At 49.5% G+C, this 70312-nt stretch overlaps 2 protein-coding genes and 2 non-coding genes across 4 annotated transcripts; 2 read left to right on the top strand and 2 right to left on the bottom strand.

Annotated features, from left to right (window-relative positions):
• The first annotated feature begins 42397 nt into the window (after positions 1 to 42397).
• LOC126028064 (aurora kinase C-like) lies at positions 42398 to 49781 on the top strand. The gene is made up of 4 exons (XM_049787111.1): positions 42398 to 42428; positions 45360 to 45510; positions 48902 to 49076; positions 49611 to 49781. Exons 1-4 carry the CDS (start codon positions 42398 to 42400, stop codon positions 49779 to 49781), a joined length of 528 nt encoding a protein of 175 aa, XP_049643068.1.
• LOC126029034 (U6 spliceosomal RNA) lies at positions 45638 to 45744 on the bottom strand. The gene has a single exon (XR_007502694.1). It is a non-coding gene; the product is annotated as a U6 spliceosomal RNA (small nuclear RNA).
• Positions 49782 to 49882: 101 nt separating the features above from the next.
• LOC126029359 (small nucleolar RNA SNORA61) lies at positions 49883 to 50018 on the bottom strand. Its single transcript, XR_007502970.1, has one exon. It is a non-coding gene; the product is annotated as a small nucleolar RNA SNORA61 (small nucleolar RNA).
• An 874-nt stretch (positions 50019 to 50892) lies between these two features.
• LOC126028740 (zinc finger protein 805-like) lies at positions 50893 to 60559 on the top strand. The gene is made up of 4 exons (XM_049787666.1): positions 50893 to 51237; positions 52562 to 52688; positions 56171 to 56266; positions 58843 to 60559. The coding sequence occupies exons 1-4, from the start codon at positions 50893 to 50895 to the stop codon at positions 60417 to 60419; spliced, it is 2145 nt and encodes a 714-aa protein (XP_049643623.1). The 3' UTR covers positions 60420 to 60559.
• Positions 60560 to 70312: the final 9753 nt, after the last annotated feature.

Genomic DNA, 70312 nt, shown 5'->3' with positions numbered 1-70312 from the left:
TCCTTCAAAATAGTCCCTGACACAAGAAATTGGGGAGATTACTTCTTTGGAGCATAACCCCAAAAGTTCAAATGAGATAGTAAAGAGACTAAAAGGGAGGGGGAAAAAAGGTGGTCCACCATTGAGTCCTAGTTCATCACAGGAGCCCTGGTGACCCCGATGAGTGCTGCCTTCCTGCACAGGTCTGCTGTCCTGCAGGCTGTGAAGTGGTGTCCAGGGACAGCAGGCCGGGTGAGGCTGGGGCTGCTCACCTATTGCCACATACGTGTGCCCTCCAAGGACAGGAAACTATTTCCAGGAGTGCTGGAGATCAGATCTTCCAGAGCCACCGCTGTGGGCTGGGGAGGTGCCTCCCTCTTCCCCCAGCTCTCACATTCCAGAGTCTTTCACTAGACACAGTGCCCTGAGGCCTGCTAGGGATGATTCCTGAGCACAGTGAAACCCCAAACACAGAGGCCGAAGTAATGTCTGAGCACAGAGCCAGGCGTGAGCCTTGAACACAGAGGCAGGAGTCCTGAGCACAAAACAAAAGTGACCCCAAGCCCAGCCAGACGTGGCCCAAACTTCCCTGAATGTGGGTGAGCATCAGTCCATGGTGCAGGTGACCCTCAGTGTGCTTGTCACTGGCTGTCTCTGGCCAGGGTTGCGGGGTTCCGTCCAGGTCTTTGTTCAAGACGTGCATTATTCTCACTCCACTGAAGATGGCGAACAAAGGTTTTCCATGTTCCACAGGCCAGCATGGGCCTTGGGTGGTGTTAACCAAAATGGCATCAACGCAGAAGTGCAGCAAGCCCAGAGACCCACATCCCTCACTCCTGCATCAGGTTCCCCTGGCTGGGTGCCTAAATGCTGCCATTCAATTCTGTCAGCCTCTCCTGGGTTGTCCTGTTCAACGGACTCCTGGGGGGGAGGGTTGCGGGGGTCCCCTGACTCAGGCAGGTAAGAGGGTCAGGCCAGACGGGTGAAGGGCCCCAGGGTGCTAGTGTGGAACGTGGTCTGACTGGTTCCTGCCTGTGGCCCACAGAACTTCAGGAGCTTCCTAAGTAGGGGCCTGCAGCCTGTCACGTAAGCCAAGATGTTATCTCAGTCTCAGCCTGGAATTCACAACCTGGGGGTTCATGCAACGTCAAGTTTAACTTCATTCCAATGACCCCCTAGAAACCCTAGCAAGGGAGCAGGAGGTTATCTGTGGGGATGCAGCAGGCCACAGTCCTTTCTGCCTGGTGCTCCTAGTGATCGACCATCTCTAGGGGCCAGAACAAACCTGTCCTGCCACTCTCTTCCCCCACTCCAGGCTGGGTCTGGGCCTTTGCTCCTGCTCCTGCTCTGGTCTGGCTTTACCTGGATACAGGCCGAGAAGGGAGACAGAACAGTGGGGTGGGGGGGGGGGGTTATTCGAGCTCTATGTGAGGACCTGCCCCTCAGAAATCGCTCCTGGTTCAGGGGACCATATGGGATGCTGGAAATCAACCCACATCTGTCCTGGGTCAGCCACATGCAAGGCAAACTTCTCATCACTGTGCTACCACTCCAGGAGAGAGAAACGGGCAGGCAGGACCAGGGCTGGGAACTGGGAGTGAGTGAGAGAATATTTCAGAAGGAGATGCTGAGGTTGTGCTTAGAGCTTGGGATTCCCAAGGACTTCCCATGACTGATGGGAAACATGAGGGAAACGGTCCTTGGGGTCCCAGGAGCCGCTACTGACATAGGGAAGCCCTTTGGAGACACACTCCACCTTCTCCTGAACCCTCCCAGCCTTACTCCTGAAGGCTGGTTAACAGGAAGGGACAACCCCCTCCAGTCTATAGGGAAAGTAGATCTGAATTTGGTCTCTGCAGCTGCTCAAACTGAGGACACTCTGGGAGACTCTGGGATATCTGGGGGCTCCTCCACTGCCCCCAACCAGCCCTGTGGCTGTGGAGCACTGAGGCTGCCTGGCTTCTCTGTCACCGGGAAATCACAGGTGGGCTGTGGTGGGGATAGTTGAGCTGGTGGACATCTACTGACATGGGAATTTCTCAGACTCTGGAAGTGAATATGAGGGAGAGGAGGGAGGGAAGAGGAAGGAAGGAAGGAAGGAAGGAAGGAAGGAAGGAAGGAAGGAAGGAAGGAAGGAAGGAAGGAAGGAAGGAAGGAAGGAAGGAAGGAAGGAAGGAGGGAGGGAAGGAGGGAGGGAAGGAGGGAGGGAGGGAGGGAGGGAGGGAAGGAAGGAAGGAAGGAAGGAAGGAAGGAAGGAAGGAAGGAAGGAAGGAAGGAAGGAAGGAAGGAAGGAAGGAAGGAAGGAAGGAAGGAAGGAGGGAGGGAGGGAAAGAAAGTAGGGAAGGAAGGAGGGAGGGAAGGAAGGAAGGAAGGAAGGAAGGAAGGAAGGAAGGAAGGAAGGAAGGAAGGAAGGAGGGAAGGAAGGAAGGAGGAAAGGAGGGAGGGAGGGAAGGAGGGAGGGAAGGAGGGAGGGAAGGAGGGAAAGGAAGTAGGGAAGGAAGGAGGGAGGGAAGGAAGGAAGGAAGGAAGGAAGGAAGGAAGGAAGGAAGGAAGGAATGGAGGGAGGAAAGGAAGGAGGGAAGGAAGGAGGAAAGGAAGAAAGGAAGGAAGGCCCGCCCAGATCTCAGCACTGTGAACCTGGCCATGGGCCCCAGGAGGCTGATTGATCACACATAGACACAGACCTCAGGGTGCCAGGAATCGAACCCAGGTCAGCCATGGGCAAAGGCAAGCCCCATCATGGGTACTTGGTTCATCATTTAAGTCTTTCCTGTGGTAAACATATTGTTCCTGGGGCTAAAGCTGTGTCTGTCTGTCTTTCTGTCTGTTCCAGAATCTCTCCTTGCGGGCCCGGAGAGATAGCACAGCGGCGTTTGCCTTGCAAGCAGCCGATCCAGGACCAAAGGTGGTTGGTTCGAATCCCGGTGTCCCATATGGTCCCCCGTGCCTGCCAGGAGCTATTTCTGAGCAGACAGCCAGGAATAACCCCTGAGCACCGCCGGGTGTGACCCAAAAACAAACAAACAAACAGAATCTCTCCTTGCTTTGGGCCTCTTCTCCCTGTGTTTCTTCATGCTGCCTGCTGGTCTGCAAGAAGCCTCCCCCCCCCCCCCCATCTAGATCAATGCCCCTGACCCCCCATGGAGCCCAATTGCTCAGTAGGGTCCTGCCTCCACACCCAGCCCCATTTGGGATACAGGAATCTCAGTATGGTGGGGGGATGAGGGGTCGGAACAGGGTCCTCCACAGCAGGGTCTTCACTTCCTTTCTCAGATGGAGTGCAAGTGCCCAAGATTCACTGCGTCTGGGCACTGATCCCACATTCCCTCCCAGGTCGCAGCACTTAGTGGTGAGCAGAAAAGGGGTTCACAACCTTCGCAGCCTCCATCCCCACTGCCACAGGCTGCCAGGCTGTGGAGGCCTGAGGGAGCAGACATGAGTAAAACAGAGTTCAGAGGGGGCAGGAAGCCCCCAGCTCCTGAGAAGCAGCAGTGGAATGTCAGGTCTGGGCCCCGGCGCCAAGTCAAACACCCGCCCTGGAATGTCCCGGATCCCAGCCGAGAGGTCCTGAGTGGTGGACGTGCGTTCCTGGTGTGCCCGGCAGTGCAGGGTTTCCCGCTCAATGCCGCCTCTGTCCCGGCTGGCTCGCTGCTCCCCAGCACCAGGTCCCCAGCGCATCCAGGGGCCCGGGGGGATTAGCTGTAGCTGAGACAGACAAAGTCGAACCAGACCCTTGGAGAGAAGAGACCTCGGTCCCCAGCCTAGGAGCTCAGCTGCTGGAGGTCCCATTCTCCAGAGACACAGTGATGTCCGTGGGTCCCAGTTTCTTTTTTTTTTTTCTTTTTATTTGGGGTGGTCACCCCCGGCAATGCTCAAGGGTTACTCCTGGCAAACTCAGGGGATCCTATGGGATGCCGGGGCTGGAACCCGGGGCAGCCACGTGCAAGGCAAACGCCCTCCCCGTTGTGCTTTGGCTTTGGCCCCAGGTCTCAGTTTCTTTTTTTTTTTTTTTTTTTTTTGGTTTTTGGGCCACACCCAGCGGTGCTCAGGGGTTACTCCTGGCTGTCTGCTCAGAAATAGCTCCTGGCAGGCACAGGGGACCATATGGACACCGAGATTTGAACCAACCACCTTAGGTGCTGGATCAGCTGCTTGCAAGGCAAACACCACTTTGCTATCTCTCCGGGCCCAGGTCTCAGTTTCTGAGGTAGGGACAAGTGTCATCAGAGGCTGGACACTGCAGCTGAGGGTCATTTTCCCAGACTGCTTGTCAGGGGCCCCCTTTGTGGCCCAGGAAGGCCCCAACTCCTGGCCAGCTTCTTCTCCACTGGCTGAGACAGATCAGGGACTTCACAGGAGGAAGTCAGAGCTGGGGAAGGCACAGCAGGGGAAACATTGGACTGGCACATGCCAACCTGGGTTTGAGTCCTGAGGCTCTCTACATGTGGTCCCTTAAGCCCCAGGAGTGACCCCCAACTGAGCACAGAGCCAGGAGTCAGCCCTGAGCACCACACGGCTGGGTGTGGTTCCCAAAACCCAAAGAACAAGCCTTGGACCCGAGGCTGGTGTCCAGGGCCAGAGCTAGCTGTCATGGTCTGTTCCCTGGACCCCAAGACCCCACAGAGCACCTCCAGCGGGCTGCAGAGCTGTGCTAGCTCAGCCATGCTCCATCCAGCTCAGGCCCCTCCGCTCCCCCTTGAATATCTTGTGGGCGAGTCAGGAGGCCCCTCGCCTGGCTTTGGCTCTGGCCCGAAGAGCAGACGTGAGGGGCACGCCCAGCCCAGCCGCTGCAGCTGTGGAATGCAGGGGCCCCACAGCCTGAGAGCCTTTGGGCAGCCGGAGACAAAGGTCCATAAATCAGAGCAGACCTGTCAGGAAGGCCTGGAGGGCTGGGCTGGGCTGGGCTGAGCAGTAAAGATGGGGAGACCTTCACCCCTGAGGAACTTGGGGGATCCGATAGAATGCCAGGGACTGACCCCAGACCGACCATGTGCAAGGCAAAGGCCCTCCCCACTGTGCTATCACTCTGGTTCCCTCAGCATTCTTTTTGGTTGTTTTTTTTTTTTGGGGGGGGGGTGGGGGTAGCACTCCAGGGATCATTCCTGGCTGGCTTTGGGACCATATGGGTTCTGGGGACCCAACCCCAACTGGATCCATGCAAGGAAAGTACCTTAGCGTTGCTCTGTGTCTTAGGCCCCGTCAGTACCAGCTTGCCCAAAAAGCCTCCTGTCCTGTCCACCCACCTTGGGCTCCCTGAGTGTTGCCACAGAGGGGCTGGAGAATCCACGAGGAAAACGGATGGACAGAATCACTGCAAAACTGACAGAGTTTAAGGGGTTAGTGCAAAAAAGGAAAATTTTTTTGGTTTTTTTGTTTTTGTTTTATTGGGGCACAGCCAACAGCGCTCAGGGGTTACTCCTGGCTCTATGCTCAGAAATTGCTCATTGGGACCATATGGGATGCCGGGATTTGAACCACTGACTTTCTGCATCTAAGGCAAACAAACGCCTTACTACTGTGCTATCTCTCCGGCCCCAAAAAAAAAATTAAAAAAAAAAAAAAACAAAAAAAAAACTTTAGTAGGGACGGAGCAATAACACAGTGGGGAGAATGTTTGCCTTGAACATGGCTGACCCAGGTTCGATCCCCAGCATTATAGGGTCCCCCAAGCCTGCCAGGAATAATTTCTGAGTGCAGAGCCAAAAGTAACCCCTGAATGCCATTGGGTATGGCCCAAAAACAGAAACAAAATGACTAATAAAAATAATTCATGCAGATTAATTTCAATTATTTTACATATTTATTATTTTCTGGTTTGGGAACACACTGGACGTGCTCAGAGCTTATTCCTGTTCTGTGCTCAGGGCTGGAGGATCCATTTGGGTCTCTTTCTTTCTGTGTCTCTGCATGTCTGTGTCTGCCTCTGTCTCTGTTTCTCTCTCTCTCTGTTTCTCTCTCTCCCTCTCCCTCTCTCTCTCTCTGTTTCTCTCTCTCTGTTTCTCTCTCTCTGTTTCTCTCTCTCTGTTTCTCTCTCTCTCTCTCTCTCTCTCTCTCTCTCTCTCTCTCTCTCTCTCTCTATCACACACACAGCACACACACACACACATACACTCCTGGCCCTGTGGATCTATCTGTCTTTGGGCATATGAAACTGTGCGTACTGACCCCAGCCCCCATCTTCCCAACCAGTCCTGCTCCTCTACTCTGCCTGGTCGTGACCCAAACCATTCCCAAGGCTGCTCAGTTTCCTGCTCCTCCTAATGTCTTTGTTCGCCAACCTACGTGTCCCTGCTCTGGCCACCGTCTGGTGCTTCCGTCACCAGCTCTTGTGACTGCTGAGCAAGGAAACGGGTCCCACCCGCTGCCTGTCTGCTCCTTCCCACCCCTCTTGGTTTCGTGATCAGGAGGACTGTGGGGCACAGTGGCAAAGAGCCAAAGGTTCCACACTGTTATGTTTTCGGTTTTTACTGCTTTCTGGTGCTGATGAGTTGATTGTTCTGGATGGTCTTGAACCAGCATCCCTTGCTCCCCACCCCATCATGCTTCCAAGAAAAAGCTCTGCACCTAGAAATTCAGCCGCCCCAGTTCTCCATGTCCGGGAGGGATGTGAGCTGTATCTAATGCCGTTGGGTGACACTTGTCTCATTGGAAAATTGAGTTTGAGCGTCACTTTGCACCATCATCACGTTGGTTTTCAGTCCAAAGCCATCCTTGCATCTCTTTGCTCCGTGCTGGGCTGCAAACCAGGTACCACGCAGCCCAGGCCTCCCGCGCCAGCCCAACCCCAGCTGCTGGTCTCCACACACGAGCGAGCAACGCTCAGGCTTCTCTCTCACTGATGCTGCTGCTGTGTGACGGTGCTTGCCTAGGCATGAGCCGCTGGTTCAAGAGTCTGTCCTGACTCTGGTTTCTCCTGGTCCTCCGCAGCGTCTACACTGCAGTTCTCTGCCCTGCCCATGCGTGCTCAGAGGAAATGGCTCAAGGCACTGAAGTCCATGGTGGCCAAGGGACTTCTCGCCTCCCGCCTGCCGATTGGCCAAACACCACACTTCTGACAGACAGCAGCGATGTTCATACGTGTGTGTCTGTGTGACTTGTGTGTGTGTGTGTGTCTGTGGCCCTGTGAGTCCCTGTCTGCATGTCTCTGTGTGTCTCTTTGCTTGTCTGCACATCCCTGTGTGTCCATGTTTCTGTGTCCCTGTGTATGTCTGTATACGTGTGGCTCTGGTTGACCCACCGACTTCAGTCTTGGAGCTACACTCAACAGGACTCTGGGCTCCACTTCCGGCTTGGTGCTCAGAGGCTTGGGGGTCCATGAATGGTGCCAGGAATCCAAAAGGTCCAACTGCATTCGGGGTCAGCGCCTTCCACGCTGCTCCTGCTCTCAGACCCCTTTGCGCACCATGCTGCTGGCCGTGCCAGGAGTGGCGCCAGTGCCTCCCACCCCTGGTGGGTTAGTTCCTGGGACTGATGGTCAGTTCCTGCCTGTTCCTGGCATCCGTGAGGTTCCCTCCTCCCAAGTAGCCTCGGGAATCCTGAAGCCTGGGTCCTCTCTTCTCCCCCAAGAGTCTCTCCTGGGCCAGAGCCGCCAGCCTGCCTGCACTCATGACTCAAATAGATCTTTCCAAGGGTGGCAATCTCTCTCTCTCTCCCTCTCTCAAAACTTTATTGATTGATTGATTCATTGATTGATTGATTGTTGGGCCACACCCAGAGGTGCTCAGGGATTACTCCTGGGTCTGCACTCAGAAATCACCCCTGGAAGGCTGGGGGACCATATGGGTGCTGGGAATCGAACTGGGCCCCTCCCGGATCGACCATATGCAAGGCAAATGCCATACCAATGCCCTATCTCTCCGCTCCCCCCGCGCACACAGACACACACACACAGACACAGACACACACACAGACACAGACACACACACACACACACACACACACACACACACACACACACACACACACACACTGGGAGAGAAAGGGATCCTGAGGTTTTTCCATCCTGAGAAAGGCTGCACCAAGCCTATTTCTGATGCTTGGGTCGTTGGTGAGGATCAGAGTGGAAAGGGCTGGACGTCGTCTTCGTCGCCCGTGGTTCTCACATTTCCTCCTCCAACCTCTCTCTGGGGTCCTGCAGGGCCCCAGCGGCTGTCCCCCCGCAGGAAGGACTTAGGCCCAAGCTAAACAAACACCGTGGGCCAGAGCTCAGCGGATGGGAGATGCGGTGGTGAGTGTCAACATCTGGCAGGGCTGCCGGATCCAACCTCACAGCGCCCACCCGGCCCGGAATTCTGCCCTGATGAATGAGCACCCTTCGGGCCTGGAATCCAGGCGCTGGAGGCGGCGCTGGAGTTCTGGGAAAAAGCAACAACCCGGCCAGTGTTCCGGAGCCTTCGGCTTCCAGACCATCCAAGTCGGCAACACTCCCCATCTGTCTCGCGGGCTGCGCCCCATCATTCATTCATTTCCTGCCCAGACGCTGGAGCGAATATCCTGCCTTTCATTTTCCCACCAGCCCAGCCACTGAGTAGGGGGTCTGCGGGGGCTTCTGGTGTGGGGGGCATCTCGGTGTGACCCCTCCGGCCGGCACCTCCATGCATGCGGCCACCCGAACACAGCGTCTGACATCTCCTTGCTCCACAGGCAGTTTGGGGGGCTTCAGCTCATGCACACAGTGGGTCTGGGGTCTCAGGCATCACCCCCCCCGCCTCTCCTCACTGCAGTCACTCTTCTCCTCCTCTGCCTGTCTGTCCAGCCCACTTTCAGCCCTCAACAGACAGGATGTGCTATGGCTCCTGGTCTTCCATTGTATCCTCCAATTCCCCTTTGACAAATTGTTTCTCGAATCGAGTTCCGATGTGGCTCAGTGACACTCCACTGCATGGCTCTGGTGTGTTGGATTTGTCTGATCATGACCTGGCGGTACATGGGGGGGGTCCCCTTTGGAGCTGTCATCACAGCCCTGCAGCACAAGGCTCCTTGCCCTGGAAGTCACATTCTCAGCTCTCTGGAGCTCACACCTGGGGGCAGCTGCTGGACCACACACCTGTCAGCACTGCTGCCTTGCCAGGCCTGGCCCTTTCCCTCCTCATCTATGCATCCGTGTCCCCGAGCCTTGCCTTCGCCCTACTGGCTGTGGCTGTGCTTCTGGGGCTCCGGGCACTGTGAGAAACACTGTCTCGCTGGCTAGCGCTGGCCTTGCCCTTAATGCCTTTGGTGACTCATGCTCAGGGACACTTTCTCCTGGGCTTGCAGGCCTTCTGCCCTGCCTCTTTGTGGAAATGGCCATTGGGAACCTTTGCTTATTGGTCAACCTATATCTTTTGTTTGTTTTGGGGCCATACTCAGTAGTGCTCTGGTGTTGTTTCTCCTGGCTCTACACTCAGAAATCACAACTGGCAGGCTCAGGGATGCTTGGGATCGAACCCGGGTCAGCCACGTGCAAGGCAAATGCTCTCCCTGCTGTGCTGTCGCTCTGGTCCCTCAACCTGCATTTTTCTTTTTTAAAAACTTTATTTATTGGTTTCCTCCAAAATATACTCTCCCCAGCCCTCCTCTCTTTTGATTCCCCTCTCCTCCCCTTCCCTTCTTTCCTCTCTTCTTTCCATCCCCCTTCTCTCCCCCTTCTTCCCTCTGGTCCCATCCTCCTCTCTCTCATTCTCTCTCTTCCCTTCCCCTTCTCTCTCTCCTCCCTATCCTTCCCCTTATCCCTTGTTCTTTTCTCTTCCTCTTTTCCGCTCTTCCTCCCCTCCTCATGCCCTCCCATCTCCCCCTTTTTATTCTCCTTTCCCTGTTTCTTTTTCTTTCCACTCCCTCTCTGTAGAAGAAAAAAAAAACTTTATTTATTGATTGTTTGGTTGGTTGGTTGGTTTTGGGGCCACATCCAGCAATGCTCAGGGGCTACTCCTGGCTCTGTGCTCAGAAATCGCTCCTGGCAGGCTCAGCGGACCATATGGGATGCTGGAAATCGAACCGGGTCCCTCCTGGGTTGGCTGCATGCAAGGCAAATGCCCTACCACTGTGCTATCTCTCCGGCCCATCAACCTGCATTTTTTTTCAAGGACCTGATTGGTCAGGTCCTGAGCATTGCTTGGGCACAGGGCAGAGCTGGGGCAGGGAGGGAAAGAGGTAGGAGCCCCCTTTGTGACTGGACACCCCAGGACTCTGAGAGCCCTGGAGGAAGCAGCCCCAAAGACTCACTAGCTCAGGTTGCTGGAAGGGAAGGCCAGGGTGGAAGGGACAGGATTTCTCAGAAGCAGCTGGGAATGTCCACTTTCCGCCCAGCCCTGCCCGCTGTGACCCCTTGTCATTTAACGATTATCCGCCCTCTGGGACAGTTTTGTGCGTTTCAGTGTCCCTTCCCAAGCTAGAGGAAGGAAGTGGGCCCAGGACTAGACCCAGGCACCACCGTACACGCCTGAGCATTGTCGCCACAGGAACCAGCTATGGGGGATGAGGGGGTCGAGGGTTCAGGAACTCTCATCCCATCCCCTCCTCCCACAGCAGCTGCTGTCTGGTTTTGCTCCTTCACTCTTTGTGTTGTATTGTGTTATGCTCTCTTATAGTGTGTTGTTTGTGCTCTTTTGTATTGTGTTCTCTTGTGTTGTAGTCTCTTGTGTTGTGTTCTTTTGTGTTGTGTTCTCTTGTGTTGTATTCTCTGTGTTCTTTTGTGTTGTGTTCTCTTGTGTCGTATTCTCTGTGTTCTTTTGTGTTGTGTTCTTTTGTGTCTTGTTGTTTTGCTCGTTTAACTCTTCTGGGGAGGCTAGTCTAAGACAATCAGCACCTGTCTCTCTCTTTGGGAAAAGGCAGTCTTGGGAAGACACCCCCGCCCCACCGCAGTGCTGAGACCCAGGGCTTCGTTCCCCCTCCCCACAGCTCCTTACTCTCCCCTGCACCTGTGTGGGTCACTCCAGTCTGGAATTCTGCAGGGAAACCTAAAACCTGGTCCCCTACTTCTCTCCAACACCCCAAGAATCCCCCTTTGTCTGTCTGAAGGGATCAAACTCCTTCCCCTGGGGCTAGTCTGCTGCAGGCTAGAATGACTGCAAGGAGGCTCCAAAATTTTTATGGTTCTGCATGTGCATTTATTTCTCCTCGAGCTGCAGTGATAATGCGTGTGAAATATCGAGTGAAGTGTGTGTGTGTGTGTGTGTGTGTGTGTGTGTGTGTGTGTGTGTGTGTGAAGTATTGGGGGAGCTAGTGTGTAGAACATTGCCGCCTGCTGCAAAGGGTGGGAAAGAAGCGACTGGTGAACTCTGACCCTTAGACCCTTCAGAATTCTCACAGATCAAACTCACAAACTCCAGGAAGGAGGTTTACAAAATTGTCAAGGTCCTTCGCGTTTATTATGTCCCGAGTTTCAATGTTCAATACCCACATTGGTCACAAATGCCATGGTTACAATTTCTCAATGTCAATCCTTGCAGTCTAGTTCCATCTTAATCAGAATGTTGGAAATGGGGTGGAGAGAGTTTGCAGACACTGCCTGGCGTTTGCTAAGCGAACTGTCAATACCCCGAAGTGGCCTAGCGAATCCCAAATGCCCGTGAGGTCCCGAGAAAAGTCACATTTAAAGGAACTAAAACCTTGAGGCCGAAGTGGGTAATACAGCTAGCAAGGGGGGCACTGGCCTTACTCAGGGCCAACCTGGGTTCCATCCCTGGGGTAATTTCTGAGTTCAGAACCAGAAGTAATTGCTGAGCACTGCCGGGTATGCCCCCCCCCCCAATCAAAATAAAGGGACTAAGCCTAACTGAATAGATGGAGACTGAGCACACAGAAAAAGAGAAAGCAAGAGACAGAGACAGAGATGGGGAGAGACAAAGAGAGGGAGAGAAGGTGGGGGGTTCATCGCAGCTGCTCAGCTGCTCTGTGTAGGCTGCAAAGCTCACTCCAGGATGTGGCCGCCCTGCACCGTTTCCAGTAAAGCGGGCCCTGGCCTGGAAAGGACGTCTACACAGAGAGCGGGTCAAGGCTGTCAGTGGACGGGTCACAGGGTGACTCTGGGCAGGGAGGGTCAGGTCCCGCACGTCTCCATATCCTCTCACACGTCTCCATGTCCTCCCTGGCTGCCCCCAGCATGCAGGGCAGGGCTGTCTTGTCCCACTGCAAAGAAGCCCTACTTCATGCACCTACACTCGTGTACCTCGCCTGTTTACCGTTTATAGCAGGTGCTGGTTGGGTTGTCTGAGACCAGCCTCCCCAGAAGAGTTAAAAGAGCAAAACAACAGAAGACGCAAGAGAATACAACACAACAGAATACAAAACTGGCACACTCACACACACGCATACCCAGACTCTCGCACACGCACGCGTGGCGATTCATACCCGCATATACCACCTGCACGCACACACACAGGCACACATGTGTGACTGCCCACATATCCACTCTGGGCAACGCTCTCACACTCCTGGATGCGCTTAGCAAGAGTGATAGCTTGGGAAGGGGGCGTGTGCAGGCCAGGCCAGTCTCACAGACCGACACACCACCCAAGCCCCAGTACCTGGCCGCCCTTCCTCCACGGTCGTCCCATCCACCGCCCACCGCCAGGAATCAGGGGCCCTGCAGCCCCCCACCTCCGGGAATTCTGTGAACTTCCCGCTGGGGAACCTTGTACCCTGCCCTGCCCACCACCTCTGACCTCAGCCCAGCCCTGTCTACAGAGCATCAGGGAAGGGCCTGAGCCTGCTTTGAAGCTCCAGGTGGGAGCTCTAGCCCTCCCTCCCCTCTCTCCCCCTCACTGCAAACAGCCTGTGGCCTGACCCCCTTCCTCTGAGGCGGTCTCTTGCCTCAGAGCACGACCTCTGATCTCTTCCTCCTCATCGGGGTATTGGGGAGGCTGGTGTGAAGGTCGGGGAACCAGAGGAGTTGATGGTGACTCCACTAGCTTTCTTCTCACCTTGGGTTAGGGGCATCCCCAGCAGTGCTGGGCCTCACTCCTGGCTCTATTCTCAGGGTTCATTCCTGACTGTGCTCAGAACTCACTCCGGCTCTGTGCTCAGGGATCACTCTTGGTCTTGTGCTCAGTGTGGACTCCTGCCTGACTCTGTGCTTGAGAATTACTCCTGACTCTGTGCCCAAGGCAAACTCCTGGCAGGGCTTGGGGGACCCTCTGCCATGCCCAGAAAGAATCCATGTGTGAGACCGTGCCACCCCCTGTGCTGTCTGATCCCGGATCCCTCTGACTCAGGACTCAGGGTCTAGGGCCCAAAAGGCAGGAGGCTCCAAGCCTGTTTCCTGTTCCTCAGTCTCAAGCACAACTAAAGATCTCGCTTGAGAGCTGTGCAGGTTGGAATCCTCCCTGGTACAGCCAGGTGGATCCCAAGTATGGAAGCCACCAGGCCTGTGGGACATACACACACACACACACACACACACACACACACACACACACACACACACACACACACACACACACACACCTCAGTGCAGCCCCCAGGAACTTCCCCTCAGGAGTGTCTTTGCATCACCACTCTGACTTTGCACACTGGAGCTGGCGCCAACTGGGTTCAACTGCAGGGCAGACCTTGTTCCTTTGTTGGCTGCGCTCAGCGAAGGGACAAAGCGACAGACCTCGGGGAACCCCTCAGCACCCAAGGAAGGACCCCAGAGTGTTATCTTTCCTGCAAGGTCAGAGGAGGATTCATAGGAGAAAAGCAGGTTTGGGAAAAGAGGGAGCAGGGCCTATCCACCACCATGGTAGCTCCTTGAGGGCACACACCCCTTCTCTACAAGGCCAAGCCTTGCAAGGCCCAGGAGAGTTGGCTTTGGGGCAGAAGGGTAAACTGAGGCCGTTAGTCTTTGGGCTTGGTTTATTTATTGAGGAAAGGATTTGGGCCACAGTCAGCTGTTTTAGGGAAGATTCCTGGTTCTGTGCTCAAGGATGACTCCTGTTTGTTTTGTTGGGGGTTTTTTTGTTTGTTTGTTTTATTTTGGGGCCACACCCAGCAGTGCTCAGGGGTTACTCCTAGCTCTGTGGTCAGAAATCACTCCTGGCAGGCTCGGGGGATCATATAGGATGCCCGGGATCAAACCCAGGGTCCTCCCAGATCAGCCGTGTACAAGGCAAATGTCCTACCACTGTGCTATCTCTCCAGCCCCTCGAGGATGACTCTGGTTCTGTGCTCAGGGATGATTCTTGATGGGTTCAGGGAAGTCTCTGAGGTACTATGAGGATCAAACCAGGGTCAACCCAGTACAAGACAAGAGCCTTACTTCACCCCTTACTCTGGCACAGGCTCTGGGAAGGGGGACAAGGACATGTGCGTGTCTGGACAAGTTTTCTGCCTTCGTGTATTGCTCTGGGCTGGTTTTCACCCTCTCTAGGTCTGTCTGGACCCCAGAGCTTCCATTCACTTCCTCTCCTCTCTCTCCCCTGCAGCCGCCTCTTGGGAAGGAATTGCTGCCCGCAGTTTCTGACCTTGACCTTGGTTGCTGGCTGGCTCTCCGAGGAGATGTTCAATCTCTGTCAACCCAAAGTACCGAGGAGGGCACAGGCCGTGGGAAGGGACTGTGTAGCTCACACTGGGGTGCTGGGACCCAGCCCTAGAGAGGAGGATACTGACCTCCCTTGCGGCATAGGCCCTTCTAGTTCCACTCACACTCCAGGGGCACTCCGAAGCACTCCCAACTCGGTCTGGGATGTGTTGGGTGGCTGCCAGCCTCGGAGCCTAGGGTTGCTGCAGAGACCAGGAGATCTGGAAGTACAGGGGGTGAGAGTTGGGGGCAAGGGGGAGGGTCCAGAGCCCCCACATGCATTTGCAAACCTTCTCTCTAATGGCCTCTCTGTGTTGCTGGTCATTTCCTGGGGTTGCATTTCTTGCCCTTTCCTGCCCATCCTGGGTGGTCCAGTTTTCCTGAGCCAACGCTTTTTGCATCTCTGTTTCATATCCTTTCCGACATCTCACCCAAATACTAATCAAACATCCCTCCCGGTTCAATGGCACATGGGTTTGGTTGGTATTTTAGTTTTGTGTTACTTTTTTTTTTTTTTGAGAGAGAGGGTGGTTTGTTTTACTTTGTGTTTCATTTTGTTTTTGAGGCCTTGAGTTGCACATGATTTCAGAAGCATTTATCAAAGAGAAATGCTACCTCAGACCCCCACCCACCCACCCACCCCTTCTGCACCTTTGCTCTTCTGCTTGCTCTCCTGCCTGGCCTTTCTGTCTGCTTAGGGCTGGGAGGGAGAGATAGAGATGAAAGGTGTCCGTTGGGCAGCAGGGGCTGTTGAACTCCACCAGGCCCTTGCTGCGAAACAGGGCTGCAAACAGTACAAAAGTCCTGCTGTGTTTGAGTCCTTGGCTTTCTGTCTCTGTCGACTTAAATTCTAATCTAAACATGCCCGGTTCGAAGTTGCCCTGGTGCTCACTCTGCACTTCATAAACAGTGATTTCCACAGCCGCGGGTTTTTAACAGCTCTGGGAACTGAGCACGCCAGGGCAGCCTGTGATAGAGAGGCTTCCTTAGCCGCTTTGAACAGAGCCTTGAGGCTCCACAGGAGAAGGGCGTAAAACAAACCCCAAATGCGATTAGCAGACTTGTTTCAAATGTCTTCCATGGACAGAAAACAGGAGCTGAGTCGACGTTCCCTACGTGGAATACAGGCCGATATGGGGCATTTTGTTTTAGAGTAAAAATAGGTTTAAAAAAAAATACAGCATGGTGGAGGGAGGGTGGCTGGAGTCTATATTACTGCAGGGACTGTGCCTGCCTCATACGCTGCTGACCTAGGTTCGGTCCTCGACCTGCCACTGTAATTCCTAGAGTACCTTGTGCAAAGCCAGGAGTAACCCCTGGGTACCACCACCAAGAGTGACCAAAAATGAAGTCCAAAAAATTATTTTTCTTTTTGCTTGTGTGGCCACACCCAGCTTTAGCTTCCTGCAAGAAACGTGCATTAGATGTGAACAAATGCAGAAGACAAATGGTGCCTTTCTAGTTTATGGGTTTCCCAAACCAGAAATCCTGCAGGAAAAGCGGGCAGGCTCTTCCTCCAGGTCCTGAGTATGTAAAAGCTGAGCCTTCCTGTGAAGGACTTGCTCAGTCTGTAAAAAACAAATTGTAAAAAGATTGTAATAAAAACTCCATAAAACCCTCACCAGGCCCGGCAGCCAGGGATTTGGGGCTGCATCTCCCGAGACTCACAGCTAATCTGGCCTAGAGATGGCTTAGTGGGATACCGGCTTTACGCATGTGAGACCCTGAATTTCACACACACACACACACACACACACACACACACACATACACACACTGGACATCTCTGGGCCCTCAGTGGAAGATGATCCTTTTTTTTTAAATGCCTAAAGTTTGTCAGCTGTCACGGCACATCTGGAAAAAAGATCACAAACCCTGGCAGTCCCAGCTGGAAACAGAGAACACGTCTTTGCTAAGGGATTTCATTCTTTCAAGAATGAATTGTCTCATTTCTGCTGAATGTTCTATGTCCGTTCGGGGTGATTTCTCACATCTGTACACATTTCTTTTATATATATTTTTCTCAATACTTTTTGTGGGGGAGGAGTGGAGAGAAACTGTTGGTGCTCAAGAATCTCTCCAGGGGAATCTTGCTTATGGGAGCCGAGGCTCCAACTCAAGACAGTTGTGTGCGAGGCCAGCACTTTACTCATGGTACTATTTCCGTAGACCAATTTATTATAGTTTTGATTACAATATTTTTGTTTGTTTTGTTTTAGGCCCACCCCCAGAGGTGCTTGGGGGTTACTGCTGGCTCTACACTCAGGTATCTTCCCTGGCTGCTCGGTGGACCGTATTGGGATGCCAGGAATTGAACCCAGGTCAGCCGTGTACAAGGCAAAACCATCCCCACTGCGCAGAACCTTTTACTTTTACTTGGGATGCACACTGGCTGTATTGCATTCAAAGGCTGTAACACACACAGGGCTGTGGCGCACAGAAAGCCAGTGACACCTACTGTGACACACACATGTCCTTCCTGGGTCCATCTGGGTGCCCACCCTCTCCTAAGGGATGAGCTGGGGATACCAAATGGTTGACATCCAAACTGAGGGGTGCTGGGGAAGGCATGAGATTCTCGGTCCAGAATCATGGTCTTGCACAGAGTCCTGTCCATTTATATCCCCTTCCACTTCACAAACACAGCCACTTTAATGAGACATTCTTTGGGTGTTGGCTTGAGGTTGGGTTATCCCACAGTTCCCAGAAGGAAAGGGGATAGCCCATACCCCCTACCCAGGGCGGACAGGAGATGCCGGTTCGGTAGAAACATCCCACAATAAGTAATCCACACAGTGATGGAGGTTCTAGCAGGCAAGAAAAGTCACACTGCAAGCTGTTCATTCACAAGCCAGTCACTCCACCACACGAAACCACAAGCCTAGGTGACAGCTCACTTCTGGGCTTTCCTGCCTTCCATTTAATTGAGATCCAATCAAAGCTCTGCCTAGGGGGAGGGGAAAAAACCAGATGAAAGGCACTGGGAAAACAAGACCCCCCCAAAAAAATTAAGATACAAATGAGAAATATTTGATACTGGGGCTGGAGAGATAGCATGGAGGTAGGGCGTTTGCCTTGCCTGCATAAGGATGATGGTTCAAGTCCCGGCATTTCAATCTTTCTTTTTTTTTGTTTTGTTTTTGGGTCACACCCAAACTTGCTCCTGGCAAGTTCGGGGGATTCGAACCACCATCCTTCTACATGCAAGGCAAATGCCCTACCTCCATGCTATCTCTCCGGCTAATCCCAGCATTTCATATGGTCCTCCGAGCCTGCCAGGAGTGATTTCTGAGCATAGCACCAGGAGTAATCCATGAGCGCTGCCAGGTGTGACACCCCCCACCAAAAAGAAATATTTGATACAAATGGGAACTATTTCAAAGGCCTTAATTTACCTCCTGGCTCTATGCTCACAAGTTGCCCCTGGCAGGCACAGGGCACATGTGAGATGCCGGGATTCAAACCACCGTCCTTCTGCATGAAAGGCAAACATCTTACCTCTATGCTGTCTCTCCGGCCCTGCCTTTCTAATTTTTTAAAAATTAAAACAAAATAGAGAATAAGTAATAGGCCCCGAAAAGACAAGGGAAAAACTAAACTAAACGAATAGCAATAATTTGCATAGGTGAATCCAAAAGAAAAATGTAAAGAAAGAACCTTAGGCCTAGAAACAGGGTGTTCTTACCCATAAACATGAGTCAAGGAACCAACTACAGGCTCCGACTATTTCACAATCCCCAAAGCATATTTTGTAAAGTTCTCAAGAAGTCTTCCTTTGTAGCCTACATGACAAAGCCGGAATTAAGAGATCATGGATCTGGAAGATTATGAAGATCTTATGAAGCTATCGAGAGTCACACAGTAAACCACTGTTAGAGATCTTAGAAGGAAATGTAAGGAAGTCTGCCTTACAGGCAAGATGAAGTTTAATTCCAAGTCACAACCAGGATGGCACAAAAGCCCATGTAAGGCACAGTTTTGAGCCCATTCCTGGAAGACAGTAGATGGACCTAGAATGTCACTGGAGTTAAAACTGCAGTATCTCATTGTTAGTTACCTGGGCTTTCTGACACAGGAAAAGAAAAAGGGTTTTCAATTTCTTCATTCTTAGTAGAAATCCATGATAAATCTGAAAATGAGGTACAAGGTATAGGGAAAATAGGCCAATTATATTGATTGATGGGAGCTCAAGTCTAATTACCAAGACAAGATGTTTCAGGTGGAGAACCTCCCTGTTTCAAGAAAAATGTGAGGTTCCATCCTTAATGGATAGAAAATCCTTTCTGTACCTACAATTTTTCCAATTTAACGCACCCATGCAAAAATCTTGCCACAAAACACAAAGGAGACTAATTGGGATAATGATGATGACAACAGAACCAATAACTCAGTTTTAGCAAAAAAAAAAAAAAAAAATACTAGAAAATGTTATCTAAAGTAGAGTCCTATGAGTAAAATTAAAATGGAGGGAGAACTATAATTACATAAGAAAATAGAAAGTAGAGGCTTATACAAATCAAAGAAATACACCCATATGAAATATACACAAGGGGTCAATATCTTCTTTGAGTCCATTTGAAAAGATCTGTAGAGAAGAATCCAGAAAGCTGTTTCAGCCAGCAATGGAGTTTTGAGGAGTCTGAGCAAATTGTTCATAACTGTCACTGGCAACAGAACTCTGAAAGCCGTGGATCTCTTCAAAAGGCCAAAAGCAGTCTATGGAGGAGATAATGGAGGAGAGGAGGGAGTTTTTGTATAAAGTTAAGCGCTGAGGGAAGAATTAGTTCTGGCAAAAAGCATCAATCAGATAAGAGAGAAGAAAAGGCTATATACATAATGCATACAATACAAAAGGACAAAAGACAAGACCATGAACAGACATAAAGGTGGCCACCACATGCACACACATTCACACACGCATTTAACCAAAATTTCAATTGAAATGGACCCAAAGGTAACAAATGAAAAAGCCAGCTGGAGTGATTTAAAGTACTTTAAAATAGAATAGCCAGAAAGTAGGTAGAATTACTTCCAAATCACAAAAATTTCTTTTAAAAGTCAAGGAAAGCAGATCTGAAAGAGAATTTCAAGTATAAAAGAGGCATGGAGAATACTACTCACAATACAGAACTATAAATGTATAATAAATTGAGAATTGTTGAAGAGCACTGAAAAGGAAGTCCCCATCAAAAAGTATTTTTTTATCAAAATTACGCATCCAGTTTCTATCCTGCAAACCAAACTGAGGAAAAAGGAAGAAGAAATATCAGAAGACTATAAAACTCAAAACTGAATATCAGAATATATTATAATAATATTATTATATGGACCAGCATTAACAAATGTAGAAGTCCTTTTTCAGGAGATCCCTGTGAAGAAAAAATATGATATATAGAAGTTATAAGTAAGTACAATCAAGGAAAATATGAAAAATATGACAGAAATTCACCAGGAGGATAATTGAAGTGTGTGTCCAGCAATTTCAAACCTTTTCTGCAGTCAAATCTGTGGAAAAAGTTGTAGACTTTAATAGAAACTGTAAAAGAAGGGAAATAATTAGCTGAAAAAAGTCAAATCAGCCACTGAACGTCTCCATGAATTATGAGAATGTAAGCTGCTGACGACTTCACTGAAGTATCGAAGACACTTTTGATCTTCCTATCATAAAATTCAATCCAATGTTGTCCTGAAGCATTTTTACAATATGATGTACAATTTCCGAAATAAATGTCACCCTAATGGTTTGAAACTGATGATAAACTGTATTTCTCGGTCTTGTCTTTTGACTCAAGGGTGAATTTTGATAAATTGAAATGTTCTAGAGGAAAATCCACATAAGCTTTTATTTTCTTAATTTGCTTGCTATCAAAAGTAAAGCGTTTCAGGGACTGGGGAGATAGCATGGAGGTAAGGTGTTTGCCTTGCATGCAGAAGAACAGTGGTTCGAATCCCAGCACCCCAGATGGTCCCCCGAGCCTGCCAGGAGTGATTTCTGAGCGTAGAGCCAGGAGTAACACCTGAGTGCTGCTGGTGTGACCCCCCCCAAAAAAAAAAGTAAAATGTTTCAAACGTATTATCAGCACTGGTGGTAATTTCCATTTACGTGTTATCTTCAAAAAAATCCCTTTTAGTGTTGCTGAAGTTGCAATAGACTTTGACGTCATCTCTCAACTCTTTTTTTTTTTATTAAGACAGTCCTGTAAAGTACATTTATCTATAGACGTTACTGGCAGAGATAAATGAACAAACATCTCATAAATCTCGAATTTTTTTGTGGCATGTGAAGCATTGCAGTATAGATTTAAACTGTCCTTGAAAAAGATCATAAATAACAGACTCATGAGACTGTGTTCTTGCTCAGATTGTTTAGAAATTTTAGTATCCATATGGTGATCAGCACTTCCTATCATAGAATTTCTTGTCTATTAAATTAAATCAAATTCTGGTATAGGCTGTCTATGACAAACATCAATAATTTGTGTAGATCTTGTTGATTGTGTCCAGCAAACTGGTCATTAAGTTGACCAATAGCCATTTTGAAGCTTTCCAGGTTACTATGTCTGTGATATCCATTTCCCATAGTTTTGATGATCTGGTCAAATTCTTCTGCTAATTTGCCTTTATGTCCCAAAGGATTATTCCTGTTAATGTGCTTCTTCTAATAATCTAATAAAAAAAAATACTGTGTCAAGTTTTGAGTACAGGCATTGCAGTATTGAGTTAATGTAACATGAGTTTCTCAAATTTTGAAGTCCAGTGAGAGCAGGTTCCATTCTCTCATGTTCTGCTTTGAGGTTTGTGGGCTGGTCACTATTAACAGTCTCAGTCAAACTGTAAGGTGTGAGTGCAATGTCTCTGTTACCTTTAGAGAAGGCTTCAGCAATTTTACTGTTTCTCTCTCTCTCTCTCTCTCTCTCTCTCTCTCTCTCTCTCTCTCTCTCTCTCTCTCTCTCTCTCTCTCTCTCAAGTGGTTTGTGTTCGATCTGATGGAGAGTTTGCAGTCACAGGTGTCCGAGTTTTGTCATTTGTGAGTACTCGGTTCTTGACAAGACATAGTGGAACCCAGAATTTCTTGGCAGAGTTGTCAGCTGTGGAAACATAAGCATATCCTCTCCCCCCTACTGAGGAGATGACCAGCAATCTATTTATCATCAACCTTAATCCAAACAGGGGTATGGATTGTTTCCTTTTTCTGAATGCCTTCTTTAAAGTGCCTGTCAGCTGCAGTGTAAGAGTCTCCTTGTGGTAAATTCAGGTAGGTTAATGTAAATAGAGTCAAAAATAAAATGTCAGTTGGTGGAAAACCTTTTTCTGTACTTTAGTAACTGAGTTTTTAAAATCCTATGAGTCCTTTCCACAATGGCTTGCCCACAACAGTTATGGGGTATTCCCCTTATATACTTAATTGGCCCACTTCTTACAAAAGAATTCAAAATTTTTACTGATGTAGGTGGGGGTATGATCAGTCTTAATGGAATAGGGTATCCCCATCACAGAAAAAACACTGCAGTAGAAATGTACAGATTGGGGCCGGTGAGATAGCATGGAGGTAAGGCGTTTGTCTTCCATGCAGAAGGATGGTAGTTCAAATCCCAGCATCCCATAGGGTCCCCTTTGCCTGCCAGCGGTGATTTCTGAGCGTAGAGTCAGAAGTAACCCTGAGCGCTGCCGGGTGTGACCCAAAAACCAAAAAAAAGAAAAAAAAAGAAATTATAGATTGATATAGCCCTTTGTGATGACACAGGTATTGCCCATATAAATCGGAAATATGTGTCCACCACAACATAAAGATAGGGGGGTTTTCTTTGGGGGGGGGAAGGTCTGTGTAAGTGACATCCATCTGCCAAAGTTCATTAGTCTATAAACTCTAGGATTCATTCCAGCTACATGAATTTTTTTTATTTAGGGGTGCACGTATGTTGCATTCTTCTACAACTTGCCTGGCCTGCCTCCGTGATATATGATAGTTCACATGTAGTCAGTGAGCATTTATATGAAGAGTTGCAAGTTCTTCAAAAGGAGTTTTAAATACAGCCATTGCCAATTGGTCATCAGTCTTATTCCCCTGAGCCATTGTTGGTCCTGGTAGTCCTAGTCCACCCCTAGGACTCGTTAATTTATAATTAAATAACAACGGTACCCAAGCCCTGGACTGGTTTGAACCCTGGACACAAGAAGAAGACTGCCACGATGGTGAGTGACTTGACCCTGTGGTGGATCATCACTATGACAGCCCCCTTGAGCTGGACTGAATGTGTTGTGCCTTTCACTGGAAATATGGTGCCCCCATTCTGAATTCATGTTGCTCTGATCCATCTACCTGCATTTCTTACTCTGGACTGTACATGCCAGGCTCCCTAGAGATTCTCCTGACATAGAGAGGAAGAGTGCCTTCCTAGTGGTGACGAGTTCTCCATCTAAAGGCCTTCCCAGAACTGATAATTTATCGTTTACTATTGGCACTAAACTAGAGAGACCCCCCCATCTCCCAACAATAATAAGCCTGCTACCATCTCTGCAGACTCAGAGCCTGAAAACAGCTCAAAGATACCCCCGTTCCCCAAGCACTGAGCCAGGTAGACAAGCTGGTGCTGGCAATCCAAGTCCAGGGCACTGGTAAGTGGTTCAGTGTCCAGAATGGTTATGGATTTATCCACAGAAATGACACCAAAGAAGGTGTCTTTGTTCCCTGGACAGATATTAAGAGAAACGATGCCAGAAAGTTTCTGTGTAGTGTTGGCGATGGGGAGGCTGTGGAATTTGATGCCCTGAAAGGAGAGAGGGGACCAAAAGCTGCTAATGTACCTGGACCTGGTGGAATGTCAGTGAATGGTAGCAGATATGCTCCCAATCAACATAGGTTCTGTCAATTTATCCACAGCCTCACTCAGCTGGCCCACCACCTATGTTGGCAGAGGCCCCCTCAGGTGAGACAGAAGCAGGCAGTGAAGAGAAAAGAGTTGACGACTCTGGGCAGCGTCCCAGATGCCACTCTCTACCATCTTTCATCTACCAGAGGTGTCTTTTGTTAGGACCTCGGACCCCTAACCTGCAGCAGTTTATCGAGGTGACCCCACCAGTCTAAAACAGAAGGTGAAGATGGAGAAGATGGAGGATCCAAGACTAGCTGAAGACCAGCTGAGAAGCTGCTTTCAGAATTTCCTGCATCTGGGCTACCTCCAAAAAATTAACTTTCTCCTAGGCTAAACTCTTGACCTTACTTTCATTTGTCACTATATTTCTGGTTAAATTGTGTTCTATCTGTATGGATCTTATTGTTTTGTTCTAAGCCCCACTGAAAATGAAAAATTTTGTATCTAACTTTAGTGCTTTAATATTTGTTTGCACAATTCTGGGGAAATGCATGTTAGAGTTTTGAAAGTTCTCAGCTATCCTAATGAATGTTTCCCAATTGCTATGACGTTACACTGTGTATCTTATTTTCAAACCAAATTATCTGCAGAAATGTTCTTGTGATTTTGTTTAGAGAAGCTTATGGAAAAAACTTGGATGTTCTAAACTTATCAATAGTGCTGTGTAATAATACCAAAAAAAGTGGAGAATGTGGATAGTCTTGCCCCAATTTCTTGTTTATCCTACCTGAATGATCAGAACTGCCCACACCTGAAATGGGTGGATAAAGGAGTCTGCCTTGGGGGAAAGAGGAGATAAGAAGGAGAGTTAGAGTCAGCAAAGGGGGTCAGTCAGCAAGGAAGCCTGGAGAGCAGCTGAAAGGGAAACAGGCTGAGAGAGCCAGAGAAGGAGCAGAGAAGTGGCTGCTTGGAAAGGCATGGCATAGTGGCCATGTGAGGAGGAGTACATGGCGGTTGGGATCATGAAATAAAGCTGGCTGACTCCTGGAACTTCATCTGACTGCTTTAGGAATTTCTCTGCCGTCACCCTGCAACCTTCAGACCCATCCGGCCATAGGGGCTGCTGGAGTTGGGCCAAGCTGAGAAAGGCCTCACCATCCTCCTCTCTACACATGTGAACTTTCTATATTAAAATAACAAGACACAGCTGAGATGAGCCCAAAGGTGCCCTGAATCAATTTGCAAATGCCCTCATGGCTATCATGGAGATCTCAAATGACAGTCTCGGGGCTGCACCCTGGAGCGACAACACAGGGCAAGGCTCTGGCCTTCACACAGATGACCTGGGTCCCATCCCTGACACCTCATAGGGTCCCTCAAGCCCTGACAGGAGTGACCCCTGAGCACAGGATCAAGAGTCATCCCACCCATCTATTCACCATCTATTCACACATCCAACCACCCAACCATCCACCCATCCATCCATTCATCCATCCATCCATCCATCCATTCACTCATCTACCCACTATCTGTCCCTCCATCCATGCACCCATCTCATATTCACTCAGAACCTCAGGAGTGGATGAAGTTCTAAGCTCTTGTGGTCCTACTCTGCCGACCATGATCCTGTGTGCTCAGACTGGAAGGAGATTTGTGTCTGTTGTTTGAAGCTCCCCAATAATGAACTTAGTTATGACAACTTAAAAGAACGTAACATAAGTATTATAGTTCCAGTATTGTATTAGGATTCTTATATTTTACTGTCTAGAATCATCTATTTAAAGGATATTACTGGACTTAGGAATCTAGTGCAGAAGTTTTTGGTCTCTTTTTAATAAAGGACAAGTATTATTAAAAAAAAAATAAAGAACTTTAGTATCTGACAGAGACCTTGGAACAAGGACAGGTCTATGCTGTGATTCTAAGATGGCACTAGCTAGAGATTTATAGTTCTTACATGATATAATTTTGACACTGTTATAAATAAATTTTATCCAGCAATATTTATATGCTGAAATCCTCAAAATCCCAAATGTATGTGTTTGGAGAATGAATTTTAAATAAGATTAAATGAGGTCATTAACGGGCGGGGGGGGGGGTCCTACAGTAACACCTCCCTTATTTTTTAAACTTAAAAAAACAAGAAACCTTCAGAGCCAGAGGGATAGTACAATGGGTAGAATATTTGCCTTGCATTCAGCCAACCCTGGTTTGCTCCTCAGCCCCTAAGCTGCCAGGAATAATTCCTAAGCAGTGCCGGTGTGGCCCCAAAACCAATTAATAAATAAAAAGCAAGAAACAGTCCAGAAACGTAACAGGGATCATAGCTGGGAGGAAAGAAGTGTGTGACATATGAGAAACCCTTTGTTTGTTTTTGGGTCCCACCCAGCTGTGGTCATGGTTGACTCTTGGCTCAGTCAGTCTCAAAGCTGAAGCAGGGGAGACAGTATAGGTCTACTATAGGACATTACAGTGCCAGGATCAAACCCAGGCCAGTGATGTGCCCCTGAACTCTCTTCTCTAGCACCAGAAACACTTCAAAACCACACAAAGAGGGGCCGGAGAGATAGCCCAGTGGTAAGGCATTTGTCTTGTAAGTGGCCACTACAGGATGGACCCCGGTTGGAATCCCGGCATCCCACATGGTCCCCTGAGCCTGACAGGAATGACTTCTGAGCACAGAGCCAGGAGTAACCCCTGACACCGCTGCTGGGTGTGACCCAAAAACAAAAAAACAAAAAACAAAAAAACACACAAAAACACAAAGGGTGTCTCCAGAATGACTGTGGTAATGGTCAGGGATAGCAGGTGAGCTCAGACCAACACAGGCTCATCTTATCTTCCAGGTTTTTTGTTTGTTGGTTAGTTTGCTTGTTTTTATTTTGTTTGTTTTCTTTCTGTGCCACACCCCAGTGGCACCAAGACTTACTCCTGTAAGTCCTTGTTCCTGAGTTTTGTGCTCAGGAATCACTCCTGGCAGGCTCCTGGAACCATGTAGGATACCGAAGATCGAACCTGGGTCAGCGCGTGCAAGGCCAATGTCCTCCCCACTGTGTTATTGCTCAAGCCTCTTATCTTATCCTCCTTTTCCTGACTCACACGACAGCCAGCACAGTCAGAGATGGAGGAGGATAGAGCCTCAGTCACTGTGCCCCAGGACCACCAGGCCAGCCCTCCAAGTGCGGACCCCATTCCCACTCCAGTTCCTCAACACTGCTGAGCTCCAGAGCCCAGAGCAGACTTGAAGTCACGGGTCAGGGATCAGTGCCTCCCCAGCCCCTCCTGGCCTCAGCGAGCTGAGCCTATGTCCTCAGCAGGCCAGCAACTGGGAGAAGGAATTTGCAAACATCCACAAGATTTACTGTGCAGGTCCCTCTGGCCCAGAGGCGATTGATCAATACTCGCTGGACCGAGATCGCAAACACAGCAGCATGGAATCCTCAAGGACAGCGTCAGAGTTCATCCAGGAGTGAAACAGCATCTGGGTTTCCTGCACGGAGGCCCAGGGAGCCTATGGGAGGGGAGTGGGCCCCTGAAACCTTAGCAGACTTGGCAGACATCTCAGCATGCTGATGGCTGTTAGGTGGCCGGTCACTGTGCAGAACAGAGGACACAGAGTGAAGAGGACAGAAATAGGTTTATTAAGAGGTAGCATTGAGGGCTCACAAGTCAGAGACTTGGAGCCCTGAGCATGGGGGTAGGCACACAATTTATCCATTTAAACCTGAGGGTTTAAGGCACAAGTTGCATTTCTAACCCTTATCGAAGCAAAGCAGATGTTAGATTAAGCCAGGAATCTTGTTTTCAAGGCCTGTTTGCTTGTTGTCTTCCAGTCCCTGCCCTCCCAGGGAGCCAATGGAGCTTTTTCTAATCTCATCCATGGCCTGGTCTCCATTTTGTTTTTCCTAAGTTCAGGCCCTGGTTGTGTAATGGCACCCCTCTGGGTCACAGTGGCCTTCTCTGTGGACAAAGTGGGAATCTGTGGAACTGATGTGGAGCAAGCAGAGTGTGCCCCTATTTTGCGAGGTGGTGACATCGAGGCCCCTTACAGGGAGCCATGGCCCCAAACTTAAACCAAGCCAAAGCAGAAAGTGCAAGAAGAGCTGGTAATAGACTTGGTAGCAGGCTTGTGGCTGTGTGACCTCAGACATAGGAGTGACAGGGGAGCAGGCCCAAGACCAGACCGGGCCACACTGCTCCGAAAGGCACTGATCCCCAAGAGCAGGGTCCGAGAAGGCCTTTCCTGGACCGCAGTGTGGACGGATGCTGTTCAAAAATTGGCCAAGCCCTCCCTGCACCTGATGGAAATTCTGTGGGATTCTGGAGCCACATGTGAAGGTTCAGGGCTGCTCCCCTGAAAAACATTGTCTCAAGTCTGCGGCACTGGGCAAGGCCTAGGCTTTGAGCACACTAAAGCAAGAGAAACTCTGCTCTGAGGGCCCAGACATCCAGAGAAATGTGTTTTCAGGCAACAGTTCAGTCCTGCACCGAAGGGCAATGAAGAGCTGGTCCACACTTTCACTGGCGATGGGAACTGGGATGGGGGAAAGGGGTCCCTCTGGGAACAGGCCGACAGAAGCCTTTGCGTTCTGGGCCTTGATTGTTGGTGCGAGATCAGCAAACGCTGAGCCCACCACACTTCTTGGCTCTTCTCCACAGACTCCATTCCTCAGAGATCCAACACTTGGTCTCAGTTCTCCAGCCATGCTTGGCTGCTGATATTCCTGGGCTTCATGTTTAATTTACTTTGGGGCACACTGGCAGTACTCGGGGCTCACTCCTGGTTCTGTGCTCAGAGCTCACTCCTCACAGGGCTTGAGAGTATCCTACGTGGTGCTGGGGCTTGTACCTGGACTAGCCCTGTGCAAGAGTCTTCCCCGCTGTACTCTTTCTCCCATGAGAGCAAAATTCTTAAAAAAGATTTTTAAGAAAATCTTTTGGGGGGGCCAGAGTGACAGCACAGCAGTAGGGCATTTGCCTTGCATGCAGCCGACCTGGGTTCAATTCCCAGCGTCTCATATGGTCCCTAGACTCTGTGCCAGCAGCAATTTCTGAGTGCAGAGCAAGGAGTAACTCCTGAGCACTGCTGGGTGTGGTCCCCCGAAATCTTTTATTAAAAGCCTCATCATCATAGCCGGAAGACTTTGCCTTGTATGCACCAGACCTGTGTTCGATACTCGGCATCCCATAGGGTTCCTGAAGCCTGTCAGGAGTAATTTCTCAATGCAGAACCAGGAGTGAGTCCAGAGCACTGCTGGGTGTGTTAGAAAGAAAGAAAAAAAAAAGGACTCATCAGCATCCGAGGTCTGAGTCCTGTAGACTCTGGGTTTGATCCTGTTGAGCTCTGTCCAAGCTCAGTCCAGGCCTCAGAGACTCTGCTCTTTAGTGCCTGGAGGCCTGGGGCCCCATGTCCACTCAGAGATATTAGGGGCACTGCCGTTGGCTCCCAGGACCCTGTTACTAGCAGAGTCTCCAGTGGGTGCCACTCCAGCATTTTTCTTCCTTGTCCGGGGTGTGTCCTAGAATGAGAAGATAGGGTGTCTTCTGGATGTCTCTCCTCTGCCCCCACTCCCCGCAATCCGGCCTCTTCCTTGGCTCTGCCTGGGATTTGGGGGGAGGGTCCCGCCCCCGCCCTGCAGCTGCAGGAAACGTGATGACACATGGTTTGGGGCTTTGCACCGGGAGGTACGTTAAAACTTCCAAAGAGGGGTGCCTCGGTCTTTGGGGCCTGGAGGAGGGGGTGGACGGCTCAGGGCCGACCCAGACATGCAGCAGGCACCAGAGAAGGAATTTCCATGTGAGGCCCCTCCGGGTGTGCTAGGGGGCTGCTCCAGCGAGGGGGCTGCTTAGCCCATGACGTCAGGCCCAGGAGGCCCCCATCTTTCGCCGATGAGTGGGCGGAAGGAAGGAGGGCCACAGGAGCATTTGAGGAGCCGTGAGAAACGCTGGTTTCCAAAAAGCTGCCTTGGCTGAGGGAGAAGAGTGAGAGGTCGCACACTCACAAGAGGCCCAGCCCCAAGCACTCCGGCATGTGCTACAGGGAGACGCCCCACACATTTAAAGTTCCAGGCCACGGAGAGAAGAACAGAGTAGGGGGGTTGTTCTGGTCATTCACAAGGCCAACCCGGGTTTCATTCCTGAGCACAGAATTGGGAGTATTTCCTGAGCACAGAGCCAGGAGTAAGTCCTGAGTGCACAGAATCAGGAGTGATTACTGAGCAGAGCCAGTAGTAAGTCCTAAGTACAGAGTCAGTAGTGACCCCTGAACACAGAAATAGGAGTGTTCCCTGAGCACAGAGCCAGGAGTGAGACCTGAGTATAGAGTGAGTAGTGATTCCCTGAGCACAGAAATAGGAGTCCTTCCTGAGCACAGAGCCCAGGGTAAGGCCTAGCACTATCAGGAGTGGTCCCTCATATATGGTTCTGGCGCTAAGCCTCCAAAAAAGAGACAGATCAGGTTCCTCCGTTGTCTTCCAGTTGCCTCCTCCCTTCACCCAGTGGGGTGTGGGTGGGGGCTGTTACCTCACTAGAGAGACACAAAAACAAACCAGACTTTCTGTCTCCCGTGGCCCCTCGCTTTCCTCATCTCTGATTCATTTTTGTCCCTGAGGTTGGTGGGGCTCAGGGACCTGAGTGTGTGTAGAAGTTGAACCTCTCTGTGCTGCTGCAGCTCCCAACGTCCCGGCTTCAGGGGGCGCAAATCTGGGCCTCTCCAGAGGCCCCCAGCAGCCAGAGGTCCCTTCGGCCAGAGGAGCCCTTGAGCCGGTGTGGCACAGGAGGCCCCCGAGTGCCCCCTGCCGGCGGGTTGTGCCGCTGGGTCGAGTCTGACCAACTGAAAAGAGGGTTGTCTCTGTCTTCCTGTATCTCTCTCCCCCATCTCTCTTTCTCCATGTCTCTCCCTCATCTTTCTCTCCCATGTCTCTCCCCATATATCACTCCCCTCTGTGTCTCTCCTCTGTCTCTCCCCTGTGTCTCTCCCCATGTCTTGCCCCTCTGTGTCTCTTCTGTCTCTTCCCCATATGTCTCTTCCCTCTCTCTCCCCCTCTGTGTCTCTCCTCTGTCTCTCCCTTGTCTCTCCCCATGTCTTGCCCCTCTGTGTCTCTCCCATCTCTTCCCCATGTCTCTCCTTATGTCTCTCTCCTCTATGCCTTTCCCCTTGTCTCTCCCCATCTTTTTCTCCCATGCCTCTCCCCATATGTCTCTTCCCTGTCTCTCCCCTCTGTGTCTCTCTCCCCATGTCTCTCTCCCCCATATGTCTCTCCCCTCTAGTGTCTCTTCCCTGTCTGTCCCCCATGTCTCTCCCCTCTGTGTCTCTCCCGTTCGTGCCTCGCCCACTGTGTCTCTCCCCTCCTTGTGCACTGGCTCACTCTGTGTTTCCTTGCGCTCACTGAGGCTGGGGACCCTCCAAGACCTCTGGGTGGGTGTTCTGCCTACACTGCCAACTCAGTCTGTCCGTTGGTCCATCTGGGCCACACGAATCCGCCCTGGGGGTCACCGCGTTGAGTCCTCTTGAGTCCCTCACAAGTCCCACGGCCCAAAGCCAACCTTTCTCCTCCTGGCCCTCACTTTGGGGAGTTTCCTCTCCTGACCCCCAACCCCCTCTGCTCAAACCCCCGCCCCCTTCTCTGGAAGCAGGTGCTGCTGTCCTTAAGAGGGAAGGGGCCTCCCCTGCCCCCTGCTGAGTCTCTGCAGGAGAGCTCGAGGCTTTTGTGCTCCTGTCCGGGTCCCAGAAGGCCAGGCCTCCGTCTGCAGCCCTGGAGGGCCCGGTGCATCGGCGCTCGAGCAGTGAGTGTGTGGGGAGGGTCCCCGCACCTGCGACAGCTGCACAGCCAGACTCAAAGCCCCATTCAGGAGTCTGAAAGGACAAGAGTCTTGAGTGCAGGGCCTGCGCGGGGGAATCCCGGCGGCGTTGAAGGGGGTGAGAGGCCCCAAGCCCAGCCAGCTCAGCCGCCCAGTCTGTGCCCCAAAGCGGGGGAAACTGAGGCTGAGAAGAGGAACCACCACCCCAGCAGGCTGCAGGCCAGGCTCAATGGGGTGTCACAGTCACCATCTTGGGCCCTGCTGGGAGCAGGGTCTAGGGAGGAAAGAGGGGCCAGGGGTGTGGGGAGTGCAGGAAGCTGGAGGAGAGGCGAGAATAGTGGGGCGCTGAGATCTGGAGGAAGGGGTAGTGGGAGGTTTGGGGCTGTAGAAAGGGGTTTGTGGGGCGCACTGGACCCCTGCTGGAGTGAGAATGGCTGTTTTCCTCCCCTTTTTGGGGTGCCTCCAGCTGTCTGGGTCTAGGGGTGACGTGTGAGGGAACTGGCAGAGACATTTGGGGACCTTCCGGGCTGCGTGAAGGGGCACATGTGCCAGGGGCCTCAGACCCCTCAGCAGGAGCACAGGACCTAAGGATGTTCCCAGATGATCTTTCGGTCTGGGTGGGAGCAGAACCCTGACATCTGCCACGGCCAGGACTCCCGGAGTCTCCCTGAGTGCCCCGTCCCTCAGCCACAGCGAACAGACTGTCCCCCAGGGGGGAGCGGCTAGAGGGCTGGAGCACAGCTGTGCCTGTGAGGAAGGGGCGCCCCAGAACCAACGTGAGCAGCCCCGATGTGGCCCAGCCCTCCTGTGCCATGGGCGGGCCCCCCAAACCAACAGGAGTATCCCTGGGGGTGCCCAGCGCGCTCCATCAGGGTGCCTGGGGTCCTCCGGGGCCCGCATAGCCCCTCAGCTGGAAGACAGGGTGGCCCTGGTCTGGGGGTCTACACGGTGCACTGCCCTTCCCCCTGCCTGGAGCGGCCCGGCCCCGTGGGACCCCCGCGCCCCACGCGTGTGCCCGTGACAGCAGCCCGCGAACGCTCCGGCGCAGTCCCGGCGAGTGGCCACTAGGCGGCGCTAGAAGCCACGTCACAACAAGCCCAGCGCCGCGTCGCCGCCGCCCGCCCGCCCGGCCGGCCAGATCCGGGCATTCTCGGCGCCACGCGCGGGCGGGACTTCCGGCTTCTCCGCCGCGGCCGCCATTTTCCCGGAAGTCCGAACGGACTCCCCTGCCGTGCCCGGAGGGCTGTGCGCGCGCGCTGAGTTTGGGCCACACCTGGCGGTACCGGGGTGTCCACGGCCCCTCGGAATGCAGCCCGGCTGACCCCGTCCACGTCTCCCAGCTTCGCAGGAGCGTCGTCGCCCCGTGACTTCTTCGACTTCTTGCCTTCTCTTGCAGGGGCCTCTGCTTGTCCGAGGCCGTGTCCGCCGCCCTCAGCCCAGCCCCAGCGTGGTCAGGACGCGGCCTGACCCGGGCACCGCCACTGGCAGTGCAGCGGGCGCTTGCTTTCCCGGCAGCCCCGAAGCCGAGTCGGCCACCGCTTCCCCTGCGGGAGGCTGTGGCCTTCACGCGGGACGGGGTGCAGCTGGGCCCGGCCCGAAGGAGCCTTTCCAGGGGGTGCTGGAGAATGCTGGCCACTCGCCCTCCATTCTTGACTCGGCTTCCTTCGAGGCTGGCCAGGCTGTCCTCGGGAGCCTTCTTGCTCTCCCAGCTTCCCTCTGTCCAGCCTCACCGTTCCTGTCTCACCTGCCCATAGCCTTGGGCAACAAATATACTTCGGGCTTTCAGAGAGTGGCCAAAGGAAACGGGGTGTTCTTTTTGTGAACACAGAAATGAGACCCCAATAGATCCTGTGTGGGACTGAGAAGTGAGCCGTGCCCGCTCCCATTAGCGTCCTCTGTATCTCTTGTTCTACTTCTCATGCCACTGTCCTTAGGAATATCTTTTCCAGAAACCAGAGAGATAGATAATACAGTGGACAAGGCGCTTTGCTGAGCACATGGCAGACCTAGTTTGATTGATCCTTGATCCCTGATACCACAGATGGTCCCTTAAGCCCCACCAGTAGCGATCCCTGAGTCCAGCCAGGAGTTGATCTTGAGCACTGCTAGTGCAGACAGACACGCCTACAAAAGGAATCAGATGTGAATATTTGGGGGGGGTGATGCTCAGAAATCACTCCTGGCTTGGGGGACATATGGGACACCTGGGGATCAAACTGATTCATCCTAGGTCAGCCGCATGCAAGGCAAACCTCTATGAGTCTATGCTATCTCTCCAGCCCCCAGATGTGAATCTTAATGAAAATTTTTTTCCCCTATTTCATATATGGATATTTTTTTGACCAGGCATGACTAATGAAATTGTACCCCGTGGATTATAGAGCTCAATCTCCAGCCCTGTTGCCATCCACAGGGGGGTGAGGATTTGAGAAACTTGCTCAACATCTGTGGGCAATGTTGGGATTCTCTCTCATGAATCATATGTTGTAAAGTATGAGGTAGATTTCCACGAATATATTCTAGGTATATATCAGGTTTATTTCTACTCAATAACAGAAACAGCCCCATCGCTCTGAAAACACCCATAATTTAAAGAGTTACTTCCTTTGAGCTGGAGCAAAGGCTATACATCATGGATTATACATTTCCTGTCTTCCATACGGACTGCATCAGTCCTCCTTTGGAATGAAGAGGGTTCAGTGGTTCATTATATGCCTTGTATGAGAATGTGTGTTCAGTTTCAGTACCTATTAAAATTTAAAAAAAAAAAAACTGATGTATTTTAAATTTTTGTTGGGTAGGTGATGCTCGGGTTACTCCTGAATCTGCTCAGAAGTTATTCCTGGCAGATTCTGAGGACCAGATGGGATGCCGGGAACTGAACCCAGGTTGGCCACATGTAAGGCAAACACCTTCCCTGCTGTGCTATCAGCCAGTCCCAGCCTCGATGTTCTCTTTTTTTTTTTTTTTTTTTTTGGGGGGGGGGGTGTTGTGTCACACCTGTGCCAAAGTGTCACACCAGTGCTCAAAGGTTACACCTGGCTCTGTGCTCAGAAATCGCTCCTGGCAGGCTCGGGGGACCATATGAGATGCCGGGATTCGAACCACCGTCCATCCTGGATAGACTGCATGCAAGGCAAACACCCTACCTACCAGCCCCTCTGATGTTCTTAAAATAGATTGTGATGCTCTCAATGGGAGGGAACTCAGAATATTCAATAGCATCTTTCAGTTTTCAATTCACTCTTATTTATTTCACTCTTATGACTATCCAATGCTCAATTCTGTTTTGTTTTGTTTTGTTTTGGGGGGTCACACCCAGCAGCACTCAGGGGTTACTCCTGGCTCTATGCTCAGAAATTGCTACTGGCAGGCTCTGGGGACCATATGGGATGCCAGGATTCAAACCACATCCTTCTGCATGCAAGGCAAACACCCTACCTCCATGCTATCTATCTGGCCTCCCTCAATGCTCTATTCTGGCAGTGCTCAGGAGCTGCAGCCAATGTTATGGCTGGCTTACAGAGCATGTAGGCCATTGAGGACTGGACTCAAAACCTGGTGTGTAGTAGAAAGGCTTTCTAGCTTCTGAAGCCTTCTCTCTGTGTTTTGTTGAAGTTTTCCTCTGCTTTCTTGATGATGTGTGGCCTTATTTGTTGATGACATACTTTATTATTATTACATTTATTTCATAGGTACAGTGTCTTATATTGGAATACTTATATAGTTAAAAAAATTTTTTTAATTGCACCAGGACCTGAGATAGGGTAGGGTGTTTTCCTTGCATATGGTTGACCTGGATTAGAATCCTAGCATCCCGAACATCACCAGGAGTAATTCCTGAGTACCGAGCTAGGAGTAACTCCTGAGCACCTCTGGTTGTGCCTCAGAAAGCAAAAGATAAATTAATTAAATATTGGACCATTTTATCTGAATATTCTGGTGCTTATTTAAAAAATGAAAGGCTCGGGGGCCGGAGAGATAGCACAGAGGTAAGGTGTTTGCCTTGCATGCAAAAGGTCGGTGGTTCGAATTTCAGCATCCCATATGGTCCCCCGAGCCTGCCAGGAGCGATTTCTGAGTGTAGAGCCAGGAGGAACCCCTAAGCGCTGTTGGGTGTGACCCCCACCAAAACAAAACAAAACAGAATTGAGCATCGGATAGACCAGCTTACAATGACATGCCAAGTGTAAAAGACTGGCACTGTAGAGTGAATTGAAAATGGAAGATGCTATTGAATATCTGAGTTCCGTCCCCAAAACAAAAAAAAAAATAATAACAACAGGCTCTGTATGTCTCATTTTAATCTTTGTAATTATGTCAGATTGCTTATCTTTATCAATCCTTTGTTTTGTTTTTTTGGGTCACACCCAGCAGTGCTCAGCGGATACTCCTGGCTCCACGCTAAGAAATCGCTCCTGGCAGGCTCTGGGGACCATATGGGATGCCGGGATTCGAACCAATGACCTTCTGCATGAAAGGCAAATGCCTTACCTCCATGCTATCTCTCCGGCCCCTGACAATCTTTTAGTTTCTTTTGGTTTGTCTTTTTATTGGGAGGGGGTTGGGCCACACCCAGCAGTGCTCAGGGCTTACTCCTGGGTCTGCACTTGGGGATCTTTCCTGGAGGGCTCTGGGAACCATATGGGTTGCAGGGATGGAAACCAAGTTGGCAAGTGTCCTACCTGCTGTACTATCACTCCAGCCCTTATCGTAGAGATTTTTCAGCTTTTTGGATTTGTTTTGAAGACCCAGCACTTTAATTCTTCTCTGTTGCATCTTCGTTAATTTTATGGGTCATTATTTTTGTTTATGAGCCACACCTGTTGGGATTCAATGAGACAGCCCCTGTTTTGGTGCTTGGGGAGTCCTGCCATGCTGGGCTCCTGCTAGGGCTCTCCTGCACACAGAATGCTCTCCAACCTATGGAGTTCCTCTTCAGCCCTAATTTCTCTTCTATCTTCATCGTATCTGCTTTGCTGTTAGTTTTGTTTATGTTTTTGGGTTTTTTTGGTGATGATGTGCCACACCTCTCAGGGTTCAGGGTTAGGACCCTATGGATTGCCAGGAATTGAACCTGGGTCAGCCGCATGCAAGGCAAGCACCCTACCTCTGCTGTACTTTGACTCCACTTTGCTTTGGCTGTTTTGTTGTTGTTGGGCCACATCCAGCGACGCTCGGGAGTTACTCCTGACTCTGCACTCAGAAGTTGCTCCTGGTAGGCTCAGGGGATCATATGGGATCTCAGGAATCGAACCCAGGTCTGTCCCTGGTCAGCTGTGTGCAAGTCAAACATCCTACTGCTGTGCTATCTCTCTGGCCCCCTGCTTTTTATATTTGAGGTGGGTTTTGAAAGATTTGAAATATTTATTATTTTAAAAGTCCACAAATTATTGGGGCGCATGACCAACCTCGGTTCATTTCTCAGCATCACATATGGTACCTTGAACCTACCAAGAGTGATGCCTGAGTGCAGAGCCAGCAGTAACCCCTAAGCACTCATGGATGTGGTTTTCGCCACCCCTCAAAAAAAAATCCATGGGGGCCGGAGAGATAGCATGGAGGTAAGGCATTTGCCCTTCATACAGGAGGTCATTGGTTCGAATCCCGGTGCCCCATATGGTCCCCCGTGCCTGCCAGGAGCAATTTCTGAGCCTGGAGCCAGGAATAACTCCTGAGCACTGCCGGGTGTGACCCAAAAAGCACAAAAAAAAAAAAAAAATCCATGAATTGTTTCAAAGCATATTGTTTAGTTTTCTATTGTTTGGATTATTTTTAATAATTTCCATTTGGTTTGTTGGTGTACTAACATTGAGTAGATATTTTATCTTGGTGAATTGTCTTAAATTGTCTATATCCTTCGTGACCTTCTGGTCTATCTTTCAACTGCAGAGAGGTTCGTTCTGAAGTATAATTTTCAAGTTCTCCTAAGTTGTATCTGTTTCTGCTTCTGTTACTTCAAGCCCTATTGTTTGAGTCACATGTTAGGCATCGCAGTATCATATTACTGTATTTCATATATAACATTCCATTTTGCTCAGTAATTTTCTTGCTTTTGACGCCTACGTAATTTGTATGATATTAATGTAGTCACTTGTACATATTTTGATTGTATTGTTTATATTTTTATTTTCAATCTTACTTAATATTATTACATTTAAAGCGTTTTTTTTTTTTTGGTTGTTGTTGTTTTTTTTTTTTTTTGGTTTTTGGTTTTTGGGCCATACCCAGCGTTGCTCAGGGGTTACTCCTGGCTGTCTGCTCAGAAATAGCTCCTGGCAGACACACGGGGGACCATATGGGACACCGGGATTCGAACCAACCACCTTAGGTCCTGGATCAGCTGCTTGCAAGGCAAACATCACTGTGCTATCTCTCCGGGCCCGGTTTTTTTTTTTTTTTTTTTTTTTTGAGGGGGTTCACATCCAGCGGCGCTCAGAGTTTACTCCTGGTTCTGTGCTCAGAAATTGCTCCTAGCAGGCTCGGGGGGCGGGGAAATACCGGGATTCAAACTACCATCCATCCTGGGTCAGCTGTGTGCAAGGCAAACGCCCTACCGCTGTGCTATCTCTCCGGCCCCTACATTTAAAGTATTTTTAATAACTGTAGTTTTTTTATTTTTAAAAACTTTATTAAAGCACTGTGATTTACAAAGTTGGCTCATGATATAGTTCTTTTTTTCTTTTTTAATTTATTTAAACACTGGTTTACAAAGTTGTTCATAATACAGTTGTTTCTGGCAATCAGTGTTTCTATATGAGTCCCATAACCAGTGTAACATTCCCTTCACCATTGTCCTTAGCTCCTCACCCTCTCCCAAGCCTCCCTCCATGGCAAGTGCCAAATTATTTATTTCATATTGCTTGTTATAGCTAAATGTAATAGAATTATTGAGAAAAGTTTTAGTAAAGGAAAATTTGTGGAAATTGTTGTATCTCACAGTGGGGTCAATAAGTCATTACTGAAGGCTTATATTTTTGTTTGCTGCTAGTTGAGCCTTTGGTGTTGTTTTTATTTGTTGAGCTAAGTTGGCTTCTATGCCGCTGTCCCGTACATTGCTGTGCCTCAGGAACTCCAGAGTCTGTGGATGAATTTACATGGCGACCACTGAGGGATGTGGGTGTGGCTGCCAGGACTTTGGAGGTGAGGGGTAGCTTGTTGGTGGTGGAGGCCGTGGCCTCCACTCAGAGAAGACAAAGAGTTTTCAGCCCCAAATACCGGTGCATCTAGAGTTTATTTGTTTGGTGTCTGTAAAGACGAGTCCTAAAGCAGAAAAGATGGTCGTGGCAAAGATGAGAATGTGGGATGTGGGAATTTGTGCTGCTGCCTGATCGGGTAGAGCCTTGGCCTGCCTCCCTTCCAGCAGTTGTTAGCAGCCAGATCCGTGTACCCATGAATTTTCTTATTTGCTGAATTTGCTTATGTGTCTTCTGAGAACAGTGGAAGTCTGGAGCTACAGATGAGTTTATGTTGCAGCCATAATCTTGTTCTTTTACTCTGTTACAGCATCAGTCCCACTGTCACCCCCTCCCAGGACAAAATGTTAATATTACCTGATGGTCAGACTCTCCCACATCTGGGAAGGGTCTATGAAAGGTAACAAAGGGGTTCCCTGGGGGTTGAGAGGGGATTCAGTGGGAGATTCAGCAGAAGAAGCCTCAGGAGGAGGTAGGGAGAGAGAGAGCAAAAGCGGGTTGAGGTGCAGGGCTGCTTATGGAGCCTGCTTAAAAGGTTAACACATCTCCTGACTTCTACTGACTGTGTATCATTTTCTTGCTGCTATCCTAAACCCGCAGACCCGCTGGCTGGAAGGGGTTGCAGGTGGCTGGCTTGGGCTGGCTGAAAAAGGCCTCACCATCATCCACAGCCATCCAGGACTCTCATTATTTCTACATCCACCACCAGTGTGACTTTCCCTCCACCAATATTACAATTTCCCTCCCATCCTTCAGCCTGTCCCCTTAGAAGACACATAAAAATAAACTAAATACTGCTTGCTCCAACAAAACTTACAGGAATTTTAAATGGAATTATCAGAAAATAAATTGGGCTGGAGTGATAGCACAGCATGTAGGGCATTTGCCTTGCATGTGGCCAACCCAGGTTTAGTCCCTGACATCGCATATAGTCCCCTGAGCCTGTCAGGAGTAATTCCTAAGTGTAGAGTCAGTAGTAACCTCCAAGCGCCACCAAGTGTGGCCCAAAAAGAAACAAAACAAAGAAATTAATAAAGGTCAATTTGCAATGATTGACTGCTTTTGTATTTTAACCTATGAAAGCAAATTCAAATGATTTAATACAGTATGCTGCCTCTTTGAATTTATTTAGTTTTCTTTATATTTTACTTGGGTCTCAATAATTATGCCCTCCTGTCATGAATAAAACAAAAATTTTACTAAATATATTTTTGGAGTTTACAAGGAATATGTTAAAGCCTACAAATGTAAAATTTAGTATAAAGATAGGGCTGGCGAGGTGGCACTAGAGGTAAGGTGTCTGCCTTGCAAGCGCTAGCCAATGAAGGACCACAGTTTGATCCCCCAGTGTCCCATATGGTCCCCCCAAGCCAGGGGCAATTTCTGAGCACTTAACCAGGATTAACTCTTGAGCACAAACGGGTGTGGCCCGAAAAACCAAAAAAAAAGAAAAATTTAGTATAAAGAGTAAAGGAAATTTGAAGGGGAAAATCTGAGTAGGCCTATAAAAGTACAATGTTTTATCCTCAGAAAGGTAATACTGGTTTCATATTAGAAAATACTAAATTGGGCCCAGAGAGATAGCACAGCGGTGTTTGCCTTGCAAGCGTCGATCCAGGACCAAAGGTGGTTGGTTCAAATCCCCGTGTCCCATATGGTCCCCCGTGCCTGCCAGGAGCTATTTCTGAGCAGACAGTCAGGAGTAGCCCCTGAGCACCGCCGGGTGTGGCCCAAAAAAAAAAAAAAAAACTAAATTATACACACAAAAATCTCGATGTAAAAACCTCACGAGACATAGAACTTCAATATAAGTGAATATTAATACTCATATCAATATAAAAACAAAACATTCACTATAAAAAGATTTAAAAAAACATTTGAAAAACACATTGGAGACATGGGCCTGAGCCCCAATCCCAATTCAGCATGCTTTCCTAAACATCTGGGAGCAATCCCTAAATAAGGCCTGGGATAGTCTCCTTCTTCCCACCCCACCCCGGAAAATAGCCTAGAGCAGCTGGTGTTGGGAAGGTCACCAGTAGAGGGCCTGCTTCGAATATATTGATCCCAGCACAGGGAAACTTGTCCTTGATTGTGGAGATGACAGAATGCTTGTCCTGAGTTCATGCTTGCTCCTAAAACCACCTGGTGTCTAAGAGACATGGTGCAGAAATAAAATGCCCAGAATCTTCATGATTTAAGGCACTGGATAAACCCCAAACATTTTAGACAGATGTGAGATAATTTTTTTAAAACCTTGGTGTCCAAGGCTGGAACAATAGTACAGCAGATAGGGTGCTTGCCTTGTATATGGCTGACCCAGGCTCAATCCCTGGCATCCCGTATGGTCCCTAGAGCCCACCAGGAGTGATTTTGATGGGTAACCCATGCCTGTAACTGAATCCAGTAAATGCAAATAAAATTTTAAATAGAATTGTCTTTCTCTTTAAAAAAAAAAAAACAAAAAAAAATGGAGCAATAGTTCTTATGTAGGGCTCTTGCCTTACATGCAGCTATGCAGCTAACCAGATTTGATCCCCATTATCATACCAGGAATGATCCCTGAGCACAGCTGGTACGATTCCAAAATTAAAAATAAAATTATGAGGGGCCAGAGTGGTGGCACAAGCAATAAGGCGCCTTCTTTACCCACTCTAGCCTAGGACGGACTGCAGTTCGATCCCCTGGCGTCCCATAGGGTCCCACAAGCCTGGAGCGATTTTTCAGCACATAGCCAGGAGTAACCCCTGAGCGTCACTGGGTGTGACCCAAAAAAAAAATATATATATATATATATATATGTTTGGTTTTTGACGCTCAGGGGTTACTAATTGGCTATGCACTCAGAAATTACTCCTGGCTTGAGGGACCATTTAGGATGCTAGGGGATTGAACCATGGTCCTCCTAGGTTAGTGTATGCAAGGCAAACGCCCTACTGCTTGCGCCACCAATCCGGCAAAAAAATTTTTAATTAAATAAAATTTGAAAGAAGAAAAGGTTTCCCTTTTGGAGGGGTTGCTTGGGCCACATGCAGCCCTTCTCTGGTGGCTCCTGGCCACACAGTGCAGTTCAGCTAGCCAGCCCATGCCTGACCTCCGGAGCTGAGAAGTCTCACTTTGTTTTTATTTTCGTTTTGGGGCCACGCCAGCAGTGCTCGGATTACCCCGGCTCTGCACTCGGAATCATTCCCGGTGGACCTCGGGTGGGACTCCATCTTGGAGGCCGAGGATTCGTTGACACTTCGCTGGGTGGTTCAGCCTCAGCCCCGCCCCCTGCCCTCATTGGTCCCGCGCCGGCTACTTCGGCCAATAGGAAGCAGCCTCGAGTGCAGCCCGGAAGTCGCTCAGCCAATGAGCAGGACGAGGCTATAAAGGCCTCGGCGCGGCGCGGTTGCCTCTTCTCAGCCATCCTGGATAGAGGTGGGCCTCGGGCCTCGGGCCTAGTGTCTAGTCTAGTGTCTAGTGCGGGGGATCCTGGGGCCGCGGAGGCCTGAGTTCGGACGCCCCTTCACACACGCTCCATTTTCAGCGTCAGCAGGACCCAGGAGGGCGACTTCGCCTCGCCTCCCCACCTGCAGGGCCACCGAGGCCATGTCGGACCGTGTGCGGGGCACAGGTGAAGGGGCTCGGGGCCAGGGAATTGAGAAGCTCCTGGCCTGTGGGCGCGGATCCTTTCGCCTCGGCCCTTCACATAAACCTTTCTTTGCTCTCCTCTCTCTCTTGCCTCTGAGTCGCCCTGACCGGGGTTCGAGCTTGGTGCATCCTTCGGGGACCGCTAAAAGGGGCCTGGCGTGGTGGGGAGCGCCACAGGGGATCTGGGAAGCTGTTTTCGCGGGTCGCCCCCAGCTGCTGCTTCGTGGAACTTCCAGGGCCCACCGGGATGCAGCTCTTTCTGTTTCCCTCAACAGAAGCTGTTGCAGGCCCTGCGCTGCCCCTCGGACCCAGGATGTGAGTGCTTCCCCTTGGGGCCCGGGAGAGGCGCGAGGTGGGCTCGGGGGGTCCTGGACCCCTGCACTGACTGGCACCGAGGGCAGGGTGCTGGGAGTGTCAGGTAAGCCAGGACCTAAGCCCGCACCTCCCACCTCCCACTGAGACTCTGTTCTTCCTTCCCCCCAGGAGGCACTTCACCGTGGATGACTTCGAAATCGGGCGCCCTCTGGGCAAGGGGAAGTTTGGCAACGTGTACCTGGCCCGGCTCAAGGACAGCCACTTCATCGTGGCCCTCAAAGTGCTCTTCAAGTCGCAGCTGGAGAAGGACGGGCTGGAGCACCAGCTGCGCAGGGAGATCGAGATCCAGTCACACCTGCAGTGAGGACTCCCGTATTCGCCCGGCTGGCTTCCCTCCTCTCGTTCCATCAGTTCACCCCCACAGGCCCTTTACTTTTACCTTTTTTTAGAGGGGTGGGCTCACGCAGCAGTGCTCAGGTGCTTCTGGTGAGGCTGGGGATCGAACCTGGGTGGGCCGTTTGCACCCCCATTCTTCCTCTCCAGCCCACTCTCTTTGCTCGCTTTTTTTTTTTTTTTTTTGGTTTTGGGGCCACACCCGATAGCGCTCAGGGGTTACTCCTGGCTGTGCGCTCAGAAATCGCTCCTGGCTTGGGGGACCATATGGGACTCCGGGGGATCGAACCGCGGTCCTTTCTAGTTTAGACGGCTTACCACTTGCACCACCACTCCAGCCCCACTTTGAGGAGTTTTTTCAGCAGTTCATTCGATCTGGCCGGATCCAAACTTAATGGGAAGAGTTTTTTGCCACTTAGTAGAGCAGCTGGTGGTTTTTCTGCTGAGAAGGTGGCAGATGTGATCAGGCATTTTTTGTTTGTTTTTTGGAGCTACAATTCCCTGTGCTTAGGACATAGTCTTGGCTTTGTGCTCTGGGATCACTCTTGGCAGGGCTCAAGAGGATCATATGGGGTGCTGGGAATTAAACGTGGGTCAGCTGCATGCAAGGCAAGCACCTTACCGGCTGTGCTATGGCTCTGGCCTGAAGGATAGTTGTTTTGTTTTGTTTTGGGCCACACCTAGTGGTATTAGGGTTACTCTTGGCAGACTCGGGGAACCATATGGCTGCCAAGGATTGAACCCAGGTTGTCTGTGTGCAAGGCGCCATGCTATTGCTCCAGTCCCACTCAGAGCATTTGACCCTTCGTCCTTCCATCAGGCATCGGAACATCCTCCGTCTGTACAACCATTTCCACGATAGACGGCGCATCTACCTCATCCTGGAATACGCTCCAAAGGGTGAACTCTTCAAAGAGCTGCAGAGGGCTAAGAGGCTAGATGAACAGCGGACGGCCACGGTGAGGGAAATTTTCAGTGGGGGTCCTGGATGCCCTGAGTTTATTTGAGGCTATTGTCACTCCCTAGAGTTACTATGAGTATTCGGTTTCTACTGCTCTGTGGGAACCCAGGACCATTCCAAGTGGTGGGATGGAAGCCTGAGTGGTCCTGGGGTGAAGCCATGGTCTCCTAAATGTAGAGTTCTCAAGTCACCTCTTGGCCCCTGCATGGCACATTTCTCTTTAGTTTATTTCTGAATTCTTTTGTTTGTGTGTTTTTTGTTTGGGGGCCACACCCAGCAGCACTCAGGGATTACTCCTAGCTCTGTACTCAGAAATTGGTCCTGGCATGTTCAGGACCATTTGGATGCCGAGGATAGAACCCAGGTCTGTCCCAGGTCGGCCACGTACAAGGCAAATGCCCTATCGCTGTGCCACCACTCCGACCCTATTTCTATTCTTTACATTTTATTTTGACTCACAAATCTTACAATTTGGGACTGGAGTAGTAGCACAGCAGTAGGGCATTTGCCTTGCACATGGCTGACACAGGATAGACATGGGTTTGATCCCCAGTGTCCCATATGACCCCCAGACCAGGAGCGATTTCTGAGTGCACAGCCAGGAGTAACCCCTGAGCACTACTGGTGGGGCCCAAAAACCAAAAACAAACAAAAAAAAAACCCGCAAATCTTGCCATTTCAGATACTATTTGTTTTCATTCTCCTTTGCTCTGGAGATGCCGTGCAACCTCATAGCATTGCTAGTTGTGATACTTAGGCACGTTCTGGCTGTTTTGTGGTGTAGCTCTCCTGGCCACAAATGAGAACATTCTTTTAGTGATCTATGGTGCATTGAGCAGCACCAGGCGCCAAACTCCTACCTCATACTTGCCAAACACATACTTTAGCCACTGAGGTGAGTCCCAAGACCTGCCTGCCCCACAGCCAGTGAGGAGGGTGTAGAAGTTTGGGTTCCTTGGAGCTATGTCACAGACTTTGTGTCTTATGCATAGAAATTCACACTGGGAGTATGAGTGTGACAGCTTAGAACCAGGAAGCAAGGGATTTCTGGTGGGGAAAGTAGAGGAATACATTGGTTGGATCAGCTTAATCTGTCAGCGCCATCTTCCAGTTTGTCTTGTTTTTATATCATTTTGTGGAAGATCATCTGGCTTCATTGGTTCTCATCTCAAATGTCACACAATACCTGATCTCTAATACCACATAAGATGGAGACATGAAGCCAGAGTGATAGCGTAGTGGTAGGACATTTGCCTTGCATGCAGATGACCTGAGACAGACCTGGGTTTGGTCCCCAGCATCCCATATGGTCCCCATAGCCTGCCAAGAGCGATTTCTGAGCACAGGGCCAGGTGTAACCCCTAAGTACCGCTGCATGAGGCCCAATAGAAAAATTACAAGATGGAGACAAAATCTTCACCTACCAATTATGTTATTAATAGAGTTGGTAAGAATGTAAGTTGCTTGCCTGATACACAGCTGATCTTAGTCCAATCCCTGAAACCTAATATGGCCCTAGCCCACCAGAAGTGAACCCTAAATACACAGCCAGGAAGAAGCACTGAGTACCGCCAGTGTGGCCCTGAAACAAAACTAGAATGGTAACCAGGAACATGTCCCTGGTTTGAATCCCCAAGTCCACATAGAGTTCCTCAAGCACTAACAAGAGTAAACCCTTCACACAGCCAGGGGTGACCCCCAAGCAAGAAACTTCAAATCAAATTCATGATTTACCTTCTGCTCATCAGGTAATTGTGGTATGCTTCGTTTCAACTATGTTTTTTCTGGCCACCAGATAATGGAGGAGTTGGCAGATGCCCTGGCCTACTGCCATAAGAATAAGGTGATTCACAGGGATATCAAGCCAGAGAACCTACTTCTAGGCCTCATGGGGGAGGTGAAGATCGCGGACTTTGGTTGGTCTGTACACACCCCTTCTCTGAGGTAGGTCTTTTGGGACATGGGACTTGGGTGTCCATAAGGAATGATATACATAGCTGTTTTCTTTCATGTATAAAAGTCAGATACAAACTCAAGTGTGTGGGGTTTTTTGTTTGTTTTTGTTTTTTAAAAAAATATGGAACGCTTCATGAATTTGCGTGTCATCCTTGCACAGGGGCCATGCTAATCTTTTCTGTATTGTTCCAATTTTACTAGATGTGCTGCTGAAGCAAGCACGGTTTATTTTGTTTGTTTGTTTTTGGTTTTTGGGTCACACCCCGTGGTGCTCAGGGGTTACTCCTGGCTTTGCGCTCAGAAATCGCTCCTGGCAGGCATGGGGACCACCTTCCATCCTGAATTGGCTGTGTGCTAGGCAAACGCCCTACCGCTGTGCTATTTCTCTGGCCCTTGAGTGTGTGTTTAAACATTGTCTTTTCCCAACACATCTGTTTATGCTTTTTTTTTAATTCTTTGGTTTTTGGGTCACACCTGGCAGTGCTCAGATTACTCCTTGCTGGGCCCGGAGAGATAGCACAGCGGTGTTTGCCTTGCAAGCAGCTGATCCAGGACCAAAGGTGGTTGGTTCGAATCCCGGTATCCCATATGGTTCCCCATGCCTGCCGGGAGCTATTTCTGAGCAGACAGCCAGGAGTAATCCTGAGCACCGCCTGGTGTGGCCCAAAAAAAAGATTACTCCTGGCTCTTCCCTCAGAAATTGCCCCTGGCAGGCTTGGGGACTATATGGGGTGCCAGGAATTTTGAACCAAGGTCTGTCCTGTGTTGGCTTCTTGCAAGGCAGACACCTTACTGCTGTGCTATTGCTCTGGCTCCTATTTATGCTGTTTTAGACTAAAGGAATCTAGTCCAGAGATGCAGCTTCATAGTAAAGCACATGTCTTGAAAGCATGAGCCCTGGGGCCGGGTAGGTGGCGCTGGAGGTAAAGGTGTCTGCCTTGCAAGCGCTAGCCAAGGAAGGCCTGCGGTTCGATCCCCCGGCGTCCCATATGGTCCCCCCAAGCCAGGGGCGATTTCTGAGCACGTAGCCAGGAGTAACCCCTGAGCGTCAAACGGGTGTGGCCCAAAAACCAAAAAAAACAAACAAACAAAACGAAAGCATGAGCCCTAGGTTCCATCCTTAGCATACACACACCCCCCAAAGTGGTTCAGCAGAATCTTTTGTTTGTTTTTGTTTTGGAGCCACACCCAGTGGCACTCAGGGGTTACTACTGGCTCTGTACTCAGAAATTCGTCTTGGGGACCCGAGCGATAGCACAACAGTAGGCCATTTGCCTTGCACACAGCCAACCCGAGACAGACCTGAATTCAATTCCTGGCATCCCACATGGTCGGTCCCCTGAGCCTGCCAGGAGTGATTTCTGAGCAAACAGCCATAGTAACCACTGAGTGCTGCTGGGTGTGGCCCCAAAAGAAACACAAAAAAATCAGTCCTGGCAGGCTCAGGGGACCTGAGCTAGATGCTAGATGCTAGATGCTATCTCTCCAGCCCCATTAGGGATATCTTTTTTGTTGCTGATTTTTTTTTTGGGGGGGCAGGGGCAGAGTCACACCTGGTGCCACTCAGGGATTACTCCTGGCTCTGCACTCAGAAATCACTCCTGGCAGGCTCTAGGGTCCATATGGGATGCCGGGATTCGAACTACCTTTGTCCTGGGTTGGCTTCATGCAAGGCAAACACCCTACCGCTGTGCTATCTCTCCAATCCCTACTGATATCTTTTTAATAAAAACATCTCAACGTGTAACTATCAATAAATTTTATGAAAATAAATTAAAGGGCCCGGAGAGATAGCACAGTGGCGTTTGCCTTGCAAGCAGCTGATCCAGGACCAAAGGTTGTTGGTTCGAATCCCGGTGTCCCATAGGGTCCCCCGTGCCTGCCAGGAGCTATTTCTGAGCAGACAGCCAGGAGTAACCCCTGTGGCCCAAAAACAAAAACAAAAAAAGAAAATAAATTAAAAATCATTGCTCAGTAATTCTAGGAGCATATTTCTCTTGTTAATAACCTGAAAAAAAACAATAATGATTTACTTGGTTCTTATTGAGGCACATGCAAGATGTTTCACATCTTGCTTCATGCCCAGAAAATTCTATTTTTAGTGTCCTGATTGTAAGCAATCTTCCCAGAAGGACTTTAGCCACTGGGACATATCAGCCAACACTAGGGGTAATAAAGGGCTTAAGGGGGCTGGAGCAATAGCACAGTAGTGTTTGCCTTGCATACAGCCAATCCAGGTTTGATACCCAGCATCCCTGAGCACTGCCAGGATTCCTGAGTGCAGAGCTAGGAATAACCCTGAGCTGAGAACTGCCAGGTGTGACCATCCTCCAAAAAAAGTAAGTCCCCTTGTTAGCTATCTTTCCTGCCTCAATGCACAGAATATTCTTTTCTTACTTTTTTTTTTTTTTTGCTTTTTGGGCCACCTGGTGATGCTCAGGGCTATGTACTCAGAAATCGCTCCTGGCTTGGGGAATCATGAGACTCGAGGGATTGAATCACCACCATTTCGGCCCTGAGAATGTTCTTCATTTTGTAGTGCCAGGGATTTAATCGAGGCTTCACACATTCAGGACAAGCGTACATCCCCAGCCCCTTAGAATATTTGTTCTGGATCATGAACTGAATAATTGTAATTTCAAGAAGTGAAATATGTAGCTTCCAACATATATATTTCCTCGATGCTGGTAGTAGGACAAACTGTCTCCAAATTTATGACTAGGGCATTGTTTAGGATTTTCTAGGGGCTCCACATCACTGGCGTGGGGGTAAACCTGGGGCTCACCGGTTGGCTGGTTTCCCAAGACTTGATGGCTGTAGCATGCAGCTTGCTTTCAGCCACCTGCAGTTGACTGATGTGTTTCTGCTGACCCTGGAATGGATGAGTTGACAGCAGACAGAGTCATGGGGAAAAGTGCATTTCAGCGAGATTGTTGAACAGGCCTTTCGATTCTTTTGGGGGGACAGTGGGGTTTGGGCAACACCTGGCAGTGTTCAGGGGTTACTCTTGGCTCTGTGCTCAGAAATCACTCTTGAAAAGCTCGGGGGACCATATGGGATGCTGGGTATCAAACCCAGGTTGGCTGCATACAAGGCAAACACCCTACCTGCTGTGCTATTGTTTCTGTCCAGCCTCTTGGATCTTACTGATCCAGCCAAGCTTCTACCTCTCTGCTGCTTTCCCTGTTACTATTATTAGCCAGAATTTAACGTAAATCACTTGAAGGTCAGGGTTGATGTCATTAAGGGTCCTTGTGCTAAAACTCTGAAAAGGTGAAAGGAAAATGTGTTTTTACAGGTGTATGACAACACACTGGGAATTGGACAAGATTTTCCTTAATTCTGACCCCTATCAAGTGCTTCCTTTTATTTCCTCTAGGAGAAAGACGATGTGTGGGACTCTGGACTACTTGCCCCCAGAAATGATCTCAGGGAGAATCTACGATGAGAAGGTGGACCTGTGGTGTATCGGGGTGCTGTGCTATGAGCTGCTGGTTGGCAGTCCCCCCTTCGAGAGTCCTACCTCCAATGAGACATACAAGCGCATCCTCCAGGTGGGGTCACACTTGGGCATTCCTGGGCCCAAGTGGCTGCTGGGCCAGTGCGTCCAGGAACCTCTAAAGGCTTACAGGCTGTCTCTTCCATTTGAGAATTCAGAAGAGCACAGTAAGGCCTTGACTTGGAGGTCCGGGAGAGATAGTGGAGGACTAACCCACCTGGATTGTAGGCCACTGATCCCAGTTAATCCGTGCATGGTATGTACGGTAATTCTAGGAGTGATCCCTGAGCACTGCAGAATGTGACCCAAAAAATCAGTATGTAATTAAAGCAAAGATACGCTGAGGAATCAGTGATAGCACAGCAGGTAGGGCATTTGCCTTGCACAAGGTCAACCGAGGTTTGATCCCTAGCATCTCATATGTCCCCCACCCCGAACCTGCTAGGAGTAATATGAGTGTAGCGCCAGGAGTAACCCCTAAGCACTGCCTAGTGTGTCCCCAAAATGAAAACAAAAAAGGTAAACTGAGGGAATGAAGAGCATTTGCACAATAGAATGAACCAGGTTCTTTTTTATTACGCTTTACCAGGTGGACATCCAGTATCCCCCATCATTGCCTGTGGGTGCCAAAGATTTAATATCGAAACTTCTCCGAGCCCAGCCTTCAGAGCGGCTGCCCTTGGCTGAAGTCTTAGGACACCCCTGGATCAAGGCGAACTCTCAGCGGATGCTTCCTTCGTCCTTACAGTGTGTCTCCTGAGTGCCAGCCGGTCACCACTGCTATCCTGTCCTGGACTCTCCTGGCTGTGCGGGCACCTCGTATTGTTTGTCTTGTTTTGTTTTTTTTTCTTTTCAATTCAACTTTGTCTGAAACTAGCCCATGTGCTTCCATGGGTGACTATGAGCCCTGCGAGGCCAGATTTAGTATTACTGTTCCTCCTCTTGTGACCACCCAGACCAGTGTGTAAAGATATGATGGGAAAGGGAGCGGGAGGGTTGTCTGTTAGTTTTAAAGATGTTGATTAATAAAGGTTGAGTCATTTTCTCAAGGTCTCGTCAGTGAGTCGGCGTGTCAAACAATGTTTTATTGAGACCAGTGTGAGTGACAAGTCTTTCACAGTTGTATTTCAGGCATTCAGTGACAGTGGATGAGGCCACTGCCACCACCAGTGTGGATCCTTCTCCGCCACAGTTTCCGTGCGCACCCCATCCGACCACCCCTCGGCCCCAGGACTGCCGGTGTGACGGGTCCGTTTTGTGTTTAGCTTGCTACAGTTTGGAGGACGTGCTTTCGGTTCAGCTTTCCTCGGAGCAGCGCTTCCCCTGTCCCTCCCGGGCACAGACGGGCGGTGCTGCCGGCCCCGCCAGCCCTGAGCCGGCTCGGGAGGCTCCTCGCCTGCCCCGGGAGGTCCGCTGGTGTTTGAGCTCTGGGTCTGCCTCGGCCACCGCCGTGGAAGTGACAAGCAGCCCCGCCTGCCGCCCTCTGGGCTCGGGACCGAGCGCCCACGCGCACACGCACAGAGGCGGCCCCTCGTTTGCAGCCGCCATCGGGGGTGGGTGGCCTTCTCGGGGTGGGCGCGACTCGCGGCCGGACGGACGGACGGACGGAGGGTCCGAGGCTGGAGGCGCGGGCTTTCCAGGGACGCGCCGGGCTCGCTCGGGGCGGGACTTCCGCCTTCGGCCGCTCGCGGGGGCGGGACTTCCGCTCCGCGCGGCGACACGTCATCGGGGCGCGCCGAGGGGAGGCGGCGGCGGCGGCGGCGGCGGCGGCGGCGCGGGGCGAGGCGAGGCGAGGCCGGGTCGTCCCCGCGCCCGGGAGCCCGCGCCGAGCGCCCGCGAGCAGCGGCGTGGCGACCTCCCCGGGCCCCGCCATGGCGGCGCCCTGCCTGGGCCCCGCGCGGGTGAGTGGCCGAGGGGCGCTGGGGACGGACCCTCCGGGGCCCCCGGCTCGTGCGTCGCTGCCGCGGCTCGGCTCCGGCGGGTGGGCTCGCAGGCGTGCCGGGGGGTCGCACCTGCCTCTGCCCAGGGGCCCCCTGCGGCCTCGCTCCTGCCTCGCGCCTGCCTCTGCCCAGGGGCCCCCTGCGGCCTCGCTCCTGCCTCGCACCTGCCTCTGCCCAGGGGCCCCCTGCGGCCTCGCTCCTGCCTCGCACCTGCGGCCCCTGCGGCCTCGCTCCTGCCTCGCACCTGCCTCTGCCCAGGGGCCTCCCTCCCTGCCTGTCCTCGGGACCACTCCTGCTTCTACGCTCAGGGGCCTCCCTGCCTCTGCCCTCAGGGTCGCTCCTGCGTCTGCACTCGGGGTTCACTCCTGCCTCTGTGCTCAGGGCTCACCCCCGGCCGTGTGCTCAAAGGAATCGCTCCTGACAGCCTGGGAAGCCCGGTGTGGTGCCAGGGAGGATGCCAGCTAGCCTGCCTGTGCGAGACAGACAGTGCCTGCCGCTCGCTCCACTCTTCTTGGCCCGGCCCAAATGAAATATGAATGAAATGAAATGAGGTGCTGATGCTCGGGTGTGTAGAGCAAGACCAGAAGCACTGAGCTGCGAGCACAGACAGTGCGTGAAGCCTCTGGAGAGTATTCAAATGAGAGAGCTGCAGGAATGGGTGCCCTCTGCCTAAACTGCCGAGGCCCAGCTCTTGTTGGGCAGTTTCATGGCAGAAGGGCTGAGGAATGTTTTGTTGGGGGGCAACATTAGCAAGGCAAACTGCCTTCGAAGTGTTTTTGGTCAGAGTTCATGGTCAAATGACTTTTTTTTCTTGGGTTTTGGGCCACACCCGGTGACACTCAGTGGTTACGCCTGGCTATCTGCTCAGAGACCATATGGGATGCCAGAGATCGAACCCAGGTCTGTCCTAGGTCAGCCGCGTGCAAAGCAAACTCTCTACTCCGGCCCCCAAATGACATTTTTATAAAACAGAGATTTTAGTGCCAGAAAGACAATAAATTGGGGAATAAATCGTGCTTACCTTACACAGTCTACCCAGGTCCAACCCCAGCACCTCCTATGGTACCCTGGACCCTCCCATGAGTGATTGCTGAATAGAGCCAGGAGTTAAACACCGCTGGATGTGGCCCCAAAACAAACCACAATGTGGGTTCTCTAAGGGATGGCATGTAGCTCACATGGTAGATCACAGTTTCCTCATACGTAGTCCTATTATACCCACACACATACACATACATTACTGCCTGCAAATAACTGGAGGGGTGGAAAATGCTGGCGGTTTTCAATTCTTGAGTCTTGACGAGTAGCCCTTAGTTTGTGGCATGCACCAAGCCGGACCATTGAGGTCCAGGTACTGCTTGCTGTTCTACCATACTGATACTATATATCATTATTTCCACCTTCTGACATCTCAGATTCCTTACTACATGCAAAGCGTTGCATCCTTTGCTGGTGAGGTTTTGATTGTTCCCTCACAGAATCCTCTGCCTTGCATGCTGTTGTGTTACATTCAGGGAGGACTTCACCTTCTCCAGCAGTGCAGTGGGAGCTTGGTTCTGTCCCGTCTCAAAGCTAAATCGGCCACCTTTTTCCCTTGCAGTTGGCTGTGACCTTCCATGACGTGGCTGTGACTTTCACCCAGGAGGAGTGGGAGCAGCTGGGCCCAGCGGAGAGAACTCTGTATCAGGAGGTGATGCTGGAGAACTGTCGGCTCCTGCTGTCCCTGGGTGAGCCCCACACGCCCTCATTCTTGACTCGGCTTCCCTCTAGACTGGGCAGGGTATCCTCGGGCGTGTTTCTGCTCTTCCAGCTTCCTTCTTTCCAGCCTCACCGTTTCTGTCTCGCCTGCTCATGTCCTTGAGCAACAAGTGTACCTCCAGCTTTCAGAAACTGCTAGAAGGAAATGGAGGTGTTCTTTTGCAGAACCCAGAGTTGAGATCTCAATAAATCCCTGTGGAGCTGATAGTGAGCTATGCCCACTCTGTTAGGTTTCTCCATGTTCTCTTTGTCACTTTTCCTATTTCTCTCTTAGATTTTTCTCATGCCACTATCCTTATGAAGGCCTCTTGGGACGAAGGATTTAGCTCAGTGAAAGAGCATATGATTTATATTTGTGACCCTTGGTTCAATATCACATCCCTGCCTTCCATTAAGATATTTTACAATAAACTACTTATTTTGGTTTTGGGATCACATTCAGCAGTGATCAGAGGCTGTTCCTGGCACAATCCTCAGTAGATCATATATGGTACCAGAGATCTGAACAGGGTTGGCAGAATACAAGGCAAATGCCTTAACATATGTCCTGTCACTCTGGCCCCTACAATTTTTTGGTAAAAACCTCCGCTAGTTCAAGGATGGACTTAAAGGCATAGAGTACATGCTTTGCATGTGGTTCTCTGGGTTCAGTACCCTGTCTCCTGAGCACTGTTGGGAGCTAAGCACCAAGTTAGTGGTAGTCACCAACCCCACCTCCTGTGTCCCCCAAACCAAAAGTAAACAAAATCCATCAAATAACTGAACAGATGTCATTTCCTGGCCCTATCACGCTGTCCCTCAGTTCATCTGTCATTGCTCTAGCTCTGCTGAATTTATTTTGCTCACCTTGGGCCTCTGTTTTGTCCCTGTGGGTTTTCTCAGGTATCTTATCTCTTCACAGGGATTGTGCATTGATACTGTGTCCCAGGGAACACTCAGCACATTTGGAAGTTGTTTATTTTTAAGTCACCATGACATAGAGTTAAAAGGTTGTTTATTGGGCCCGGAGAGATAGCACAGTGGTGTTTGCCTTGCAAGCAGCCAATCCAGGACCAAAGGTGGTTGGTTCGAATCCCGGTGTCCCATATGGTCCCCCGTGCCTGCCAGGGGTGATTTCTGAGCAGACAGCCAGGAGTAACCCCTGAGCACCACCGGGTGTGGCCCAAAAACCAAAAAAAAAAAAAAAAAAAAAAGGTTGTTTATTGGTGCTGGAGCGATATCACAATAGATAGGGCATTTACCTTGCACTCTGCCAACCCAGATTAGATCCCAGGCATCCCGTATGGCCCCTGAACACTGCCAGGAATGACCCCTGAGTGCAGAGCCAGGAGTAAGACATGAGCACTGCTTGATGTGGCCCTAAAACAAACATACAAAAACTTGTTGATAGTTGACTTTTCGTCATACAGTGTTTGAAGGGGTATCCCATTCCTTCACCTCCCCAACCTTGCCTTTGTTGCAGATACTCTCTCCCCTCTTTCCCCCTCATTCTTACTCTCCCTGTCTCTCTCTCTTTTTCTCTTTCCCATCACCTCTCTCTCTCACTCTCTCTCTTTCACTCTCACTCTCATCCCTTTACTTTCTTTCAGCACTCAGTTCTTGAATCTGGAGATCTGTTTGATCATTACCACTAGGATGGAGATGCTTCACATGCTTACAGTGCTTCTAATTTCTCATGCGCACCAGCACTCACTCACCTTCCACTTGCACCCAAGAATCTACCTACTTCTGGTTTTGCCCACTTTATGAAACACTATTCTTTAGGAACAGTTATTCAGAACTTTGCTTAGGATCAAAACAACAATTTCGTGAAGACACACACTTTGATTTTCAAGCAAGACTCACCCAGTGGTTTAGGATATCTCATGGCTCTGTGCTCACTCATAGCTATCACAGCCATGCTCCAAGGCTCATGCAGTGCCTGGGAAGGACCAGACTCAAGGACTCGAATATGCCATGCTTGGCTCTCTCACATGTGGTCTGTTTAAATTTTCCATGGATTTAACATTCAGATATGTACATTTGAATATATATATATATATATATATATATATATATACATACATACACATTCAGTTTGCTTGACACAGTCTTAAGAATACTCTTCTCGGGCCCGGAGAGATAGCACAGCGGTGTTTGCCTTGCAAGCAGCCGATCCAGGACCAAAGGTGGTTGGTTCGAATCCCGGTGTCCCATATGGTCCCCCGTGCCTGCCAGGAGCTATTTCTGAGCAGGCAGCCAGGAGTAACCCCTGAGCACTGCCGGGTGTGGCCCAAAAATTTAAAAAAAAAAAAAAAAAAAGAATACTCTTCTCAGGCCAGAGCGATAGCACAGCGGTAGGGCATTTGCCTTGCACACGGCCAATACAGGATGGACCTTGGTTCAATTCCCTGCATCCTGGTCCCCTAAGCCTTCCAGGAGCGATTTCTGAGTGCAGAGCCAGGAGGGACCCCTGAGTGCCACCAGGTATGACCGAAAACAAACAAACAAAAAAGAATGCTCTGCTCCTAAGGTAGATTTCTTGGTTTGTTTTATTGTTTGTTTGTCTTGTGTAACTCCACCCAGAAGTGCTTATGACTTACTCCTGCCTCTGGACTCGCAGACTCAGAGAACTATAGGGATGAACCCTGGTTTGGCCATGTGCAAGGAAAGCACCCGAACCACTGTTCTATCACTTTGACCCCTCTTTGTAGATTTTTTTGACTTAGTATATGGAATAAAAGAACCCTGACTGGGCCGAAGTGACAGCACAGTGGTAGGGCATTTGCCTTGCACACTGCCGACTTGAAACAGACCCAGGTTTGATCCCCTGCATCCTATATGGTGCCCCAAGCCTGCCAGGAGCGATTTCTGACCGCAGCACCAGGAGTAGCCCCTGAGAGCCACTGAGTGTAGCCCAAAAACAAAACAAACAAAAACATGCTATTTGTTTTTTTAAAGATTTATAAGGCAGTGTTTTTGTATGAATAGGAATAGCTTTACTTGAGGTCTGTTCAATTCTTTTTGTTCATTTGTTTGTTATTTTGTGTTGTTTTGTTATTTGGGTTTTTGGTTTTGGGGTCACACTCGGTGGCACTCGGGTTACTCCTGGCTGTGCACACCGAAGAGCTTAGAAGGCTCGGGGACCATATGGGATGCCAGGATTTGAACTGGAGTCTATCCTATGTTGGTTGCGTGCAAGGCAAACACCTTACTGCTGTGCTATCACTCCCGCCCCATGCTCAAATCTTGAAGTCAAAGATGACAACAGAGGTTTTATTCTCTCCTTGTGCTCCACCACCCTCCCACTATCATGTGTATGTCTATTACATACGTGTGTGTGAATGCTGGGAATCAAGCATGCTTCACACATGTGTGGTATGAGTTCTGCAACTGAACTATGTTCTTGTTGAGAGGTTTTCCTCCTTTTTATAAAAATCCTCGTGTCCACTTTCTTTTTCTCTCTCAACAGGGTGTCCTGTGCCCAAACTCAACCTAGTCTACCATCTGGAACACTGGCAGGAACTATGGAGAGTGAAGAAAGACCTCTCCCAGAATTTCTGTTCAGGTAGGGGCTGGGATTAGGGCAAGAGGAGAGACTAGGAGTAACACCTGAGGCACCCATTAGGCTGGGATACCAACTGGAACTTTGTCCGGGAGCAGTTGCTCAGAGCTTCCTGGGGAGTGTGGGAATTCTGGGGGCCCTGAGCCCCCTTGGATGCTCCACTGCAGCGCTGGTACATGACCAGACCTCATTGTGCTCTCGTTCACCAGGGCTAAGGAAAAGCGGCTGTGGCAAGGCTGCACCGCATGCACACTGCTTTCTCACTCACTGCGTCAGTCATACTTGGACTGTGCCTCAGCAACTCCTCAGGCGGACGGGAAGCGCTTTTTCCTTTTGTTACTGGCTTATTTCACTTAGCATAATATCACCAACATTTTTCTCTTTAATATCATATCCTTTGTCAAAATTCTCCCTCTTTTCACAGTTGGCAATGACTTGGGATTATTCCTGGCTTTGCGCATAGGATACGCTCCTGGTGGGTCGTGGGGACCAAATGTGATGAACCTTGATGGCCCTAGTAAGACAATCACCTTAATCCCTGTACTGTCCAGTCTTCAACTTTTTCTTCTATTTTAAGGCTTACCAACTCTCTCTCTCACACACACTCTCTCTTTTTCTCTCTCCTCTCTCTCTCTCTCATAATCTCTCTCTCTCTCTTTCCTTTCTTTTTATCTTTCTACTTGATCTTTCTTCAACTCATGACCCCATGTTCCCCCTAATAGTTTTGGTTTTCAGACTACACATAATGATGCTTAGGGCTTTCTCCTGCCTCTGCGCTTAGAAATCATTCCTGGTGACATGCAGAGGAATCTTCTAAAGTGCTGGGGATCAAACCTGGATCAGCCGCGTGTAAGGCTAATTCCTTACCATTATATTATCTCTCCTCCAAAATTTTGTGCAACTTTGGGTATGTAGGCAGATGAAATAGTATATAGATTGCACATTTATTGGTAGTAAATCATAAATATATTTTATTTTGTTTTGTTTTGGGGCTATACCTGGTTGTGTTCAGAATTTACTTCTGGCTCTGCAACAAAGAAATCATTCCTGGCGGTTCGGGGATTGAAGGTGGTTCAGCTGCATGTAAAGCAAATGCCCTACCCACTATACTATTATTCAGGTCCCTTTAAGGATAGGGAGTATTTTGGTTTGGGGTGGGTTTTTGGGTCATACCCAGTGGCACACAGGAGTTACTCCTGCCTCTGCGCTCAAAAATCGCCTCTGGGGGGGTTCAGAGAGATAGCACAGCAGTAGGGCTTTTGCCTTGCACGCAGCTGATTCAGAATGGACATTGGTTTGAATCCCAGCATCCTATATGGTCCCCCGTGCCTGCCTATAGCAATTTCTGAGCACAGAGCCAGGAGTATCCTCTGGGTGCTGCTGGGTGTGACCCAAAACCAAAAAGGAAAAAAAAAGAAATCTTCCCTGGCAGGCTCAGGGGACCATAGGTGATGCCAGGAATCGAACCTCCATTTTCCTGGATTGGTTGCATGCAAGGCCACCACTGTGCTATCTCTCTAGCTCCTAAGTATAGTTTTTAATGGAGACTCAAATACAAACTGTGTCCTCAGGGATTTATTCTCTTCTGAACTCATATATAGTTAAACTTGTACTTAGAATTGCAAATCTAGGCTGGTCTGATGGCAGTGGTTATCACAAAAGTTGGTATATAACCCCCCCTTCCCCCACTGCTCAATTTGACTGGCTTAGGAAAAAAAAATTGCAAATCTAGGAATTGTGTGTGTGTGTACCAGCAGAAATGAATCATTTGTATGTCATTAACTACTGTTCTCTGTTTTCTGCAAGTTCATTTAGAACCTTAAGACTCTAAATCCAATTCTAGCCATGGAAATAGTCTGTCCACTGTGCTATATGCTGAGTTATTGTTGTATCTCTGTCGAGGGGCTCAGAGTTACCTATCTGCATAGATATTTCATACGTAGTTATGACCTTTCCAGCACCTTGTTGTCAACTCACACCTCTCTGTATGGAGTCTCCATTGAGGTTGTCAACCATTCGAGGATCAGGAAAAAGATTGCTCTCCTAAAGAGTTGGCATAACAGGGCCGGGCGGTGGCGCAAGAGGTAAGGTGCCTGCCTTACCTGTGCTAGCCTTGGACAGGACAGCGGTTCGATCCCCCGGCGTCCCATATGGTCCCCCAAGCCAGGAGCGACTTCTGAGCACATAGCCAGGAGTAACCCCTGAGCGTCACCGGGTGTGGCCCAAAAACCAAAAAAAAAAAAAAAAAAAAGAGTTGGCATAACAGAGAAGACCTAGGCACTTTTTTCTTTTTCTTTTTTGGTTTTTAGGCCACACCCAGCTGCATTCAGGAGTTACTCCTGGCTCTGTGCTCAGAAATCACTCCTGGCAGGCTTGGGGAACCATATGGAATGTCAGGAATGGAACTGAGGTCTGTCATCCTGGATTGGACTCTTGCAAAGCAAATGCCCTACTGCTGTGCTATTGCTCTGGCCCCTGATCTTGTTTTTTTCTGATGTATAATAATATAATAAATATATATATATATATTATATATAATATAAATAATAATCCTTTTTTGTCTGTTGAATATTTCTCAGGTGACAAAGGAAATCTTCAGGTCACAGAACTTAGTATTTATGAGCCAGCCCTGCCTGAGGAAGCCTCATTCCAGGAAGAGTTGAGCCAAGGAGCCCCAGGGGACTCTCAGATATGTCCAGCCACTGATCAGGATGGAGAATCAGAGATGCCAGGAGGATACGTTAGGACAGAGCGAGACCCTTCAACAAAGATGCTCCCTGAACGGGACTGCTCAACAGCTGAAGGTGTTTGTGTGGGGACCGGACAGGAGCCATTCTGTGTCAGAGGTGCTGTCCTGAAACGTAAACCCTGGAAGTCAAGAAAAGGCCCTGTGATCCAGGAAGAGGAAAACGTCTTCCAATGTAATGAATGTGGGAGAGTTTTTAACAAAAAACGCCTCCTTGCTCGACACGAGAGGATCCATTCTGGAGTAAAGCCCTATGAATGCACCGAGTGTGGGAAAACCTTCAGTAAGAGCACTTACCTTCTTCAGCACCACATGGTCCATACAGGAGAAAAGCCCTATAAGTGCATGGAATGCGGGAAGGCCTTCAACCGCAAGTCACACCTTACACAGCACCAGAGGATTCACAGTGGAGAGAAGCCTTACAAGTGCACTGAGTGTGGAAAGGCCTTCACGCACCGCTCCACTTTTGTCTTGCACAACAGGAGCCACACTGGGGAAAAACCGTTTGTGTGCAAAGAGTGTGGGAAAGCCTTTCGAGATAGACCGGGTTTTATTCGCCACTACGTCATCCACAGTGGCGAGAATCCCTACGAGTGCTTTGAGTGTGGCAAGGTCTTCAAGCACAGGTCCTACCTGATGTGGCACCAGCAGAGTCACACTGGGGAGAAGCCCTACGAGTGCAGCGAGTGTGGGAAAGCCTTCTGCGAGAGCGCGGCCCTCATCCACCACTACGTCATCCACACCGGGGAGAAGCCCTTTGAGTGCGCGGAGTGTGGCAAGGCCTTCAACCACCGGTCGTACCTCAAGAGACACCAGCGGATCCACACTGGGGAGAAGCCCTACGTGTGCTCCGACTGTGGCAGGGCCTTCACGCACTGCTCCACCTTCATCCTGCATAAGAGGGCCCACACGGGGGAAAAGCCCTTCGAGTGCAAGGAGTGTGGGAAAGCCTTTAGTAATCGAGCAGACCTCATCCGGCACTTCAGCATCCACACCGGGGAGAAGCCCTTCGAGTGCGCGGAGTGTGGGAAGGCCTTCAACCGCAGGTCGGGCCTCACGCGGCACCAGCGCATCCACAGCGGAGAGAAGCCCTATGAGTGCGGGGAGTGTGGGAAATCCTTCTGCTGGAGCACGAACCTCATCCGCCACTCTGTCATCCACACTGGTGAGAAGCCCTATGAATGTGGTGAGTGTGGAAAGGCCTTCAGCAGAAGCTCTTCTCTCACGCAGCATCAGCGGGTTCACACTGGGAGAAACCCTGTCAGGGTTACAGACATGAAAGTGTCTGATTTGGGTGGGCCAACCTCGGATGACCTCCAGGAACTCCTAGGCGGGAAAGACTTTTTGGATATAAGCACTGAGGACAAACTTTTGCCAGAGAGCACTTCTTCCACAGAATCTGATCGTTGATGACAGAAAAACTCCGAAGTTTCCTCCCTGTGAGAAAAGTTTCTTGCAAGATATCTTTTGTCATCCAAAGAATAGTGTTGGAAATTGACCCTGCTTTAATATCTGAACTTCATCCAGGAAAAAGAAACTGTTTATTTTGCACTTAGGGAATACTTTTATGTATTTTATGTATGTATATATTTTTCTCTTTCCCCCCCATAGATTACAGAATTATCTCAGGAACTCTTCATAGGAAGGAAGAGATTTGGAACATAAAATTATCTACAGATAAAGTTTTTTTCAGACTTCTTTGCTTCACTTTACAGCATTTGCATGGATTCCTGTTTTATCTGGCAGGAGATTCTTTCAAAGTGAAAGATCTTGATTTTATCTACAGATAAAGTTTCTTTCAGACTTCTTTGCTTTACAGCATTTGCATGGATTCCTGTTTTATCTGGCAGGAGATTCTTTCAAAGTGAAAGACCTTGACTATGTCTTATATGTATATATATTCATAAAGACGGTAAAAGACAATCTGGAATTTTTAATTGTCTTCAGAAACATTCTGCATACTTTTAAGGAGCTTGATTTTTTTTTTTTTTTGAGAGGAATAAAGGCTTTAACCATCAAATAGTTTGTATTTGAAGAGGTGGATACATTTTGTATCATTTAAGACAGGGTTGATTTTTAGAAAAGGAACTTTTTTCCCCTGGAGTTTGATTTGGTTTACTGTAGTTTACAGTACTATAGCTCTACGATATTTTTATTTGATAAAGCAGTTCCTGTGGTGGCAGTACTGTAGCTTTATGGTAATTTTATTTATTTGATAAAGCAGTTTTTGTCATTAAAATGGACTTAGCCCTCCTAGTTATGTGGGTGATGGTTTAGAGAAGACTTTAATTTTTATTCCCCCCAAAAAGGTACGCAATTTCGGTAGAAACCGAGTTCAACTAGTGTTCATTTGTTGAGATTTGTCATCTTTACTCTGTTGTCTTCCATTTTGTAAATGCATTATATCCTTACTTTCATATAGCTTGTACATTACTATTCTATAACATTTAGTAATAGGTCCTGTACAATTCTCTTAATATTTATATATTCAGATGCATTTTTAAAAATTGGTTATAAATGAAAGAATGTGGGAAAGAAGAGAAAGTGTGTCTGTGTGCTTTGTTGGCCATTTAACCATTTAACCTGGCCATTTAACCAAGGACTAATTCTTTTAAGATTTGTATCTAGGTGTTTTTATTATAAGTCAAGAGAGAAAATATTAATAGTGAATGTGGGGGGTGTAATTTAACACAGTACCAATTCTTTTAAGATCTAGATAGAACTGAGTGATAGTTAAGCAGATAGGGCATTTGCCTTAATATGGGTAACCCAGTTTCAATTCCTGAGATTCTGTATGGTCCCCTGCCAGGAGTAATTCTTTTTTTGGTTTTTGGGTCACACTCAGCAGTGCTCAGGGTTTACTCCTGGCTCTGCACTCAGAAATCACTCCTGGCAGGCTTGGAAGACCATATGGGATACTGGGATTTGAACCACTGTCCGTCCCGGATCGGCTCTGTACAAGGCAAACCCTACTGCTGTGCTATTTCTCCAGCCCAAGAGTAAATTTTTTTTTTTTTTCTTTTTGGACCACACATGGTAACACTCAGGGGTTACTCCTGGCTTTGCGCTCATAAATCGCTCCTGGTTTGGGGAACCATATGGGACGCCAGGGGATCAAACTATAGACCATCCTAGATTAGTGCATGCAAGGCAAATGCCCTACCATTTGTGCCACCAGGAGTAATTCTTGATTGCAGTCTGGAGTAAGCCCTGAATACCATTACTCTAGGTGTGGCCCAAAACCAAAAATTTGTGTAAGAGAAAAAATATGAATGTCAGTAGGTGTGGATGTGTGAGTGCATGGGTTTATATAGGTGGCACATATTTATGGGAGGGAGAGTGGTGTGTGTGAGAGAATGTGAGGGTATGGATGTTTGGGTTTGAGTGGGCATTTAACCCAGGGCCTCATACCTGAGACTTATACTCTCCCAAAAATCACATCCATAGCCTAGTATTGCTCTTCAAACTTCTGGTTTCCTTCATTCAATATTTGTAGTACACAGTACCTAAACTTTTTTTTACTGCTATTTTTCTATCCTTGAACCTTAGCAAAACTGGAGCCATATTCATTGTGATAGAATGTCAATATCCTCTACAGAAAAGATCTTCAAATGGAGACAGTTCTGTTTCTTCCTACCAGTATGTCTGTTATTTCCTTTCCTTCTTTTACTGTCCTGGCTAGGATTTCCATATGATGTTGATTACTAAATCGTGAGTTATAGCATAGTCTTGCCTTGTTTCAGTATTAGGGAAAAGCATTATTTTCATCCTTAAATAGAATGTTAGTTAAAAGGTTTTTTTGTTTTGGGACCAGAGTGGTGGCGCAGTGGTATGGCATTTGCCTTACATGTGGCTGACCTAGGATGACCGCAGTTCGATCCCCCAGCATCCCATATAGTCCCCCAAGCCTGTCAGGAGCGATTTCTGAGCGCAGAGCCAAAGAGTAACCCCTGAGTGTCACTAGGTGTGGCCTAAAAACAAAACAAAGTTTTTGTTTCATTTTTGGGTCAAACCCAGCTGCACTTGGGTTACTCCTGACTCTACGCTCAGAAATCACTCCTGACAGGCTTGGGGAACCATATGGGATGCCAGGGATCAAACCCAAGCTCGTCCTGGCTTGGCAGCGTCAAGGAAAACACCCTGCTACTATGCTATCCAATTCTGTAGAGATTTTTGGGGGGCGGGGGTTGGGCCACAGCTGTCAGTGCTCAGGGGTTACTCCTTGCTTTGCGCTCAGAAATCGCTCCTGGCAGGGTTGGGGGACCATATGAGATGCCAGGGATCAAACCCGGGTCCATCCCAGATTGGCCATATGCAATACACACTCTCCTGCCCCTTGAAGAGGTTTCTTGTGTCAAATAATTTTTTTTTTTTTTTTTTTTTTTGGTTTTTGGGCCACACCCGGCATTGCTCAGGGGTTACTCCTGGCTGTCTGCTCAGAAATAGCTCCTGGCAGGCACGGGGGACCATATGGGACACCGGGATTCGAACCAACCACCTTTGGTCCTGGATCGGCTGCTTGCAAGGCAAACACCGCTGTGCTATCTCTCCGGGCCCCTGAAGAGGTTTCTTAATCAAGTTTAGAAAATTTCCCGGGCTGGAGAGATAGCATGGAGGTAAGACGTTTGCCTTTCATGCAGAAGATCATCGGTTCAAACCGGCACCCCATATGGTCCCCGTGCCTGCCAGGAGCAATTTCTGAGCATGGAGCCAGGAGTAACCCCTGAGCGCTGCCGGGTGTGACCCAAAAACCACACACACACACAAAAAGAAAATTTCCCATACTCTAAATTACCATGGTTTGTTCTTGGTTATTAGAAATGGGTACTGAATTTTGTCATAAACTTTTATCCTTTTAGGTTGAAAGTGATCTTGAATTTCTTTTGAATCCCTTTGACCTGATGTATTTACATTGACTTCAGTTTTGAATGTTGACCCAGGTTTATTTACTTGGATCAAGACCCTCTTGGCCATGGACTATAATTATTTTTGTGTATTATATTACAGTACTCAATATGCTAGTGTTTGTTAATTTTCTTCTAATTTTGTATAGGATAAGGTGTAGTTTTCTTTTCCTTTATTTGTCTTTGCTTTTCCTTTTTCTTTTCTTTTTGGTTTTTGGATCACACCCAGCAGTGCTCCTGGCTCCACGCCCAGAAATCTATCCTGGCAGGCTCGGGGGACCATATGGGATGCCGGGATTTGAACCACCGTCCTTCTGCATGAAAGGCAAACGCCTTATCTCCATGCTATCTCTCCAGCCCCTCTTTTTTTGTCTTGACTGTTTATTTACTGTATTTTAAAGGGACTTTCCAGAGATATTCAATTGCTTTATCAGTTTTCAGTTTTATTGGGATCAAATCTTGGGGAACAGAATTCTTCCCATTCTCATTCCAGGAGTCTCCTTGCTTTCACTGACTTTTGGGAGCTGGGCACATACAGCTCTCTGCTCAGGTCTACTCACAGTGTTCTAGGGACCACATGGGGTGCTGTGATTTGAATCACTGGCTTGGCCACAGTTGTATGCTATGCAGGTTCATTTATCTCTATTATATGGCCCCTTTCTTAAAAAAAAAAAAATACTTTGGGGGCTGAAGTGATTGTGCAGCTAGTATAGAAGGCAGTAGCCGGGGCCGGGTAGGTGGCGCTGGAGGTAAGGTGTCTGCCTTGCAAGCGCTAGCCAAGGAAGGACCGCGGTTCGATCCCCCGGCGTCCCATATGGTCCCCCCCAAGCCAGGGGCAATTTCTGAGCACATAGCCAGGAGTAACCCCTGAGCGTCAAACGGGTGTGGCCCAAAAACCAAAAAAAAAAAAAAAAAAGAAGGCAGTAGCCTTGCATGTGTCTGACCTGGGTTTGGTCCCCTGTACCACATATGATCCCCAGAACCTCACCAGGAGTGATCCCTGAGCCAGTAGTAAAGTCTTGAGTACTGCCTGGTGTGGCCCCTCCCCAAAAAATGTTTATTTCACAAATTTAAGTTTTAGGCTTGCTGGCAGTAATAAAAAAAAAAAAAAACTATATGGCATCCCATATAATCTCCACTAGCTTCGTTTCATATTAGCATCTTATGAATCTATAACTTTTTCTCAAACCTCATATATATAGAACCAGAGCTACCAAACAGTACATAGGCATTTACCTTGCATGTGATCAACCTGGATTTGATCTTAGCACCATGTATGGTCCTCTGAGTCCACTAAGACTGATCTTAGTAGTAGTAAGTCATGCTAAGTAAACACCACCGAGTATGGCCCTTCCCCCTCCCCCTGAAAAAAAATTAACCTCAGTATAATACTGTTAACTATAGACACTCTTTGGATTTCACCACTTAAAAATATTTAACCCATGCAGGATTTTGCCCAGGACATACTGTATTTAATCATCCTGTCTCATAAGACTCATAAATCTCAACATTAGCTGTCATTTATTGTCTTCTATGAACCACACACTTTTTTTTGGTGGGAAGGGGACACACCCACCATTGCTCAGGTGTTACTCCTAGCTCTAAGCCCAGAATTCGCTCCTGGCAGGCTCGGGGAACCCTATGGGATGCTGGGCATCAAATCCGCACCCATCCTAAGTGGGTCGTGTTCAAGACAAACGCCCTATTGCTGTGCTATCGCTCAGGCCTCAACCCACATACTCCTAGAGAAAGCCAGGAATGTGTGTGGCTCAGTGTACAGCACCTACCTAGAATAAGAGACCATGGATTCCCATTCCTATGCCCATATCCCACCACAATGTACCTAGCGAGTAATCTTGAGAGTTTGCCTGTGTGGGGAAAAAAATAAGGTTGCGGGGCCGGGCGGTGGCGCTGGAGGTAAGGTGCCTGCCTTACCTGCGCTAGCCTAGGAGACGGACCGCGGTTCGATCCCCCGGCGTCCCATATGGTCCCCCAAGCCAGGAGCGACTTCTGAGCGCATAGCCAGGAGTAACCCCTGAGCGTTACCGGGTGTGGCCCAAAAACAAAAAAAAAAAAATAAGGTTGCATTTTACAGATGTTTTTCTGGGAGTGGATTTGTTGGTTTGGGGCAGGAAAGTACCAAACTGCCCATGCATTCCATTGGGTGGTGCATGATGTCCACATGACCTGGCACTTAAGATGATATCCTTGGGCCAAAGCGGTGGTGCAAGCGGTAGGGAGTCTGCCTTGATTGCGCTAACCTAGGACAGACCATGGTTCCATACCCCGGCCTCCCATATGGTCCCTCAAGCCAGGAGCGGTTTCTGAGCGCACAGCCAGGGGTAACCCCTGAGCGTCACCGGGTGTGGCCCAAAAACAACAAAAAACAAAAAAAAGATGATATCTTTGATCATCTAGATGGATGTGTCCCCATTCAAGTCCACAAAGGAGAGGGGAAGGTCACATCATCTGAGAAGTATCTATATGTATTATTTGGAATCGTTTAGGACCATTTTTTTTTAACATTGCTGTTACTTTTGAAGTACTTGAATACATAGAATTTCGTAAACATAGCATTTAAGCCTAAAACTGCTATCACTCCCGTTGTGTCAACTGAAAGTGAAAGAGCTGAGCTCTTCCAAGGTTTATGCTCCTAGCAGTTTGTTTTGTCCCTACAGCCCTGGAGGTTGGGTGTCAAGTGCTCGGAGCCCGGATAGAACAAGTGGCATTGATAGGAAGGTTGAGACTGGCACAATTCAGGGAAAACTCCGTCTCCACTGTCCAAACCAGAGTTTCTCTTCCTTAGTGGCTACGGTGGCTGGGTGGGGCCAGCCTGCCTGTCCTTGGGGGCCCAGGACTGAACACGCACATGCACACACGAGGCCTCAATGCAGTCCACTTTGCTGCACGACTGTGTCTGAGGTTTCGGGGCCTCGGCAAGGGGAGCCATCTGGGGACACCAGGGTGCACTTGCAGCCGCCACCTGGGAGGCCCTTTGCACATTTTGTGGCCCTGCCCTAGAGGAATCTTTTTTTGTTTTGTTTTGTTTTAGTTGTTTGGGTCACACACACACCCCCAATGTTCACGGCTTCCTACTGACTTCGCACCCAAGGATCACCCCGACTTTGCCTCCTGCGGCGCCCAGGCAAACTGAGCTTGAGTCCCCTGGCTTAGAGGAGCCAAGCTCAGCGGGGAGAGCATTTGCCTTGCAGGCGACGGCTTCGATCCGGGCTCGATCTCCGGCATTCCATAGAGCCCCCGAGCTCGTCAGGGGGGACAGCCCGAGGACGCCTGGAGAGCAGCCGGGTGTGGCCCAGAGACAAGCCGAAACTTCGACGCACGCGGCGGGATCTCCCAGGAGCCGGCACGCCAGGAGCCCCTCGGTCCCAGGCTGGCGCTCCGGGCGCTTCCGGCGACGCACTTCCGCTTCCGGCGACGTCATCCTCCGGGGCCGCGGTCGAGGCGTGCGGGTCTCCCTGGTCGGAGCAGCCACGGTCGGGGCCTTCTCGTGTCCGGGCCCGGAGGGCCGCGATGGGGCCTGGACGCCCGGGCCCTGGGACACTGGGTCCCTGCAGCGGCTTCGCGCCTTTCTCTGCAGCCCCAGCCCCGGCCCCGGCTTGTGAAGGAGCGCCGTCGTCCCTCTTGTGGCCGGCTCCTTGGGAACTGCAACCTCGGCCCAACATCAAGGCTTTGGCCCTGCGGCGAGCTTCGGGGTCGCCCTCGTTCTGGGCGCAGGACAAGGGGGAGACATGGGCGGGGATGGAAGTGACACTGAGGTGGGGACACCGGGGACCAGGCTTCAGTGAGAGTCCCGGGTGGGCCCCAGGGGCGTCCCAGGCGGGATGGGTGAGCTGACTGGCGTGGGTCTCTCCATCCAGTCTGCTCGACTGTTCTTCGACGCGGTCGTCATTATCTTCCTGGCTGAGTCGTCCTCACGAAAACTTACTTAGGCCGGAGCTGTATGGGGTAGGGGAGGGCAACCCCCGGCATCCTGTATTGGTTCCACCAATCCTGCCAGGAGTAATTTCGGAACACAGAGCCAGGATCAACGCCTGAGCACTGCTGGGTGTTGCTCAAAACAAATAACAAAATTTTAAAAAGTAAAGGAGACTTGGGGCCGGAGCCGTGGCACAGTGGTAGGGCGTTGACCTAGGATGGACCGCGGTTCGATCCCCCAGAGCAGGAGTCCTCAAACTTTTTAAACAGGGGGCCACAGACCATTGGAGGGTCTGACTATAGTAAAAACAACGAATTCTTATGCACACTGCATATATCTTATTTTGTTTTTGTTTTTTTTTTTTTTTTTTTTTTTTTTTGGTTTTTGGGCCACACCCTGTGATGCTCAGGGGTTACTCCTGGCTATGCGCTCAGAAGTTGCTCCTGGCTTCTTGGGGGACCATATGGGACGCCGGGGGATCGAACCGTGGTCCGTCCTAGGCTAGCGCAGGCAAGGCAGGCACCTTACCTCCAGCGCCACCGCAATGAAGAAACAAAACAGATACAAATACAATATGTGGCCCGCGGGCCATAGTTTGAGGACCACTGTCCCAGAGTGTCATATGGTTCCCCCAAGCCAGGAGCGACTTCTGACTGCATAGCCGGGATTAACCACTGCGTATCACCGGGTATGCCCAAAAACCAAAAATAAAATAAAATAAAACAAATAGTCTCTCTGAGAATCATTACACAAATGTTTTTTATTTTTCTCAAAACCCATCGATCAGTGAGACCATTCTGCGTTTATCTCTCTCCCTCTGACTTATTTCACTCACATTGAAAGATTCCATGTACATCCATGTATAGGAAAATTTCATGACTTCATCTCTTCTGGCGGCTGCATAATATTCCATTGTGTATATGTACCACAGTTTCTTTAGCCATTCATCTGTTGAGGGGCATCTAGACTGTTTCCAGAGTCTGCCTATTATAAACAGCGCTGCAATGATTCTCAGAGACAAAATAGAGGAGGACTGGAAGGTCCAGCTCACGACATGAAACTCACCACGGAGAGTAATGGGCGCAGTCACAGGATAATTACGCTGAGAACCATCATAACAAAATGTGACTGAACGTGGGAAGTAGAAAGCCTGTCTAGAGGGTCCGGAGAGATAGCACAGTGGCGTTTGCCTTGAAAGCAGCCGATCCAGGACCAAAGGTGGTTGGTTCGAATCAGGTGTCCCTGTCAGGAGCTATTTCTTTTTTTTTTTTTTTTTTTTTTTTTTTTGGTTTTTTGGGCCACACCTGGCAGTGCTCAGGGGTTACTCCTGGCTGTCTGCTCAGAAATAGCTCCTGGCAGGCACAGGGGACCATATGGGACACCGAGATTCGAACCAACCACCTTTGGTCCTGGATCGGCTGCTTGCAAGGCAAATGCCGCTGTACTATCTCTCCGGGCCCGCCAGGAGCTATTTCTGAGCAGACAGCCAGGAGTAACCCCTGAGCACCACTGGGTGTGACCCAAAAACCAAAAAAAAAAAAAAAAAAAGCCTGTCTAGAGTACAGGACGGACACTTGGGACATTGGTGATGGGAATGTTGCACTGGCGAAGAGTCTAGAAAAAAAAATAAATGCAAAAAAAAGAAAAGAAATAAATGTAAACAAAAAATAAAAATACATAAAAGTAGAGAGACTTTATTTGAGGAATAAAGAAAGGACCAATATGTCCCATGGTCCACTAAAAAATAAATAAATATTAAAGGAGACTGATGTGAGAGCGCCTTATAGAATCCAAAAGGATCTCCAGCGGAACTACTAAGGTACTGGAACTTCTTAGGGGTGAGTCCAGGTTTTCCCATGGCGACACTTATCCAGGCTCACGTCGATTAGTCTTCTGTATTTTGTTTTGTTTTTGTTTTTGAGCCACACCCGGTGACGCTCAGGGGTTACTCCTGGCTATGCGCTCAGAAGTCGCTCCTGGCTTGGGGGACCATATGGGACGCCGGGGGATCGAACCGCGGTCTGTCCTAGGCTAGCGCAGGTAAGGCAGGCACCTTACCTCTAGCACCACCGCCCGGCCCCAGTCTTCTGTATTTTTATCCACTGCACTGTGTTTTATTTCCATTGTAGTGTCTTAACCACTCTGCTTTGTGTCCTTATATCCACCAGAGGGTTTTTACAGACCGCATATATTTAAGTCTTTGGGATCTCTGCCCTGTAATTGGAACATTTATGTTACTGATAATCCAAGTGTTGAGAGATTAGTTATGGGTTAATATCCACCATGTTTTATGGTTCCGTTGTTCTATGGTCACACCCAGTGGTCCTCAAGGGTTACTCGGGGTCTGTGCTTGTGCGTGGGTGCTGTGTCAGTGTCATGTAAAGCCCAGGGAAACCTCCTGAGTCAGTGTTCTACCAGCCCCTTCTCTTGTTCTGCTTTACTGTTCTTCCTGACCTCTGTTT

The sequence above is a fragment of the Suncus etruscus genome, chromosome 14 (assembly GCF_024139225.1).
Source record: "Suncus etruscus isolate mSunEtr1 chromosome 14, mSunEtr1.pri.cur, whole genome shotgun sequence".
Taxonomy (NCBI): Eukaryota; Metazoa; Chordata; class Mammalia; order Eulipotyphla; family Soricidae; genus Suncus; species Suncus etruscus.
The sequence above is the reverse complement of the archived record's forward strand: the minus strand, read 5'-3'. Positions and strand labels throughout refer to the sequence as shown.

Coding starts and splice junctions, on each gene's coding strand:
- LOC126028064 (XM_049787111.1), top strand. CDS start 42,398: ATGACTTCGAAATCGGGCGCCCTCTGGGCAA. Junction 42,429..45,359: donor ATCGGGCGCCCTCTGGGCAA/GGGGAAGTTTGG, acceptor TTTCTGGCCACC/AGATAATGGAGGAGTTGGCA. Junction 45,511..48,901: donor GTACACACCCCTTCTCTGAG/GTAGGTCTTTTG, acceptor TATTTCCTCTAG/GAGAAAGACGATGTGTGGGA.
- LOC126028740 (XM_049787666.1), top strand. CDS start 50,893: ATGGCGGCGCCCTGCCTGGGCCCCGCGCGGGTGAGTGGCCGAGGGGCG. Junction 52,689..56,170: donor TCGGCTCCTGCTGTCCCTGG/GTGAGCCCCACA, acceptor CTCTCTCAACAG/GGTGTCCTGTGCCCAAACTC. Junction 56,267..58,842: donor CTCCCAGAATTTCTGTTCAG/GTAGGGGCTGGG, acceptor AATATTTCTCAG/GTGACAAAGGAAATCTTCAG.